The 72,089-nt window shown below is 49.0% G+C and overlaps 1 protein-coding gene across 2 annotated transcripts; it reads right to left on the bottom strand.

The window, feature by feature from the left end:
- Nucleotides 1-12,352: 12,352 nt before the first annotated feature.
- On the bottom strand, nt 12,353-52,629 carry SELENOS (selenoprotein S). Of its 2 annotated transcripts, none has more exons than XM_061563620.1 (6): nt 52,510-52,629; nt 51,971-52,099; nt 31,265-31,365; nt 23,446-23,523; nt 21,072-21,144; nt 12,353-14,640 (listed from the first exon to the last, which is right to left on the bottom strand). In XM_061563620.1, exons 1-6 carry the CDS (start codon nt 52,559-52,561, stop codon nt 14,558-14,560), a joined length of 516 nt encoding a protein of 171 aa, XP_061419604.1. In that variant the 5' UTR covers nt 52,562-52,629; the 3' UTR covers nt 12,353-14,557. The 2 variants fall into 2 exon arrangements, with proteins under 2 accessions (XP_061419604.1, XP_061419602.1); XM_061563618.1 differs by having other exon boundaries at nt 51,971-52,105; nt 52,510-52,589.
- Nucleotides 52,630-72,089: the final 19,460 nt, after the last annotated feature.

The raw sequence follows: 72,089 nt of genomic DNA, 5'->3' as shown, positions 1-72,089 counted from the left end.
CACCAAATTGATACCGTTTTGCAAGGAATCACGTCAGCATTAACCACAAAACGTATTCACGTAAAACCAGAGATTTTGACATAAATTAATAACTGATGGATTTTCCCTGAAGCACAAATTAAGTCTAAAAACAGTTATATATTGTTATTCTTGGAAATGTTTATTACAAGTCAGGTGCTCGAATAAATGTGCACTGGTTAATCCGAAATTCACGTGATCGCCCCTACAGTACAGGAGTTTCATACCTTTACCACAGTTATCAGAGGTTAATTGATTTTGATTGGCGTGGCTTTGCTATCAACTTAGAGGGCAGAGTCTTCTGCGCGGGAGCAGGAAAGTGTTATCACTGAGCACGCACATCAATCGATCTATTCTTTCCTACAAATCATTGTTTTGTTCAATAACAAACTCAAATTTTCTTAACTTAAAAATAATGTATACCTATCTTAGTGGTTTTTGACATAGAGATCCACGGAAAATAGATTTTTTTTAATGGATTATCCACGAATTAGAATTATTGACGGCCGTCCTCCCCGTCATTAGCACAGATAATCGGGAGTCTACCGTATTATCAAAGGATGTTTGTTCGCATGTTTTGCCACAAGTGGTTGATGATGACTTGATTCCTTGAAACCATGTTCTAATTTTGTGGCAAGTTATTCACCTCTCTGGTTCTTTCGGTAAAGTCACGTATTTTTTTTTCTACCTACGTGACTTTACCGAAAGAACCAGAGAGTATTGATTCCTGCAGTCACGAAAGCTTCAAATCAAGATTGATTATTCACCTATTCTTGTCGTCCGTCTATGGCTCGGTGCTACTCAACAGCCGTGCTCTCAGTATTCTGAACTCCACAGAAATACGAGCACGGTAGGACGATGGCATCACCCCCCTCCGTAGCATTCACTTCGTTCGGTGTGTCGACGACCAGGTCTGCGGATGAAGAGTTTTAAGTTTCAAGTTTATTTATTAGGTATAGCCCTGTGAGCCATTCGGCTCTTGAATCGGGTGCAACCGCAACAAACAAAAAACAAAAACATGAACAAAAAAACATCTTAAAGTGAATATGTGACTGAGTGCAAACAAAAAATCCAAGAAAAGACAGCAAAATATTGCAGAAAAAACACCATACACCAATGCTGTGTGCAAAAATCCCAGTGGGATGCAAGTCAAACAACAACAACAAGACAACTTAGATTAAGGCCATCAGTCTAACTCTGTACTACAACAAACAAACATGGCTAAACCAATACACTTTTTGAAATCACCAAAATAAAGCCATGAAAGCAATGAAACAGTGATCATAGGAACTGTGACAGAATTTTCACAATAAATGACATAAACAACATGTACTACCAAAACCCTGCAGCCATAGCTGGCTGCATGAGTCACTCCACAACAGCAGGAGCATCAATCGGAGTATTATAATTTTTCAATGCACCTTTAAGATCAGCACACTAAATCAAAACACAGGTCATACTTTGCAGCGATCATCCGGAGCGAAACATTTTATTTTAGGCCACTGAATAGCACTGGCAGTTAGAGGTGTACAACTCCTTTAGTGCAGTTTTGAGTGAAGATCTCATAGGTAGTGACTCAAGTTTAAATTTATTGGCAACAGCATTCCAGACCCTGGGGGCATCAATAGCAAAGGCCCTTCCTCCAGTATATGTACGGCAATAGGGAATATGAAGCTGGTAAATGAGTGTAGATCTTAGATCAAATTTGTTCTTTGAAACAGAGAGGAGATCCAGCAGGTAATCTGCGGATTCTTTTGTAAGTACATCATGAATAAATAGGATCTGGTGCACAAGCCGTCGAACGTTCAGAGATGTTAAGTTTGACCCAATGTAGAGATCACAGTGGTGAGTCCTATATGGGCAGTTCAATGCAAATCTTAAGGCCGAGTGATACATTGAGTCAAGTTTCTTCAGTACAGTACTTGGGGCTAATTTATACACGATGTCACAGTAATCAAGTAGAGACAGTATGGTAACTTTTATCAATTCCAAACGGAACATAGGGGGGAAGCAGTGCTTGTGTCGATATAGAAAACCAATTTTAATTTTTGTCTTTTTCCCAATATAATCAATGTGATCTTCAAAATTCAGCTTTGAATCCAGGATGACCCCAAGATACTTTTAGATCTTGACTTGCTCTATTTGATCATTATTTAAAAAATGTAATTGGGGGAAAATAACTTCCCGCTTTAATCCTGGTGAGAAGCATAGCACCTTGGTTTTGGCAGGATTTAGGACTAGTTTAAGAGCAACTTGCTGATGTTGTAGTTTGTTGAAATCACTCTGGAGCTTAGCAATTACGTCATCCGGAGAGCGGCCAGCAGTAATCAGTACCGTGTCATCTGCAAAAAGATTTACCCTGGAGTGATCCAGTTCAGTGCCCAAGTCATTTACATAAAGAGAGAACAAGAGGGGGCCGAGAATGGAACCCTGTGGAACCCCTTTTGTTATCTTAACACTGTTTGACCTCCAACCATCTGTGAAAACAGTTTGGGTGCGAGAAAAAAGGTAAAATTTTAACCATTTTACTGTGTTTTCGGAAAAACCGAGGCAACTTATTTTACTAAGCAGGATGTTGTGGTCTACTGTATCAAAAGCTTTTGACAAGTCAAGAAAAAGACAGGCGCAGTACTGCTTATTATCAAGGCTACTGTAAATGTGATTCAGAGTCTAATGCAGCAGATGTGGTGCTGTATTTTTTCAGAACCCAGATTGTTTTAGATGTAATAGATTGTTGGCGGACAGGAAACTGCAAATTTGGTAGTTCAATAATTTTTCAAAATTTTTATCAACGGGGACAAAATTGAGATAGGTCGGTAGTTATTTGGATCATCTTTAGGGCCCCCTTTGTGAAGTTGACGAACATAGGAATGTTTCCATTCTAGAGAAACTGATGCTTCTTTGATAGACAGGTTGAAAATATGGGCTATAGGTTTGTATATTAGGTGACCAACAGTTAGTAGAGCAAAGACGGGAATACTATCTGCTCCGGTAGAGGAGGACCCTTTGAGGTAGGACAGTTGTTTCAAAACATTATTTTCGTGGATTGGCTGAAACCTAAATTCGTTTAATGTTTGGATAGGGGTGTAGAAATTTGCATGAGCAGGGGTGACTCCCTATACATTATCAAATAGGGTACCAGCTTCAGAAAAAGGAAGGTTAAAATTGTCAACTATTTTTTGGGGATCTGAAAAATATTCCCCATTTCGGTTAAGCTCAACGGGCAGATTATCTGTTTTGGATGCCTTTTCGATACATTTTTTTGACGCATCTATTCCTTAAAATCCTGTATTCTAGCCAGTCATTGACCAAATTACTTTTCAGAGCACATGCCCAAGCCTTGTCCCTAGTTTTCATGTGCTTTGTAATCAAAGGATCAAACCATGGTGGACGGTTGCCTTTAGTTTTAAATTTAACCAACGGAACATGTTTGTTAAGAATTTGGAGAAACGTGTACCTGAAAGTCTCCCAAGCCGTAGTCAGGTTTGGGATATAACAGACCTTGTCAATATCCGAGTGAAGCACATCATTAGTAAATGCCTGAGTGCTGAAGTGTCTCATGGAGTGCTTCTCAACCAATTTAGGGGGTGCTTTGGATCTGGCTGATGATCTCACCCCAAAAATGAAGGAGTGATCACTAAGGTTATTACCCAGAACACCAGTCAGTGCGAAATTGTGAGGAGCATTTGTCAATAGGACGTCAAGCAGAGACGACTGTCCTGGATTTTTTAGGTTGGGTCTTGTGGGGACATTTATTAATTGAAACAGGTTAAATTCATCTGCAAAATTTGTGGCCACGGCCGGCGGGTTTAGCCAATTCCAATTTAGATCACCCACTAAGACTATTTCACCTTTAGGGAGGCCCCCAAGAAGCTCTCTCAGTGCAGATGCAGCTTCAACATCTTTCCCACTAGGCGGTCTATAGCAGCACACTACCAATATCTGTTTATTTTTAGGGAAAGTTATTCTGAGAACCAGACCTTCAAAGCAATATTTTTTAAACAAGGAGTGAGCTGGTGAACATGCAATAGTATTACGCACATAGATGGCAATTCCACCTCCTTTAGATCCTCGGTCAAGCCGAAAAAGGTTGTAGTTGTCAATCGTAATCTGCAAGTCATTGACGGCAGGAGTGAGAAATATTTCTGTTATGCAAAAAATGTCCGGGTCAAGATTTGCCACTTTCTAGTTTTAGTTGACTTAATTTAATCATAAGCCCTTTGATGTTGACATGTAGAACACCAACACCCTTTCTGCCAGAAAAATCTACAGAATTATACGAGTTCTTTACATTTGGGCCAGGATGAAGCTCAATACCACCCAGAAATAAGAAAAGTAGAATTAATAGTTTGCACAGGTATCTATATATATAAAATCGTGAATCTGTCTGTCTGTCTGTGTGTCTGTGTGTCGCCGGACCATACGCACTTTCATTGGACGAAATGTCAGGGATTTGCGACACACGATTGGTCTGGCGGTTGCCCCTGGCAACGGGTAGCGACGCATTCGCCATTTTTAATTCCCGTTAAAAATAGGCGCACGCATTAACACGCGACTCTGAGGTAAATTCATCAAAGTTTCACGTCCTCTTCACTCCCCCCCCACCACAATGTGTGCAATTACTATTATAGGGTCGGTAAATTATACAATTATAGCCATTAGACAGTATTATTGTAGCGCGGGGCGGGGGGGGGGAATGGCACCCGTACCCAGCGTCAGCCGGGTGGGAAAATCAGGCGAGGCCGGAGGCTCTGCACGGTGCTAGGCCTCGACACCCACCACGCCACTCTGAGGTAAATTCATCAAACTTTCACGTCCTCTTCACTCCACCGCCACCCCAATGTGTGCAATTACTATTATAGGCTCGGTAAATCATAAAATTATAGCGATTACACAGTATTATTGTATCGCGGGGGATCAGCGCGCCTCACTAAAACCCTACAACGGATCGGCGCGCCTCACTAAAACCCTACAATGGATCGGCGCACCTCACTAAAACCCTACAACGGATCGGCGCGCCTCACTAAAACCCTACAACTGATCGGCACGCCTCACACAAACCCTACAACGGATCGGCGCGCCTCACTAAAACCCTACAGCGGATCGGCGCGCCTCACACAAATCCTACAACGGAAGTGTAACGCATTGTAGTGTCGTGGTTAGCGCGCCACGCTACGAACCCGGCGACCCCAGTTCCATTCCCGCTCACGGCCACCACCGGTGACGATTATTTGAACCGATCCTGGGCCTCCCCTAGGTCGACTCAGCCTCAAAACGAGTAACTGCTGTGGCGTATGAACATCGCCACTGGGGAGACAAAGGCGGCCTAGCGTCGTGGATCCAAGACCCGGGCGAAGCCGGGTAGTAAAGCTAGTTTTCTGTAAAAGGATGAAGAGCGACGAACCTTGGACGAATAGCAGCAGCTCGCAGGTGGTGTAATTTTTAAGAGCAGAATGAAGTTTGGAAGGAGTGCTGGTGAAGTAATGGGACAAAGATAGGGTTTAAAAGAATCCAATGATGGAGTGTAGAAGTGTCTATAAGCTGTTTCATTAGCAGGTGTAATGGCAAATTGAGCAACAAGTATGGACGCAAAGTAACAAGGGTAGCTGTTTGTAGAGTTGAGTGTGGCACTAGATATGGCCGAGAGGGACAGCAGTAGGATACACAGCAGGAGAATTGCCATCTTTAAAATATCCGGGGTACACACAGTTTAACACACAAGCGGGAAAAAAAATACATATACTTGTAGTCTGAGTGCGAGAAAAAAAGTCTTACCGCACACGTCACCACATGCACGGCTTCTCACCCATGTGCTAGGGTTGAACAGCCCCCCCCCCCCCAGACAGGGACAGCAGATTCTTGGCTGCTGTAGGCTCGGCTGTACCGCTTGCACCACCTCCTTTCCTCGCCGCAGGATGGTGCTCGAGCTAGCCCTCCTTGAGCTCAGCCCACTGGTGGAAAGTCGTTGCTTGGCCTCTCGTGACTCTGTTGCCCGACCAGACCGCTCCACTGAAGCCCACACAGGGGACTCTTCATTCACGACCCTTGGCCGTCTTGACGATCTCCGTGAAGTTGTCCAGGATGGAGCGCACATCGTCCTTGAGCCGCTTGTTAAATGATTGCAGCAGCACCTCCTTGCTCTAGTGCAGCGCCCACGACATCTCGGAGCAGCAGCAGTGGAGAGTGCGTCGCTCTCTCCCAGGGCAGCAGTTGACAGAGCACGGTTTCCCCCAGAGCAGCAGCGGATGGAGCACAACTTTGCCTCAGGGCAGCAGTGGAGAGAGTGCGTCTGGCTCCCTCACAGCAGCAGTGGAGATAGCGCGGCTCTGCCTCAAGCCAGAAGTGGAGACTACGGTGCTCCCTCAGGGCAGCAGCGGACGGAGCGCGGCTCTGCCTCAGGGCAGCAGTGGAGAGAGCGCAGCCCTGCCCCAGGGCAGCAGTGGACAGAGCACGACACTCCCTCAAGGCAGCAGTGTACTGAGCACAGCTTTGCCTCAGGACAGGAGTGGAAAGAGCACGGCTCTCCCCCAGGGCAGCAGCGGACGGAGCACGGCTCTCCCTCAGGGCGCCACGTGCACGACCAACCAGGCCCCACTCAGGCTCTTCCTCACCTCTCGTGTCCCTCCTCTCGTCACCCGCTGGGACGACAACAAACGCGCGCCCGGGACCTTTTGTGTCCACCCCCCGCCCCCTTAACCGGGCGAGGTGGTACGTTTTATGAAGAAACGTCGCCTATTATAGGTTTCACTAAGGCCACTCACGCGCTGTTTTTAACGAGCCGTGCCTGTTCTATGACTGATAATGCAGTATCACCAAATATGTTGTACAGCTGTAATCTTGCTGCTGGCCGCCTGGCGTGATGGGCCTTTGGACCGACCGGAAGAACTGGCACCTGCGACATCCCCATATGATAATGCGCTTCAATACCTTAATGTTCTAAAATGTGAAGACATGGAGGTAATGTTTTAACAGTGCATCTGAAAGAGTCAAATACCTACCATGACCTTTAAACATAATTTACCTGCTTCCATTACATTTTTCTGAGGATTTTACTCAGCTAGTTTGTGCAGGGTGTAATATAAATTGTCTTTTACGGCCAAAAATGCGTAATTCTTATAACGACACGTATGAAAATTCAAATGAAGAATGCAGCACCATCACATCACGTATTACATAAGCATGGAATGTACGTTGTTCATGGAGACGCTATATGATGAACTTGTTAATTGTAAGTGTAACCTTTGCCAAATATCCACTGAATGTAACATTTAACATGTACACGCTTAGTATTATAACTTTATGGAGCATTAAAATAAATTTGCAGGGGTCATTTAATTTGCAACATGGACAAAATATCATATATAATTCAAAGATAATTATATTAATGAATTCGTTATCTTTGTAATCGCGGTATGTTGTACCATTCTGTAGCATATATGAACTGTATCAGCAATAAATCAAAGCATGATTTATTGAATTGTGAGAAGTGTATACCTGTAATATGGCGCTTCAGAAGCAAAATGTTTTACTTTATTAATATGCGCTTTTACCCAGCAAAGCCTCACCTGAGTCGTCTTTTCAGGAAAGTCTTGCCAAGTTTTTGCAGCAGGGGGCGATGTTGCTATGTTTAATACTAATTGAGAAATCGTCAGGAAGTTTGACTGAGGGGACATCAAGAGATTCAAGTGTTGCCACTTCACCACCCTCAAACATTGGTCGATCACACATTTGTGGAAGTGCTCAACCCATTGGTCTGTGAAGTCAAATCAACGACGGGCGGGCCGTAAACTCATTGGTGCATGTTTCAGTTTGCTCAAAAATTCAAACTAACGGTTTGAGTTAAACATATACTTTTGAAAAACATTTTTAAAACATCGGATTTGGTTTCCATACGATCAAGCCCCGTTAAACACATTCCTGCGGAGGGAGCTGGTAGGAACGTTGGATTGCTCGGTCAATGGCCAGGGTCAACGGCGGCGTGGTGTATTCCGCAAATATGGCCGACTGAGAGGGTGGGCACAAGCCGGCAAGAGTAGCTTAAACGTTGAGTTTTATAAGGGCACCACGGGGTGACCAGCCCCTCCCCTCCCCACCCAGCCCCAACCCCTCCCACCCACCACCCAGCCCCACGCTCCCCTCTCCACCCAGCCCCACCCCTCCAATTTTTGGATGCACGACGGACGAACACAATAATCCCCTGTGGGCTGGTGGAACCAGGTGGTTCCGACCAGTAACATATTACACACAATACCACTGGTGAATTTATAAGCCATTAGTTTAGAAATGACCAGTGAGCTGACCGATGTAAAATTAACTCTGGGTAGTCATATATCTATCAGTTTCTCAATTGAAAGTCCGGCTAAAAATGTTGCAGGTGACAGATTCGCTGATGTATACGAACCTACGTAAACTGATTAAGGTGTTGATGCGTTGAGGCAACATTTCCCCCCAATAAGCAAAGAAAACGTATACCCTGTAAATACTGGTGTCTTGCATAGAGCAGTGCACTTTCCAGTCTTAAAGGTTGGCATCTGTGGAATGTGCAGTGGTGTATGATCATGACTGTGTTCTATTGAACTAGTGATTGTGACATCTTGCTACATTTTGCAACTCATATGATGCTGTAGATCATTTTCTTATTTTGTGTATATACGTACATGTTAAACAGTTATCCTACTCAAATGAGCATGGGATTGTGTTGTATGTGTTGGATTATGAAATTTTGATAAAAATAATACAAAGTAATGAAATTTAAATAAATGCGCAAATCGCATAAATTATGTTAATGTATGTAATTATATGCATAAATTATGATAATCACGGAGATAATCGTAGTAATCTATGCGAATGCTTGTGATTATGTTAATGTGAGCCGTTATGATAATTAGGTTAAGTTTCGTTTATCCAGAGTTGTATCAATCAGGATAACACGATTATCATTGCTTAAACATTTACTGATTATCTTAGTGTCTTTATGTTATGTTAGGTCTCCACTTTCATATCTCATCGCAGGTTACAGTTCTTAGGAATAAGACGTTTGCATGGATTCGGAAAGAAACACTCGAGATACTTCTGTGATAACAATTTATTCTAAACAAACCATGACTCTCTAATATGCAAAGGCGAGAACATACATCAATAAATTCATGAGCAAGATTATGCAATTAGCGAAAATGAATGACTAAAACACTTCTTATTCATGTAACTCGACGGCAGCAACTGCTTTGCACGATCCGTTGATATTGAACGCACCACCTTGAAATGGCAACCCTTTTTGAAACACAAAGATAACTATTTGAAAGTCTTATTCGTGTGCGTGTTGTGTGTGTTGTCCCCTTGTAAAATTAATTAAATTTTTCTTAGAGCCGGGAGTTGTGTCGTTAGCTTGTGGGGTGGGGGGGATACAACCATCGGCCAGAGAGGTTCCTCTCGCTTGGGCGTGGTCGCAGCGAGCTTGTGCTGCTCCCTCTCTCCAATGCTCGATTGAGCGGCGTTGGCATGATGCTCGCCGTCGTGGTGCGCGATGATTCCGTCGTCGGATAGCGCGCAGCTCCTCCACGAGTCGGCACGACGCTCGGTGACGCCCGAGTCGTGCTGCTCGTGCGCTCTCTCTCTCTCTACTGCTAGATGAGTGGCGTCGGCACGACGCTCGCCGACGTGGTGCGCGATGATTCTGTTGTCGCTGCTGGACGTCTTGTCTGTTCTCACTGGGTGTTGGTCGGTGTGTGTGTATCAAACACACGGCGCATTCGATGGCGCTTCTCTCTCTTGGTGGCAGCCCCTGGCTTCTCCACTGCTGTGTTGATTGTTGAGTCGGCACGATGCTCGCCTTCGGCGGTCTGCGATGATATCGTCGTCGCTCTCTCCTTGATCGCTGCCAACTTCACACGGACACCCGCCCTTACTTCAGGCTGTGTTGGCCCCGGCTCTGGACGACGCGGCTGTGCGCGCTCACCAGCTTGGAGCGCTCTGGCGATGGACGATGGCTCTTGTTGAGCATCCGCTGCTGCTCGTCCTTTTCGATGCTCGCTTGGTCGACGCTTGGCGATTTCCGCCCTTCTACAGGTTGATTGCTTGTTGTCACTTGTCACTCTCTCTTCTCCGTGCTTTCCTTTGTTCGTGCAGCTGCCAGCTTCACTCGCTCTTAACCACACCTCGACACTTCGTTCTGCGAGAAGCGACACCTGCCATCGGTATCGGTGTTTGCTCCCTCACGACGCTCCACCGGCCGGAGCACGGCTGAAACCCAGCCTCGACCCAGGTTGAACTCAAATTTCTGCGACTCGAACGACCCCTCCTCGTTCCATCTCTCTTCGAGGCACGACTCGCCCCAGCTCCCTTGCGAGCCCCGTCGCAACGCTGCGTCGCAAGCCGAGTTGCGAGACTGAGCGCGACTCGAACCAGACTGCTCACTCTTCTGCGTTTTTTTTTTTAACTCAAAACGTGAACACCCTCTCCTCTCTCCGCGCATCTCTTGCGAGAGGAACCACCAAAAAAACAGATGCCCTCGGAATGTCAGGCACAGACCCCCCCCCCTCGCGACCTTTTGACTCTCTCCTTGCTCCCCCTTCGTGGGTCATCCCGAGGCCAGACCCCCAATACGTATTCAGGCTGGTATGTGTTTGTGCCAAATCGTTGGAAGACAAAGGTGGCTGAGGAGATTTTTGCAATACATTTATGTGGTCCTGCGTTACATTTATTCTTGATATTTCTTATGAGTTCCCTCGGTCTTAGTATATCGTGGTTATTATTCGTCTATGTTTAATGAATATTCGTAATGATCCTCGTTACATCATTATTTTGAGGGCTTCGCCAAGTTTAGTTCTGCGTTTGTCTCCAGGGATTGGTGTTTTATTCTGAGTTATATTTTAATGTACTGAGGTTAAGTGTAACTAAGTTTTCACTTAAGCTTTCTTTAGTTTTTAGGAAGGTCATGTAGATAGAAAACATACAATACTAAATAATATATATGCGGTGAATACGAGTAATATAAGGGAATTACTAATAAAAATCCCCTATTGTTTGTTGGTTAATTCTTTTTAAGTTTCTACTTTTCGGTAAGGAAAACGCGAGTTGCAACAGTTGTTTTCCTTTGCTCTGCACCTTATCTGTGCATCTCCAGATGTCTTGGGAGGTTAGGCCATCGATCTTTTGTCCATCTGGATGTCTCTGACCTCTCTGTGCTCTGAAATCTTGTCACTTAATGGCCCTCCCCATTTCACAGATTCCTGGTGTGCTTGTGAGGAGTAGAGGCTGTTTTCATTATTTAATTAAAAACATATATATATAAAATACATTTTTTATTATTTTTAATATTAATTTTTGAAAAACAGGGCATAGATACAATTGTACTCGCATCACACCACAAACCCTGACCCACTGATCGAAATACAAATTCAGATGTGGCCAAGTAATAATTACATGAGACTTGTTAAATATGCTAAACCTCTAACACTTAATTACTTTAAAACGTAGGCTCTCGCGACCAATATCCATAAGAGGTTTTTGGGTTAGATCGCCTGTCGTTAAAACCCGCCACCACCCGAAACAGCCAACTAGTAAGGGTTGTCACGTAAACAGAACATGCCAATTCGTCGCTAGTACAGCACACCGGTGTGTTGGAGAGCCAAGCCACAACATTTACAAACTGAGTACGACGTTTCGCCAGTAATTACAACTTGCTTCATCAGGCGACAACCAGATTTGTGAAGTCTTACCGTTTCGTTCCTTATATAGAGGCGTAGATGTGTTGACCACCCTTCTGCGCTCTTGCACAATGTGGGGTGGGTGGGGGATTACTGAGGCAATGTACATTATATGCATGTGCATTATGCTAGCCCTTTGAACTTGTCCTTCCTGTCTATTGTTTGTTAAAATAGCCCAACGGTAATCCCTATTGAAGTACGCTGCCCTTTGTAGGCATGCATTTAAATAATGTATTATTTGATGACTCGCTTCCACGAAGCACGGATAGCTATCTTAGCTCTGCGTGGAAGCGATTCAAATAATACATTATTTAAATGCATGCCTACAAAGGGCAGCGAACTTCAATAGGGATTACCGTTGGTAGGGCAAGTTGTAATTACTAGCGAAACGTCGTACTCAGATTGTAAATGTTGTGGCTTGGCTCTCCAACACACCGGTGTGCTGTACAAGTGACGAATTGGAATGTTCTGTTTATGTGACAACCCTTACTAGTTGGCTGTCGGGTGGTGGCGGGTTTTAACAACATTTATATATTTATGCCATCTAACCCAAAAACCTCTTATGGACATCATTACTTGTGAGAAATAAATCACGCATGGTTAATCGAATAAAGACAATTTCACAAGCATTGTTGAACAGATATATTTTAATGAACAAAGTGCTTGCTCTCTCTTGCAGTTAAAAAGATAAATGGAGAGCAGAATTGTGAACACAATGTGACCGCCATCAAGAGTGAGATTACAGCTGAGGTTAGGGATAAGTCTAGGATAAGGATAGGGTTATGGGGTTAAATATTACGTTTCGGGTTCAGGATTAGGGTAGAGCTAGTGTTATGGATTCGGGTAAGGGCAAAGGTCATTATTATGTTTTAGCAGAAACATGAGTAACCTATGAATTCAACCACCCAAGATCATAAGATTCAAAAAGATCGAAAATCACGAAATTAAACCGAGCATGTCAGTTACATGAAGATCACTACGACACTCTCCTCGAGAGTGCATCTCTCCACGGAACAATAGTGAATTATTCGGCTCAGCCTGTGGCCACAGCGGGGCTTTTCCAGGCCAAGTGTCATGGGTCTCGTCACCAAGGTGAACATGATTCGACTCCTGCAGCCACTGCCATGTTCACACAAAAAACGAGTTCACTACTCCTACCGTGCTGCACGGAGAGAGGGAGTCTGTGTACTCAACTACCAAGGCCCCAATTTGTACACTCACATTTACACATCTTCATGTACACACATGTATAAAGACAAATATCTGCTGGAAAGCCTTAACAGACTGTTGGGGCAAGTACTGTTATAGCAAGCACCTAAGGACAAAAGGGCACATGAGGGGGTGCCGTGGATAACACCATACTTGGCCGTCTTTTTCTCCCCAGTGCTGATGTTTACATACTGCACCACCGAGTGCTCATTTAAGGCAGAGTCCATGTAGGAGAGGCTCAGGACTGGTTCAGATGTCTCTGATGTTTGTTGTGAGCGGGACTCGAACTCAGGTTGTATATGGAGCAGTAATGTAGTGCCAACCACTACATTACTGCTCCATATACATGCACGTCGACACACAAAAACATTATTTTATAGTTGGTCATGAGTAAAGGTAATTCTAAAGATAGTCGAGCATGCTCGAATGTTGTAAGTTAATACATATATTCAAGTCTATGTTTACAACTAGAAACATCTAAATGCACAGAAACAATACTTTTCGTTCTTTAAGCAAAGGCTAGAGCTGGAGGTTTTTTTTAACGATGCTAAATCAAAATACCATGTTTTATTATTAATGACTTGAACTACCAAGCAAACTTTTTAAGTGTCTGAAGGTAAAGCTTGCTCACAGTGGACAACGCCCTATCACTACTCAGGGTGTATGTCGATGCATGTGGTGACAGCAGCAGAATGTCTACTTCAGGCAAACCAAGTTCCACAACTGAAACAGCTCTCATTTTACAGGGTTCCGGACAAAGCGCAATGTATCATCCAGTCCCCAGCACTTAGAAAATACTACATGTGTATGTACTTAGAATGTGCAGCCTTTTATTAATTGCCATCTAACAGGATTATATGGTCTGCAGCATGAAACTTTCAGGCAGGAAACGTGTAAATCAGATGACCCACAATTTAAGGACTTGCTTTACCTGCTACAACAACCAGCCCTTCATGATTTTCTTTCAAACACATGCACACATACATCGGACATTATGTCCCACTCCTGAAACATCCAGTCAATACATAAAACACACATGCCATGTGCGCACACAATGGGGCCAACATAATTATTTGAAAACGAGAATTAACTTGTCACAGGAAGGTTAAGATGTGAAATCATGATTGTCTAATATTACAATATATGTTTTAAGGTGTAAGTCAGTCATTGTACTCCTTGCTCAAGTACTCATCTCCATTAGCCAGTGAAAGCCAGCAGTAGAAATTCCATAATGTTATGGCGAGGTCCTATGCTTGGTTGAATATGGAGTTTGGTTAGTGACATAGTGACATTTCGTTTTCAAAACTTTCTGACTTCATCTCTCACAGTTGTATTCTTAGTCACGGCTAAGCTCAGACTTGAGTATGGTCCCAGCCATGCTCTGGATTTCATTGCGCCAAGACACCCCATAATGGAGCTGCTCCCGAAATTGTGAAAACATCAAAGCGGCTCCAGCCTGCGCTGAACCATGTTAACAGACCAGCCAGAGCCGAGCCGTGACAAAGCATACAGGCCTTAGGGTTGTACAGCAGACACTCCTCCGTCTCACTCCTTCTCCACTAAATCCTCCACCTCTACTGCATCATCCAGTAGATAAGTGGAGGACGAGCGGAGAGAGTTTAACCTCATCCTCCTCCAGAAGCCGGGCCACGTCGCCCGGGTCGCCACAAACACGTGGGCCCACCTCCTCCTGACAGCGGAGAGTAATCTGAGGTATAAAAACAGTGACACACAGTGAGAAATACTAGATCCCACATATAGCCATTAACACACTTGGGGCAAGCGCTATTTACGAGCACGTAAGGTCAGCACAGTACACAAGGTAGTAGGTGGCCAGCAGCACCACGCTCAACCTCTATTGTCATCCCAATGCGAATGGCTGTAAGCAGGAATCAAACTCGGTTCTCCAGGTTGCACTAACCACTGCACCGCTGCTTACCACACTAATTCTTACAACAACAACAACCGACTACATTCACAAATACATTTTTAAATCATGCTTGGACGTACTTGCACCGTTGGTTGCCTACCTGGTGAATCTTTCATTGATGGCTGTTTCCCGAACTGCTTCAAAATGGTGTAGATCACACTGCTCGTGAAAAAAGCAGGCTTGAGAGCTATCGTGACCATGCAAACTATCGTCCCATCTCAAATCTGGTCGCAGAGATCCTCTGTCTTCAGCGGTTATTTCCCCAGGTCGCCACGATGGGCAGATTCAACCCATTGCAGTCAGCATACCAGAAGCCCCATAACAATGAGAAAGCTCTACTGAAGATCACTAGCCACCTCTACAGGATCATGGACAATAAGTGCAATGGAGCTTTGGTTGGCCTGGATCGCTCAGCCAGCTTCAACAGCATCGACCACGAGAAACTCATCAGGCGGATAAGGTCAAGGTTTGGCAAATCGGGTATGGCACACAAACACGCACACAAATACACAAACACGTGTTAGCTACATCATGAGGCCTCCTTTGCCAGTACCAAAATATAATAGGGATTTTCCCCCTTTATCTGGCGACAGAACTGAAACCTTTTGCAAGGAATTATGTATACATTAACCACAATACTTGTAGTCAGAATGCAAAAAAACACTGATCATTTATGCAGTGTCCTTGAAACTGATTGGTCCACACCAGAGACAGATTTTCTTAGAGCCTAGTCTCATACGGTACTTAGCTAAAAAGCATACTAATGTAATAAAAGACTTCGTCACACCCTGCTTGGTCTCCGCTGCTCTTTATTCAGCTTATCCCTCGCACCCCGCTGGTCCCGACACCGGACCAGCTGCTCCTCGAGCGCGCCCCGCACGCGCCCTCCCGTCAGTCGCTCCGCTCCTCCAACCCCGCACACCGCTGACCAACGGTGTGCCGAAACTCCTCCAGCCACGTGGCTGATGGCGCGGATCCCCTCCGGCTACCCAACGTGGTCCAGCTTCGTGACTCTACCAACTGACCCGGAGCCCTTCCGGGCTCCCCCCTATATCCCCTTCACCACGTGATCCTGTCTCCTCCCTCTCACCACGCCCTTCCGAACCTTCCAGATACAGCCTCCCCATAGCGCCCTGCTGGCTCCGCCCCCAGGCTCCGCCCACACTCACCTCGCTTCCGATTGGACCCGAGGTGAGCGGCGGCCTTCACATACGCCCCCATACTGGGCTCCGCCCCCCAATACCCCGGGCCGTATGATTGGCCCGGAGCCCAGCATCGAACCCCGTTTACGCTCGCATTACACTAATAAAACACGCTGACAAATACCATGTAAAAAATACATGAAAAAGGATGATAAAAACTATGCTAAAAACTTTTAATTCCAACTATAAAATAACACTAACACAGTCACTGACTTACACACATATGCACAAAGACTAGTTCACACACAAACACAGGGAAACGGACCACACACAGTACTAAAAGGCCTGCAAATACTCAATACATATGCATAAATACACGTATACAAAGATCCCCATATACACCCTTTCCACAGAGAAGACCCATCTTTTTTGTTGCCTTGTTCTTTTTATCTCTGCGTTCCTAAAGATGTCCTTTAATAAGGTTCACATTTTTGTTGTTTTTAGTTAGGAGACTGCTTGGGTCTGTGGAATCTCTTTGATGTCGACTGGTGTGACCTGCTCTTGCTTCGAAGCACACAGATAAGCTAAAACGGAGTGTTAGCTTGCTGCAACTCAGCCTGGACTTGCTTTGTGGCACAGATACAGTAGCAATGACAGCAACACTGTCAGAAACAACATGCATGAGCAGCAAAAACAGAAGTAATGACAACATTTACAACAGCAACAACAAGCTGCAACACCTGCAACAGCATCAACAAAAGCAGTAGTAGCAACAGCAGCAACAACACCTTGCAATGGCGACACTGCGACTTTTGCTTTTGATGCTGCTGCGACTTTTGCTTTTGATGCTGCTGCTACCCGGCTAGTTGCAGCCGAGCCCTGCTCTCCAGGACTGCAGCAGAACGAGCAGAGCGGTCTGGTCAAGCAATGTCTACCCTCTTCCCTGGAAATGGGGGCCATACTCGAAACTTATCTTGGCATAGATCGACAAACCAATTCTATCTCACCCAAATGTCGCCGATACTGCAGTGGGACTCACTAGTAGACTCAGCCAAGCATCCAACATGTAGAAGGGAGTACTGATCGGCCGACTTTCTGGTTCAAACTATTATAGTTCCACACCCACTCTGCTACAATCTGCTGTGGAAATGCTGACTCCTAACCAACCGTGTTCTTCACTTGTTGCTATCCCTCGCACATGGTTGTGCTGCAGATATGATCAGTTCTTCTGCCCGACATCCACATGATCACCGAAGAGAGCCTTCATCGCCATACTGCTGCTGATGTTGCACGCTCCATAGTCAACAAGACGGTGCTGATCTATGATCTGATCTATGATCTGATCAACGATTGTGGACTCGACATATTGGCCATTACTAAAACTTGGGCACATGACGACTCACCAGTCGTAATTAGGCGTGAGGCTGCACCAGATCGATATGCTACTGTACATCAGCACTGTCGTGGGAAGCCTGGCACCAGCAGCCTACATCGTGGTGCGATCGCACCAATTAACCATGAAGACATCTGCATTGAGTCCTGAGTAAATCATTAACAATCCCGTCTTTCGAGCTGCTGCTTGTGAAAATAACTAACAGCATGCAGAGGCTTACGATCGCTGTCAATCTATCAACCACCGTTTTTCACCGGTGTCGAAATTATTTTCCGAGCTTTCTGATCTGCTAGACTGTGGGTCACTTTTCTCTCATTACATACTCTGTGGTGACCTGAACTGTCCCGGACCGACTGGTTCTTGTGGTAAAATCAACAGTGATCTCGCCGAGATTATCGACAGTCAAAGTTTAACTCAGCACGTCAGTGACATAACATGTCGCTCGAGAAATATACTGGATCATATCTTCACATCCGCCAATGCCGTAACTGTAACTGATGTTATCGAAGACGTGGATATTTCAAATCACAGTCTCGTGACATGCAAAGTGGTATTTCCGATTATTCGCTCACCCGTCACAATTATATCATACAGACACTGTAAAAGACTGCACCATGATGCTTTCCGTCAGGAGATCCAATCATCATCGGTATGTCTAAATCCTGCATCGATTAGAAAATGAAATCACTGCTGTTCTTGGTAAACCCTTGCCCATCCTAACAAGCACAAAGAGAATGGGGAAAGTGCGCAGTAACTGGCTGTCACCCAAGGTAATCACTGCGAAACAGACAGAGGAGGCTGGAGCGTCTTTGGAAGAAAACATGTTTCGAGACTGTTTTACTTACAGAACCGCCTGCAGATCTGCAAACCGACTCATTAGTCTCACAGATCATTCTATGCTCTGCGAGTCAATGAGTCAGCTCACGACCCCCATGCTCTATGGCGCATCGTGAAGGGTCTGCTGCACTCCAACCATCCATTAACTAGTCAACCTGCTCTGTGCACAGTACTTGATAAGTTCAATGGCAATAAAGTAGTGATGATCAAGAAAGCAGTTACTAACTTGTAGGTCACACATTCTCCCGGTCTGCCATCTGAGTTTGACCAACTTGGAACCAATGCAAGACTCGAGACTCTGGCACCAACGTCAGTGGCAGGTGTCGATGTTCATCGCATGGCTGCCAAATAAGACATCCCCGCTTAACTACATCCACACGTCGATTCTTAATCATGCTCGGATGTGCTTGTGCCACTTCATTGTCCACCTGGAAAATATTTCGTTCAGCGAGGGCTGTTTCTCAGACCGGTTAAAAATTGCACAGGTAAAAAGTTTGCTTGAGCTATAGTGACCCCACAAACTATCGCCACCTCAAACCTGAGTACGATGTCAAAGGTCATAAAGCGCCATGTCCGTCCAGTGCTCGCTTCTGGTTGCCGAACAAATAGATTAGGTCACGCTCATTACACACCAAGTGTTTGCCACAAAGGAACCACAATGCCTTTATGATCTTGTTAAGGAGCATAAACCATCATGCGAACTCTGGTCATCCTCGTAGTGGATTTTGGATGGCCATCGAACAAAAATGGTTAATGCATCATGCACGTTTAGATGCGGCCGTCTTCCAATATGAGGAAGCCACTGGAGTTGTGCACTTTTAAATCACGGTTAAAAAGTATTTCTTGAGAAATGCTTTTTGCGTTTAGTTTATTGTCTTCCCCCCACACCTCTGATTAGCATGGTTGGGTACGTATGGTGCGAATGAAGTTCAACATACATATATACTTCACAGACTGTTGTGGAAAGTGCTGTTAGCGAGCACCTATGAAGGCCGGTATGGCACACGAGGGGGTGGGTCGCCAGCACCACGCCCAGCTGCCTTTGTCTCGCAGTGGTGATGTTTACACACCCTACCATGTATTCATTTGAGGCTCAGTTGACCTAGGGGCAGCCCAGGACTGGTTCAGAAAATCATCATTGTTGTTGGCCGTGAGTGGGATTCACAGTGCGCTAACTGCCACGCCACACAGACAAAATCATGAACATCCTCTACACACCATACATGGTGACAAACACACTATGATGAATACAAACGATGACACACACAAACTGTAAAAGACACAAAATGTGAAACAGTGAACCTAACAAGGCAACATATGCATGCAATGAAACATACACAGGTAACGCACAGTGTCAGATAATTGGTAAATCACGCTAAGGGACAAACATTGTTCAATGTACACTGATACACAATATGTACACAATGACACGTGATGATGCACTATAACACAATACACAACATCCACCATTAAGGAATAAGTGACAACAAGAGACTATTTCCTCTCAACATCATCAGGACAGGTACATGCCAACTACAGCTGTAGGAAACTATCAAATTCTCCTTTGAAATGTTTAGCTGAAGCCAAGCTATTTCGGGGTAGAATGGAGTCCTGTGTAGATGCCCAACCTCATCGTGGAATTCTGGTTTTCACTATCTTACAGATTACAAGCCAGATGTTACTGGACAGACCATTTTAATGGTAAGGTTTGGTGTGGAAGACATGGGCCCGTATTCACTATTACACAGTCACAACGCCCAGATGTTCTTGTCTAAGCCTGTTGTGGACATTCAATTCAACTCATGGGTAACAGGGTGCTGCAGTTATAACACCTGTGGCTCACAGAATTAAGGGCCTGGGATTCAATTTCTGACTTGGGTGCCTTTCTGTGTGGAATTTGTAAGCAATCTTTCAGAGACTACTTTAAATTTCACACACCACATCAGAGTATCATTTAGTATTGATATGGTTGTTTTCACAAGAAAGCATCAATGAGTCTGAACTCTTTTTCAGCAGGGCACCTGCAGGTTTTTGCAGTAGGGGGCGATGTTGCTACGTGTAATTCCTATTTAGTAATTTGCATGCATTTTTTCAGAATTGGGATATTTGGCTTATACAACTATTTTTTTAGCTATGGGAGGAAAGCAGAGGACACGGAAACTCATGTGGAATAGGGGGTGAACACAAATAAATACATAAATTTGTAATATATAGCTTTTCATAAATGCTTCAGAGGAATGGGAAATCAGACAAGTGGGAAGGCAGCCAGGCTGAGGCGACACTGGCATATGCCCAAGCCTGGCGGTCCTGTATATATTTTGATGTTTTTAGTCAATTACTCAGAGCAAACGGAGAAAACCCACGCGTGCGAGGGGGTCAACACACCATCCCATACAAATGTAAACAGATGAAGACAAATCCACTTGCTGTACTGCTATCTCCTGGCCAGTCAGGGTATGGAAATCTTGACACCCACAAGTAGTTTCACTACATTTGTGTAATCCACTAACCCGCATATCCACGGTGCCAAATTACAGATGCCGGGAATTGGCTTGCGATCGTGAATCATAAAGGAGGTAAATAGATACACCCCAAATACACAGTGACTTGACACAGTGACGCACAGTGACACTTGGTACACGGTTACACTGAGCGAGTGACACCATGACAGTGATAGAAAGTAACATAATGGGACATGGTGTCATAAACACACCCTGTGATACAGCATGACATGGAGCCACACACATAGGGACACAGGAACACAGAGATAAACAGTGATAGCCTAATTCAGTGACAATGGTATGACTTAATAATGATGATAAAAAATAAGTGCTCACTGTTGTCTCTCAGTCGGTGTCTTTCGGTTCTTGGCAATGATGTTGATGATGTTGAGTTCTCTTCCTGCTGAGACTTCATGACACGAAACATTCATTAAACACAAAAAAAAAACAGAAAAGAAAAATCGAAGATATTTAAAGTGCAAATGGTGGAATTGGAAAGAAATAATTTGGGGAACTCATGAATGTGAAGCATAGTGTGGAAAACACTTTTTTAATACCATGGTTTTAAAGGGCCCTCAAAAAAGGCTTTATTTTATAGGGCTTATATAGAAAAAATTCATATTTAGAGGTATTTCCTTTTCACGTCCTTACAATAATTAAGCAACTATAACTCAAGAACCATATCTCTGACATAACTCAAGACGTTGGATTTGAGCTAATGGTGGACCATTACAGCTCAGGAAGATATTTCTCACTCTTGGGACACTGAGATAGGTCCTAACTGAGTACAATAGTGTGATTCATCACATCTGTTAAAGTGCTACAGCCTCCAATGTTATGATAAACACTACCATGTCTGCTTGGATAAATATTCCTGTTTTCTTTGTACTCCTGGATTCCTTCAGGCAGATGATATCTCTTGCACAGTGATATCACCTCAGTTTAACACGTAGGCTTTGAGATTACCTCATTGGAGGTTGCACGCAACTCCTCGTATTCAGAAACATATCCAGGTGGCAGTATTGAAACATGAGACGATGTTGTCATTAGTCTGTTCCTATGTGAGTTTGCCAAGCTAAGAAAAAAAAACTGTTTCATTTTGATTTCAACATCTGCTTTTCTTCCTTCACGAAGAGCAACACCCTGGAGTTTAAATTTATTTGCTGCTGCAGGAACTAATCCCATACATCCTGCTTCTCCTCTACTGCCTGGTGCTTCAAAAAACATTGATCGTGCAACAAAAGGGCTTAAGGAATGGTTGGTAGAGTCATGGTGGAGATTCATTGACAGTTCAGCCAATTAAATTAGGGCATCTCTAATTAATGCCGTTGCAGTCAATAATTTCAGAAGAATTCTGTATTTGCTGTGTGTTTTGCTGCCTCTTTTTGTGTCTGCTGTTGCTGAACTGAAGTAACCATGCAAGACAAGCCAAACTGCTTTGACAATGTGATCACGAGATGCTACCCACCACATGCCAAGAACTCTGCCGATTGTCGTGAAGGTGATTGCTAAGCTGTCCACAATTAAAGTAGTTTCATGTCAAATCACTGCCTAGAAAGATGACAATCTTCAATCTTAATGAAATTGGCAGAGTTGGAGGTGGTACCACAGAGACATGGTAATATTCGAAATTATAGGTCAGTGGAATAAAAGTCTTCCAAGTTATGGGTCAGAATACAATGTTTTGGGTGCCATAGAAGTAAAGTTCAAAATTACAAGCCACACCTTTATTTTTAGAGCTACAGAGAAAACCAAGAGACCAATGGAAAGGTATCTTTCAGTTCTTTCCATGGATGACATAAACAAATTACATTACTATAAAAGAGTAATGATTATTTTGCACTCATTTGTGTCTTATGACACCGACCAATTGTCCAAAATTGGAATTTAAAAAATAATGTGGAAAAAAACATCCCCAGACCCTCAGCAAAATTTACACGATTGGAACCTCCTTTGCCAGTAGCAAAATATGATAATTGTTTTTTTACCCTTTTATCTGGCAACAAAACTGACACCTTTTACAAGGAGTCATGTTTGCATTGACCACAATACCTGCGGTCGAAATGCAAACAAAAAACACAACTTTGATAATGTATGCACTGTCCTTGAAAATGATTGGTCCACACCCGAGACAGCTTTTCTTAGAGCCTAGTCTCACATGGTGATGGACCAGATGGCGCCAAAAGGCGCACCACTTTTCATAGTAATCATATTTTATGACGTATGCCACATATATTGAAATGGATCGAAAAAGCTGAAGAGAGATTTCGAAGAATAAGGAAGTTACAGCTTTAAATATGTAAATTGCCTCCTCAGGCAACCGAAAAAGATAAAATATTCAAAGCCTCAATATGGAAGCTATTTGATTCTCTGACTTCAAATAAAAATGTAAAATGCTTCTATGGTACCTTCAAGTATACAAATTTCATAAAGATTGGAGATGGATAAAAACACATTTTTGTTTTAATATTTTCCGTGACCAGACAAGAAATTGCCCATTGGCCAAACATCCCAATTCTGAAAAATGACCTGCAACTTACATAATTTGTATTACACAAAGTAACATCACCCACAAATACAAAAATCTTGGAAGCACCTGAATGAAAGTGAGTCTTGAGACTCAATGACACTTTTCTGGGTAAACAAGTGTCATAATAATAGTACGACAATGGAGTGGTGCAGGCAAGCTCCAGATGGGGTTAACGTTCACCTGGGGGTCACGGCGTGGTCGCAGGCTGCGTCCTCTTTCCCACGACTCCATCTTCTGCTTTTGTCGCTCCTCTTCCAGCTAGACAGGAAACCCATAGACAAAGACATAAATACACATAGACGCATACACAAAATGACAGGCATAAATAAACGTGGACAATCTAACTTCGCTTTGCATGAGCCCGTAGAACGCCGATTCATTGTAGCACTCGTCCTGGAGAAAATGTTTACGATAAAAAAAATTAAGAACGTCCAATAATTTAAAAAGCGCTTACGAGTGTAAACATGCAGTGCTGGCCGAAGAAACGCACCCACCCTCATCTTTGTTTACATTTGCTAAGCCAATGAGAGCCAAACATTTTAGACCTATGATGTCTGGAAAAAGGCCTGCAAGTGTTAGTCCTGAAAATGTGACCAGTGTCAAGGATCACTTTGGATGTTAAAATGCCAGTGATAAGGTGAGCCCGAGGCAGGTGAGCTTCAGGTCGATGTGGGTCGTGTCAGGTGGATGCACTAGTGAGTACAGTACATAATACTGAAAAGTTGTATTACTTATACTGGTAGGAACCTCCTGGTTACACCAGCCCAAAGGGGATTATTGTGTCCGTTCGTCTGTCGTGCAGGGAGGGGCTGGGTGGGGTGGGAGGGGCTGGGTGGGGAGGGGCTGGGTGGGGCGGGGCTGGGTGGGGGGGCTGGGTGGGGGGTGGGAGGGGTGGGGCTGGGTGGGGAGGGGCTGGTCACCCTGTGGTGCCCTTATAAAACTCAACGTTTAACCTACTCATGCCAGCTTGTGCCCGCCCTCACAGTCGGGCATATTTGCGGAATACACCACGCCGCCGTTCCTACCAGCTCCATCCGCCGGAATGTGTAAAAATGTTTACCATCTGTATTATTATTAGCACTATTACTGACACCTCTGATATATTGCTCATACATAAAAAATAACGCTACCGGGATTGCATCCCCATATATATACATAATGGTATAATGAACCCTTTAAGCGCCAAATACATTTTCGCTGAATTTTGCAGGAACACAATTTCAGCACTAAGAAAAGTCTAAGTGTACATATATTCATACATATACACAAAGAGGATGACAGGCATAAACAAACAAAACAAATACTTGTACATGAATATAAAGTAAATGACAGGTATGGACAAACATATAGACAATAGCAACTTTCATTCGCCACTATGTATGTATAACTTCTTTCACACCGTACGTAGCCAACCGCGCAAATCAGAGGTGAAGAGGAAGGACAACAATAACTGGCGGTGACATCACCATGGCGCGTGTGCCAGGCTAGGTGCACTTTGAGGCCATGTAAGTGTCAAAGGCTCACTGATAGTAGGTCATGAGGCAGACTCATATCTCCTTGTTAATTAACGTAGATGACCGACAGATGCTCCACCTGTGCTCCCTACTGTGCCAACTTCCTGTGTTCGCCGCCTGGTGCTCCACTCGTTGTCGCTCCTCCGCTCTCCATTGTTGGTGGAGGGTGACCAACTGCCCAGTCACATCCTGTACGAACCTCCTTCAAAGAGGCTGATCTTGACACCACTGGTACCATTTGTAATAAAGGACTCCGTCACACGATGTTGATCTCCGTTGGTCGTTTATTTGTGTTCGTCTTCCGCTCACCCCGCTGGCCTCCTCCTCGGCCCAGCGTCGTCTCTCCTTGCGCCCCGCGCACTCTGCAGCTACCCTGCTGCTCCGCTCTGCAGCCACACTGCTGCCTCCGCTCTGCAGCCACACTGCTGCTCCGCTAGCCCTGCAGCTACTTTGCTGCCTGTGCAACCTCGCACCCTCTGCTAGCCTCCGCTAGCTCTGCAGCTACTCTGCTGCTCCGTGCAACCTCGCACGCCCTGTGCTAGCCTCCGCTAGCTCTGCAGCTACTCTGCTGCTCCGTGCAACCTCGCACGCCCTGTGCTAGCCTCCGCTAGCTCTGCAGCTACTCTGCTGCTCCGTGCAACCCCGCACGCCCTGTGCGCCCCGAGCACTCTGCTCTCTCCGCACCCCGCTGGCTGGCGCCGTCCGGTGAGCCCCCTCAGCCTCCAGGCTGAGGGCACGGCGGCCACCCAACGTGGTCTCCCTCTTCACTCCCTCAACTGCTCCAGATGTCTTCCTGTCCCCTTCCTATAACCTCTCCCCCACGTGACCCTGACTCCTCCCTCTTCCACGTGACCCTGACTCCTCCCTCTCGGATCGTCACATCCGGCCTGCCCATTTACGCTCGCATTACACCATTCATTCTTTGACAAGTCTGCTCAGCTCCAAGTCCTCCTCTACCGCATCAGCTCTTCTCTAGCCCATGCCGTGCTCATTTCGCCCCCTCTATCGGACAAAAGAGAAGCTGCTTAGGTATGCTGTGGCTGGGCATGCGAGCGACATGACCCAACCAACGCAGTCGCCTACCAGAAGAGTTCACCGATGGGATTGTTTCCAGATCTTTAAAGTATCTGTGAGCTCCTCCCACAATCCAGCCTAGAAACTAAACCCAAAATGGACCATAAGCAGGCTATCTTGAATGTTTAAAAATGGCACAGATGTCCCTTTAAAAGGGTCCACTTTCACAAGCAAAGAGAAAGGAGGGCATTCGTGTAGTTGTGAAAACCCAAAGCTTCATATAGCGCAATAGGTCAAGTAGCTACCATATCGCATTACGCAGCTGTTAACAAGATGCTGCTAAACTAATTCGGATTGAGACCTCCGCTGTCAAACCAGAACTGGTCATAAGTATACTACCCAGATACAGAAACTTCTCCACTCGCTCTACAACTGCTGTGGAGTATTTTGTGGCATAAAATACCCAGACAAGTGTTTTTTTGCTGTGACTGATGATAATGGCACACTCCAGCTTAAGCAGTAGTGGCACCGAACTATAAGCATACCTAACCTGGTTGACCAGAGCAATTCCTGACCCGCAGCTGGGCATCAGTTGTGTACGGTAACTATATAAACATTTGCTAGAGTCATTGATACTTTTCGTTAGCCAAGTCACTAGTGCTCGTGTAGCGAGTCCAACTGAGTCGCAGACGTTATCTCGGGAGCAACACTATTTATTACACATTAACACGCAACACAACACGATCTACATTCGGGTCTCGAATACCCATCTAACCACGCTACGGCAGAACTAGAGTTGGTTCGCCATCCCAGTCCGGACCACAAACGGGGTCCCGGACCGCGTGGCGAGAGGCTTCTTCTCCCCGACGTGGATCTTCGTAACACCAGCACACTAAGAACCTCGAGCTCCTAACGGGTCCCTTGTTATATGTCCCCGGGCTGGGGCTGGCTCCGCCCTTCGCCCCGCCCACCTTCCAGGTCTCTCGAGCTCCTTCTCGAAGGTTCCCGAGAGCTCCTTTGGACCACGTGACCGCTCCACGGCCCCGGTCCACCGGTGGCCCCCCTCCAATATCATCCAGTCACATGACAGCAGGTCAACCAGCGTATCATGCCCCAAGGTAACCCTGGCTGGCCGACGCTCCCTCTCGCTCCCTCACTGGGAGCCCGCACCACACACTGCTCGCGGTGCCTCCGCGCTAACCAGCGCTCACCCAAGCTCCGCTAGGGCTGGTACTACATCCTGTAACCCGGGCTGCCCGTAATGACAACACATTACCGGCCGTGGCTTTGCAAGCCCCGGCACCATACAGTGACAAGCACAGTCACTACACTCGTATGGTTGGTTAAGTTGTGTGAGCATAAGGCAACTTTTCATCTGACATTACTGGGGTTGCCCTTTAATTGTAGGCCAGTCAGCCTCCACACTTCCACACAGTAGCACAACTTCCAACAACAATTCAGCCAGAGTATCTTATATGGAGTAACATCCAAACATACACCCACTCACACCTATGTCCTAGCGGTTTCCTGAACTCATACACTCTTGACTATGGCTACTTAAGGCTGTTTTGCCTATCAGCCCAGATATGGGGATGTCCCCACTATTAACCAGTCGTGTGAGTCACGCTGGGGTTCGCACTTTTGCTTCATTACCCTGGTCTCGGTGCGTCTTCAGGGTTCTGGGAGTATTTGAGACCCCTTAGGGCTTCCAACACCCCTTTGATCAGACACCCCCTTACACCACAGTATTCCCACTGGGTGCTTACTCGTCACCTTTGCACTCTATTAAATTGCACCCATCACCATCACTAAATTTATGTGGCCTCGCATGCAAACCTTAACCACCTCGCCACTGTTAAGCTGTTCTAGCGATACAGTACACAGCAATCCCGAACCACCGCTTCTTTACCATGCTCAGCAGTATAAAATTTGACTGTTAACAGCACAAACTTCTCCTCAGTGATCTTGACAAGGAATATTAAACGTCGACTTGCCAGGCACACCGAGGAGGGAGAGGCCCTGATAGTTCTTAAAATAAGTGCAGTCCCCTTCTGGAAAAAGAGACCACCAAGGCATCTTTCCAATCCTGCAGAACCCATCCTGTGGTCCAGAGGGTTGTAATTGTTATATTAGCCAACATGTACACAATCATCAGCTTGCCCTTAGCAGTTTGCTTGGGAGGTTATCTCAACCACATTTGCTGCATCAAGTGAGGCAGGGATTCAAGATGCGAGCTCTTAAATACAAGTTAAGGGGGAGGAGAGGGGGGGGAGCTTATCAGAATGTGGTAGCCAATGAATGGAACGTATCGGGAGGGGGTGGTGCTAAAAGAGGGCACGAGGTGCTCGTAGGCGTCGACGACATGGACGTGTTTGTGCGCAAGTCACTGTTGTTGCACATGATAGAAAATAACGAAAATGCCCATGTTTATACCAGTGTTGGCTGACAATAAAGAGAGTACTGTTAAACACTGGGGATGTTAACACTCGGTAAAGTAAAATAGTGCCTGTCAGATAAGATGGTTTAAAAATGTGTAGTTAAATCTTTTTATATGGTTAATAACATCTTTCCAATGATTACTAAGTTTGTACCCATCATCACGGTTGAAATTATGTCTGTGTTTGTATATCTGAATGGCTTCGTGTACAGACCTTTGATGGTAGCCAGAGGGTTTGCAGAGCACCTTAGTCTCGGAAAAACATTATCATGAGAGCCCACCGCGTTGTAGCAATGATAGGCAACGGCGGAAGACTCAATTTTGCCGTGTTTCAAATCTGACTTGTGCTCGCGGACACGATCAGAGACATGACGTTTCGTTTCCCCAATGTAACAGTCACCACAGCTGCAACTCAGTGTGTATAGACTCCAGGGTATTGCAAGTCAGGGATGACATCCTTCACAGATGGAATTAGATCACGGATTTTGTGTACTGTACTGAATCGGACTTGGATCTTATGTTTGTTTAGAATTTTGGAGATCTTTTTGGTCACGCCTGCTATGTATGGCAACGTGATAGTTTTGATCGGAGTTTCAAGTGGTTCATCTTCTTGGTTCTTTCGGTAAAGTCACGTAGAAGGAAAATAATAAAATAATAAAAATAAAACATAACACAATTCTCACGACGTTTCGGCCACAACGCAAGCAGTCGTGAGAATTATTTTATTATGTTTAATTTTTATTATTTTATTATTTTCCTTCTACGTGACTTTACCGAAAGAACCAAGAAGATGAATCCCTGCAGTCACGAAAGCTTTAAATGGAAATTTCAAGTGGTTGTTTCTGTATGGTGGGAGAAACAGCTTGGCGGATGGTGCGTTCAGAGTATCCGTTCATCCTGAGGGCCCAACGTACATGTCTTAATTCACTGGCCAGGTGGTGTTGGTCAGAAATGCCATGAGCTCTGTGGTATAGCGTTTTGATGAGAGAAGTCTTCTGAGATGTTTCTCCCACCATACAGAAACAACCACTTGAAACTCCAATCAAAACTATCACATTGCCATACATAGCAGGCATGACCAAAAAGATCTCCAAAATTCGAAACAAACATAAGATCCAAGTCCGATTCAGTACAGTACATAAAATCCGTGATCTAATTCCATCTGTGAAGGATGTCATCCCTGACTTGCAATACCCTGGAGTCTATAAACTGAGTTGCAGCTGTGGTGACTGTTGCATTGGGGAAACGAAACGTCATGTCTCTGATCGTGTCCGCGAGCACAAGTCAGATTTGAAACACAGCAAAGTTGAGTCTTCCGCCGTTGCCGATCATTGCTACAACGCGGTGGGCTCTCATGATGTTTTTTCCGAGACTAAGGTGCTCTGCAAACCCTCTGGCTACCATCAAAGGTTTGTACACGAAGCCATTCAGATATACAAACACAGACATAATTTCAACCGTGATGATGGGTACAAACTTAGTAATCATTGGAAAGATGTTATTAACCATGTAAAAAATATTTAACTACACATTTTTGGACCATCTTATCTGACAGGCACTATTTTACTTTACCGAGTGTTAACATCCCCAGTGTTTAACAGTACTCTCTTTATTGTCAGCCAACACTGGTATAAACATGGGCATTTTCGTTCTTTTCTATCATGTGCATCAACAGGTGCTTGTGCACAGGCATGTCCACGTACACTTGCACCCCGTGCTCTCTTTTAGCTCCGCCCCCCCCCTTCCAATACGTTATCATGTGCAACAGTGACTTGCGCATAAACACGTCCACGTCGTCGACGCCTACGAGCACCTCGTGCTCTCTTTTAGCCCCCCACCCCTCCCGATACGTTTCATTCATTGGCTACCACATTCTGATAAGCTCCCCCCCCCTCCTCCCCCTAAACTTGTATTTAAGAGCTTGCATCTTGAATCCCTGCCTCACTTGATGCAGCAAATCTGGCTGTGACGGTCCCACCTGATGACGGAGACTTGTGTTGCCTCCGAAACGTCGTGATTTTTATTTTATTTTTATTAATTTTAATTTCATTTTTTACCTACGTGACTTTACCGAAAGAACTAAAAGTATGAATCCTTGCAGTCACGAAAGCTTCAAATCTAGAATTAAGGTTATCTCAACCCAGTGATTTTCCGGGTATCAGGCTCTGGATAGCTCTTTGTACTTCAACTGATGGTACATCAGTTAGCCTCTCACAGGGAGTGGCTACTTCCTCAAATATGAGGCACCGCAGCCCCAGTAGGGTCAATTATAACCTTCCATAACATGTTTTTTGGGTTAGATCGCGTAAATTTACACGATCTAACCCAAAACACCTCTTTTATGGATATTGATTGCAAAAGCCTACGTGTTAAACTCAAACCTACCTTGTCCCATAATGGTATCTGGGCTGCAGGGCCCCCCCCCCCAGGTCATTAAAGAAATGCTCAGAAAATCAGTATATCTGTTCGTGGAGATTGGATAACCACTCTTTACCTTCAGGAGGTAACACGCACATGTGCATAAACACCCACACAGAAAAAAATTACAGGCCTGGACAAACACAACGACAATGAGGGACAGGTATTGACAAACACACTATACATACATGCTAACTTGCTTAGATGAAGACATATACCAAAATAAAAGATTTTTAGAAAGAGATATAGAAATATATTTGATTCATTAGCTTCATGAAATCCCATGTACCTCTGAAAACATAGAATGACAGACAATCCAGTTTGTCGCAGTTTGGTCAAGTTCTATGATATAGAAATGTGGCCCGGGCTCTCATAAAACAAATACATTTTTAGACGGAAGCCCAAATCCCAATATATATTTATCATGCTAAATATTGCTGAAAAAACACCTTTCATATCTGAGGCAGACACTGTCTGCTCCGGCAGGCACCGCCTGCTCCTGTTTGCACTCGGCAACAGATATTTTTCAAGAAATTAAACCACGTTTGAAGCTACTCCAATACACGGGTGCACAGAAATACACATAGAGGCCGGGCCAGTTATGTTGTGAGCGCACCTGCTTCACCCGGGCCTGGTGTTCGGCGGCACGAGCGTCAAGTTCTTGCTGCATGCGGATTCGGGAGAGTTCCATAGCGGAGTGCATGTTCATAAGAAGATCTGAACACACATACATACATAAACATATATTAGAATGGTCCTTATATTTCAAAGTAAGTTTCATGATTGGGAGCACTCTGTGGATTGTTTCTTGTTGCTGACTTGCACACAATCACAACATTTCAGCCCAGTTGAAGGATGTTCAGGGGTCCGTTCCGAGTTTTGACGTTTCACGCTATGGTTTTCAAATTGGAAATTTCGACCATTTTTGGGAGAATTCTAGAACAAGCTAAAACATTCTGGAATGTTCTGGATACTTCTTGAATAAACCTTAACTTTCGATAATAAAGTAGAAATGTATGGGTTAGGTGGAAAATCCATGAGATTAGCTGGAGTAATCTGGAACATTCTGGAATGTTCTGGAACACCCTGCAGCATTCCAGCATGTAACATTTCGGTCCAGGAGCATTCCTCCAGGGTGTTCTAAAACATTTCAAATTGTACAAAAATTAAGTTGCTGGCAGGATATACAAACACCCTGCTTCAGCCCTAGAGAACTATTAAAAGTGAAGTAGTGACCATAACGTGACCATGAAACCATTTTTTACTTTGAATTGGCTGAGTTGACTAAGATTTGATGAATAAATCATGCACAAGTGTGCATAAAATAGCTTCTTTGCCGGAAGCATTGAGCAGATTATACAACAACTAAGTGGCGGTGATGTCACCATGGCACTTGTGCCAGACTATGTGCACGTTAAGGCCACATGAAGTGTTGAACGCTCGCTGGCAAGGAGGTCAAGGACAGACCCAGGTGTCATGGGTTGACTGACTGAGATAACTGGCCAACTTGCTGTGCTTTAGGCGCCCGGCGCTCCGCTCGTTGTTGTGAGCATTGCTTATCTCCCAGAGGTCGCAATCGGGTACCCGATACCCGTACCCTACCCGATACCCTGCTACCCGTACCCGGCCAGGTACGGGTACCCGTTTGCGACCCTGGTGCGGCCGGGTACGGGTAGGCCGTGAGTCACCGGTGAGTAACCGTTTGTCACTCATTTCCCAACGTCTTGTCTCTTCTCGCAATTCAAGTTCCTAGAATCAACCCACCGGCACCTGCAACATGGCTTCATGCCAGAGGTCATAATCGGGTACCCGATACCCGTACCCTACCCGATACCCGGCCGGGTACGGGTACCCGTTTGCGACCCTGGTGCGGCCGGGTACGGGTAAGGAATCAAAACCCGTTTGCGACCTCTGTTCTCTCCCCTCCGTTGTTGCTGGAGGGCGACTGCCTTTATATGCCCAGTAGCGTTCTTCACGATCCTCCTCCACAGAGGCCGAACGTGACAGTGCTGATACCAGTCATCGGCAAGTCCACTTAGCTCCACATCCTCTTGTACCAAATCACTCCATCTCTTCTATAGCCCATGCCACGCCCCTTTTAGCCCCCTCTATCCGATTGAACAAAAGCTGTATAGGCATGCGGTGGCTGGGCATGCGGGCGACATGACCCAACTAACGCAGACTTGCCTGCCGGAGTTCACCGATAGGACTTTGTCCAGATCTTTCAAGGATTTGTGAGATCCTCACACAATCCAGCCTGGTTAAACTCAGGATGGATCATAGACAGGCCAGCCTACATGTTTTTAACTGGCGAAGATGTTCCATTAGGGAGATCCACATTTCGCAAGCATCGAGAAGGGAGGGCATGACCGTGGCCGAGAAGACCTGAAGCTTCGTGCGGAGCGACTGACCAATTAGCTTCCACACAGCGTTATGTAGCCGATGGAAAGATGCCACCCGGTTGATTCAGAGTGAGACCTCTGTTGTCAAACTGGAGCCAGTCATGAGCACACTTCCGAGGTATGGAAAATTCTCCATTCTCTCCACAACTGCCCCATCACCAATTGGGAGTTGTGGAGATGGAGTGTTTGATGGCACAAAATACCCAGGCAGATGCTTAGTTTTGGTGGGCTGATGATAAGGCCCCACCTCTTAGTGGCATGCTCCAGGTTCAGCAGCAGCACCTCCAACTCCTACTCTGCGTAAGGAGCAATCACCAAATCATCGGAATACGTAACATCGTTTATCAGAAGGAAGCCATCCCTTGAACAACTACTTGGCCGAATATAGGAATTGGTTTCACAGTTTCTGGCAATAAAACAGGTGTTAAGATGTTAAAACCCCAAACAGAAACCTTTTGCAAGGAATCATGTCTGCATTGACCACACATACTTGTGGTGGACATGCAAACAAAAACATTATCTGGTAAATTTCGATTTAAAGCTTTCGTGACTGCAGGGATTCATCTTCTTGGTTCTTTCGGTAAAGTCACGTAGAAGGGAAGTAATAAAATAATAAAAATAAAACATAATAAAATAATTCTCACGACGTTTCGGCCACAACGCAAGCAGCCGTCCTCAGGTGAAACCAGGTCTGTCGAGGCGACAGCGTCTGAATGAAACAGCACACGTGCTTGGAGCATATATATATAAGCTGGGTTGGAAGGGGGGGAAGAAAGGGGGCGCATTGACAAAAGAATTTGTATATCAAGAGGAATTTAGCATATTTATGGGAAATGCAGGTATGTGATTAGTACAACTTGTGTCCGTGTGTAATAACAGCCGTAGAGGGTTCACGTGGGGATTGGCTTGCCGGTCCCGCTTTGTAGCCAATAAGGGATGAGCCGGGGAGCATGGCCTCGGCGTGATCACGGCATGTTAGCAGGGGTGATTGGCCTGGCCAATCGGGGCCTCAGCTAATGGGAAGCCGGATCAGAGGCGTGGTCCCGGGATTGACAGGGAACCATCGGGAACGGTCAACGCTGTCAATGGAGGATTGGCTGAGGGGTACCACGTGACGAAGGGATTAAGAGAGAGAGGGAGAGGACAGTCGAGAGCAGACTTGGGAACGAGAAGAGCAGGAGTCACGCGCGTACGGGGCTCTGGGTGCCACGTGCGCGGTGGGGACTTGGCGGGAAGTCTGCCCGCTTTCCGTTGTCTGTCAGCAACGGAGAGTGTGTGAAGTGTAACTGTGGAAGTTGAAAATAAAAAGGACTGATTCCGGAAGCCGTCTCAAGAAGGTTTATTACATTGGTGTCAGAAGTTCTTCTGCGACCGTTTGGACGATCGTCAAGATGTCCAAGCACCTCAGAAAAAAGAACCTGCCCGAGCCTCCATCGGAGGAAGAGGCCGAGAAGGACGAAGATGAGCTGTTGGGGGCTACAGCCCCTATGCCGCCTGCTGATACTGCTCTCCTCGACGGCTCTCAGCGTCGACTGGGAGAAGATGCGACCACCGCAGGAACGAAAGACGGATGGTGGCTGATGGCGGAGCAGATCCAGTCGTTACGCGCCATTCTGCTGAGTCTGGTGACCGCGGTAGCGTCCTCACCAGCCGTGGGTCGCCAGATTGCGGATCAGCTGGACGCCGCGGGAAGGGGTCCTACAAAAGAATCGGAGTCCGCCATTGCTCCTGCCACGCGGGAAGAAGCCGACGTTTTGGGCGGGGCGGCTGCGCTGGAGCCGTCGGCCGCCATTTTGGGCGCGCCTGCCGCCACCGGACGCCATTTTGCCTGCGACGGGTGGAGCGCGGGAACCGCAGTCGGAGACGCCCGCGGCGCGCGCTGGCCACCGCGGACATCGCCTTCCACAGATTAAAGAATTTCTCGCCGGGGGCGATTGGAGTGCTTTTACGTGGCGCTTCGAGTCAGCCTTTAGGTCCGTGCATTGGACGGAGGAGGAGGCGCTGGGAGCGCTACCTACACTGCTTGATGATGTTTCTCTGGGGGTCTTCCGCTCCATCCCGGCGTCCAAGAAGAAGACGCTGCGAGATGCGTTCGCAGAGATGGCGGAATTTTACGACCCACCGACGTCAGCCACCAGAAAATTTATGTCGCGTAGCTAAATCTTTTTCCTTGGTGGCGGCACAAACGATCGTGCGACCAGGTCAGGCACCTTTCATACAGGTGTTGAATGGGGGACCTGACCGCGTTGTTGTTCCGGAGGGATCGGTGCTGGCTCACGCCACTACCGATTTCGCCTCTTGTGACGAAACGCCGCGCGCCCGGATGCCCGCTGGTGGGCCTCCACACGATTGTTCGCAAGAACGCTGGATCGCAGATTTATGCGGGGAAAATTCTTCTTTGTCGAATGAGCAAAGGAATGCTCTGCGTTCATTATTGCTACGGTACGCGGATGTTTTTAGCAGAAATGATTTGGACCTCGGCCGCATGTCGCTTTTGTCGCACCATATTGACACCGGTGCGACACCTCCCATCTGTATGCACCCTCATCGCATGAGCCCAGCGGAAAGGGAACACGTGCGCGGGGCAGATGAATTGCTGGCGGCGGATATTATTTCGCCGTCCAACAGCCCTTGGGACGCGCCCGTCGTTCTGGTTAAGAAAAAAGATGGTGGTACAAGATTTTGCGTTGATTTCCGCCGGTTGAACAACATTTTGGTGGCGGACGCCTACCCTTTACCGAGGATGGATGACTCATTGGATGCTTTGTCGGGTGCTAAATTCTTTTCCACCCTTGATCTGTCCTCGGGCTTTTGGCAGCTTCCCCTCGATGACGAGTCAAAAGCCAAAACGGCATTCCGCACGCCGCAAGGTCTCTTTGAATTCAATCGGTTGCCTATGGGCTTGAATGCGGCTCCGGCGACGTTTCAACGGCTCATGGAATTGGTGTTGGCTGGACTACAGTGGGAAACGTGCCTCATATATTTAGACGATATCATTGTTTTCAGCCGCACGTTCGAGGAACACCTCCAATGCCTAGAGACGGTTTTCCAAAGAATGCGGGCGGCTGACCTCAAGTTTAAGCCTAGAAAATGTCACCTTTTGCAACACTCCGTCCATTACTTGGGTCATATTGTCAGCTCGGACGGCGTGTCCACTGACCCTCTGAAAACCAAATGTGTTTGAGAGTGGCCCACACCCACTTCCGTGGGTGATGTTCGGCGGTTTATTGGATTCGCTTCCTATTATCGCCGCTTCGTTAAGAACTTTGCGACGTTGGCGAAACCATTACACGTTCTAACGGGCAAAAATCAAAGGTTTAAATGGAGAGCGGAGGAATAAAGTTCTTTTAGATCACTTCGGGACCACCTCGCCACGGCGCCTACGCTAAATTACCCAGACTTCTCACAGCCGTTCATCCTTGATACGGATGCTAGTGATATCGGCATTGGGGCCGTTGCGTCGCAACGTAAGGACGGGGTTGAGCGAGTGGTGGCGTACGGCAGCAGGGTTCTGTCCCCTGCGGAAGCGCGATATTGCGTGACAAGGCGGGAACTTTTGGCAATTGTGCATTTTGTTCGATTGTACCGGCCGTACCTGTATGGAAGGAAATTCCTCGTTCGCACTGATCATGCGGCTTTGCAATACTTCTTGAAATTGGACCAGCCATCAGGCCAATTGGCTCGGTGGTTGGAATCGTTACAGGAATTTTCCTTCCATATTACATATCGTAAGGGGGCCCGTCACGCGAACGCTGACGCGCTCTCAAGGCTGCCACCCGTTCCTCCGTGCACTTGCCTGACGGGCACGCACCGCTGCACGGCACCGCCCACCTCGCCCTGCCCGGTTATGGGGGCGATAGCGAATGACGACGACGTGGGGGCGATAGCGAATGAGGACGACCGGAAGGTGTCGGTGGACACCGATGATTCCTTACGGCTGCCGCACGCGGTCTGGTTACGTGAGCAGGAGGCTGATGCCTCGCTGTCTCCGCTACGGAAATTGATAGGGAAACAAAAAGCTCAATTGGCGGGATGGAAGTGGCAGATGTTCCGAGGCAAGTCGGGACTGTTAATGTGCACCGACGGGTTGTCTGACCGACCACGCTTGGTCGTGCCTACTTCGCTTCGCTACGACCTGCTTCGCGCTCTGCACGCTGATAAGTTGATGCACCTCGGCGTCCAAAAGACTTTGGCCGCGATGCAAAAGGATTTTTTCTGGGCCGGCATGACGGCAGACGTCAATGACTTTGTCCGCTCATGCCAAGATTGTGCGAAGAGGAAACCGCCTCGGAACCACTATGTACCGCCGTTACGTTCCATTGAGGTGTCCCGCATCAACGAATTAGTTGCTCTGGACATTCTGGGCCCGTTTCCCCCATCGGCTAGGGGCAATAAATACCTTCTGGTCGAGGTGGAATATTTTTCTCGATGGCCGATGGCCTGGCCTCTACCCGACCAAACGGCTGCGTCCATCACCGACGCTTTCTTGAACAGGTATGTCATGGATAAGGGGGCACCTGAGAGGCTGCTCACAGATCAAGGGCGGAACTTCTCCTCTAAATTGCTTAAGGAGGTTTGTGACGCGCTGGGCACAAAGAAAATTCGCACTTCCCCATACCATCCGCAAACAGATGGTATGGTGGAACGATTCAACCGTACCCTCTCGGCTATGCTTTGTCACACAGTCAGTGAAAAGCAAACCGATTGGGACTTGCACATACCAGGAGTCTTAGCGGCATACCGCATGGTTCCACACACGTCCACGGGATACTCACCATTTTTTTTTATGTATGGCCGTGAGAATGTTCCACCCATCGATGTGCAACTGGGTAAGCCAAGTAAACAACCGTCCAGTTCCTTGCCTGATCACGTGCGGGACTCGCTTGAACGAGTTACGGAGGCGCGAGAGGCTGCCAGGTGTGCGACGGCCCGTGCCCAGGCAAGGAACGAACAGTATGCGCGTCGATCGCGTACTCGCATGCCTTGGTCAGTGGGAGACCTGGCGTCACTCCACTGCCCCCAGGTGCCGATGGGCACATCCCCTAAACTGCACAGGCCGTGGCGGGGGCCCGTAACGCTGGTAGATGTTCGGAACTCACAGAGTATCCGCGTTCAGTACGGAACACGTCGGTGGTATGTTCATTCCTCGCGACTTAAACCCTATGTTGATGCGCGTGTCGGTCCCTCATCCCCATTAGCTGACCTGCCGGGTTCTGCCGGGCCGATTACGCCGATTGCCACGCCCGTTGATCCCAAGGGGGACTGTGTTGTGCCTCCTACAGATGAACAGGTTCTGAGGGCTGAGGAAGCCCCCGCTGCCCCCCCTCCAACGGGGCCTGCCCTGGACATGACCGAGCACCAACAACCTTCTTCTTCAAGCCTACCACCTCCTGTCGATCTGAAGGCGAAGCGACCATGCGCTGGAAGCGGAGAGGGTCCCGCGTCGCGTACGCGATCGAAATCTCTCCCGTTTCGTTAACGTTTGATCGTCTAGCTGTTTCTTCCCTGTCGTTACCGCGCTGCAGGGGCGCCCTAATGTATGTCGGGTTTTTTTTTCATGGGTGACTGTTTTTAAGTGTTGTTCGGCGCGGGGACGCCGTTTCACCCTTTATTGTTAAATGCACCTTGGTGCCCTAATAAGATGTTTTACGGAATTGGTTGATCACCCTTTTCCCAGCCGAGACGGCTGACTTTTTTCACCGGGGGGGGGGGGGGGGGGGGGGGGGAGGTGATGTAATAACAGCCGTAGAGGGTTCACGTGGGGATTGGCTTGCCGGTCCCGCTTTGTAGCCAATAAGGGATGAGCCGGGGAGCATGGCCTCGGCGTGATCACGGCATGTTAGCAGGGGTGATTGGCCTGGCCAATCGGGGCCTCAGCTAATGGGAAGCCGGATCAGAGGCGTGGTCCCGGGATTGACAGGGAACCATCGGGAACGGTCAACGCTGTCAATGGAGGATTGGCTGAGGGGTACCACGTGACGAAGGGATTAAGAGAGAGAGGGAGAGGACAGTCGAGAGCAGACTTGGGAACGAGAAGAGCAGGAGTCACGCGCGTACGGGGCTCTGGGTGCCACGTGCGCGGTGGGGACTTGGCGGGAAGTCTGCCCGCTTTCCGTTGTCTGTCAGCAACGGAGAGTGTGTGAAGTGTAACTGTGGAAGTTGAAAATAAAAAGGACTGATTCCGGAAGCCGTCTCAAGAAGGTTTATTACATTGGTGTCAGAAGTTCTTCTGCGACCGTTTGGACGATCGTCAAGATGTCCAAGCACCTCAGAAAAAAGAACCTGCCCGAGCCTCCATCGGAGGAAGAGGCCGAGAAGGACGAAGATGAGCTGTTGGGGGCTACAGCCCCTATGCCGCCTGCTGATACTGCTCTCCTCGACGGCTCTCAGCGTCGACTGGGAGAAGATGCGACCACCGCAGGAACGAAAGACGGATGGTGGCGGATGGCGGAGCAGATCCAGTCGTTACGCGCCATTCTGCTGAGTCTGGTGACCTCGGTAGCGTCCTCACCAGCCGTGGGTCGCCAGATTGCGGATCAGCTGGACGCCGCGGGAAGGGGTCCTACAAAAGAATCGGAGTCCGCCATTGCTCCTGCCACGCGGGAAGAAGCCGACGTTTTGGGCGGGGCGGCTGCGCTGGAGCCGTCGGCCGCCATTTTGGGCGCGCCTGCCGCCACGCGGCCGCCGGACGCCATTTTGCCTGCGACGGGTGGAGCGCGGGAACCGCAGTCGGAGACGCCCGCGGCGCGCGCTTGCCACCGCGGACATCGCCTTCCACAGATTAAAGAATTTCTCGCCGGGGGCGATTGGAGTGCTTTTACGTGGCGCTTCGAGTCAGCCTTTAGGTCCGTGCATTGGACAGAGGAGGAGGTGCTGGGAGCGCTACCTACACTGCTTGATGATGTTTCTCTGGGGGTCTTCCGCTCCATCCCGGCGTCCAAGAAGAAGACGCTGCGAGATGCGTTCGCAGAGATGGCGGAATTTTACGACCCACCGACGTCAGCCACCAGAAAATTTATGTCGCGTAGCTAAATCTTTTTCCTTGGTGGCGGCACAAACGATCGTGCGACCAGGTCAGGCACCTTTCATACAGGTGTTGAATGGGGGACCTGACCGCGTTGTTGTTCCGGAGGGATCGGTGCTGGCTCACGCCACTACCGATTTCGCCTCTTGTGACGAAACGCCGCGCGCCCGGATGCCCGCTGGTGGGCCTCCACACGATTGTTCGCAAGAACGCTGGATCGCAGATTTATGCGGGGAAAATTCTTCTTTGTCGAATGAGCAAAGGAATGCTCTGCGTTCATTATTGCTACGGTACGCGGATGTTTTTAGCAGAAATGATTTGGACCTCGGCCGCATGTCGCTTTTGTCGCACCATATTGACACCGGTGCGACACCTCCCATCTGTATGCACCCTCATCGCATGAGCCCAGCGGAAAGGGAACACGTGCGCGGGGCAGATGAATTGCTGGCGGCGGATATTATTTCGCCGTCCAACAGCCCTTGGGACGCGCCCGTCGTTCTGGTTAAGAAAAAAGATGGTGGTACAAGATTTTGCGTTGATTTCCGCCGGTTGAACAAAATTTTGGTGGCGGACGCCTACCCTTTACCGAGGATGGATGACTCATTGGATGCTTTGTCGGGTGCTAAAAAATTTGAGACGGACGCCATCCAGACTGCCACTCTACGCCCGACCTTATGGAAGAGGTACGTAGATGACACTTTTGTCATCTGGCCACATGGCCGGCCTGCTCTAGACCAATTTCTCGACCACATCAATTCCATACACCCAGCCATCAGATTCACCATGGAAGTCGAAAAAGATGGCAAGCTACCCTTTTTGGATGTCCTAATCAAAAGGAGACCTGATGGTTCAATGAGCCACTCTGTCTACAGGAAAGCCACCCATACGGATGCTTACCTAAAACCGGATTCCCACCACCATCCATCCCAGAAGAATTCCCTCATCAAGACTCTATATCATAGAGCCCAATGCACTTCCGACCAGGAACACATTGGCAGTGAACTCAAACACGTACGCCAAGCTCTTAAGGCTAATGGTTACTCCGACTACACAATCCGCAAAGCCATCACTCCAACCATCAAGAAGGATCCTGTTGAGGAGCCTTTCAAGACCATCACCTTACCCTACATTGCTGGGGTCACAAAAAAGATCTCCAAAATCCTGATTAAACACAAGATCCAGGTCCGATTCAACACAGTACATAAAATCCGTGATCTGGTACTGTCTGTAAAAGATGTGGTTCCAGACATACAGTACCCTGGCGTCTACAAACTAAGTTGCCTCTGTGGTAGCAGTTACATTGGGGAAACCAAACGACATGTCTCGGACCGCATCCGTGAACATAAAGCAGACCTGAAACACGGTAGGACAAACACCTCAGCCGTGGCAGATCACTGTTACAATTCAGTGGGCTCACATGACATTGACTTCTCCAAGACAGAGGTTCTCTGCAAGCCATCTGGCTATCATGAGAGATTCGTTCATGAGGCGATCCACATATACAAATGTAGGGGTGTTAAAGAGAGGGCCCGTTATGCATGGCAGCCTATGGAAAACAAACACAGTGGGCGGGGCTACGTAAGTGCACGAGGAGGTGCCCTCTACGACGTCCGAGCCAGACACCCTGGGGGGGGCTGGTTCGAACGTTATGATCCCCCGGGGCCCCACCCCTCAGGGAGGGGTTGGGTATAAAAGGGGATGTTCAAAGGGCTCGAGTCAGTTATGTTTAAGCTAAGGGAAGAAGACTGAAGACGTCTTAGATAAGAGCCCTGGACTCCCCTAGTTCGATGTCCTTTTCAGGGCCGGACAGGACTGAGCCAGCGGCGTGGTCCCGAAAGCCAGAGCCGGTGCTCTTGTAAGAGCTGGTCTGGAACTCCGGGTACCGGGCCCGACTTACCAGTGTCGGGCCAGTTAGCCTCCCCTAGCCCATTAGTGGAGGATTCGGGGCTAGGACAGAGTTAGCTAGGGGTGTCTCCCGAGTTATACGGGTGAGGGGGCCGATACCCCCTCGAGTGTGTATATACCCACTGTCGTATTGTGAAATAAATATACGTGTGCCTCAACCTCGGCGTCAAGCGTCCTCACTGGTACTTCAACTGGTGTCAGAAGTAATTCGAACATGGACACGCGGAAAACAGCGCGGGCCAAAGTACCGCAAAAGGAAGACACTGCCGAGATCGTCGAGCCCGAGACGGCTCCACAAGACATGGTGCAGCCGGGGCCTGACGCCTCCTTACCGGGGCATCGAAATGAAGAGGGGCCGCAGCCAGACGCGTTACGGCTGGCTCACGGGAGGCTGGCGGAGCTGCTGTATGCCGCTGCCGCCACGCTGGAGACCATCACGCGATTGGGGGCCGGTGATCCAACACGGGGCGAGGCGAGCCAACGACCAGAGCGCCTTCCCGCCATTTCGGAGCAGTCCGAATTTGAAATTCCCGCCATCGACGCTACAGCTGTTCAGGGCGTGGCCAGCCTGAACATCCGCTCCGACATCGCCATCGCTGGAGCTGCAGCATCATCACCGCCGGAGGGTGCGTCATCAAAACCGCGACAGGCGATCCCATCGGCCGTTCGCACCGACGCACAGCCGAGTGGTGGTGACATCAGCCTGCGGGAGTCTACAACAACCGCTGCGCTTCATCAGAGACTGCCCCCGCTGAAGGAGTTCATCGGCGCGGAGGGAGACTGGGCCGGTTTTCGCCGACGTTTCCTCGCCCATCAGGAGATGGCGAAATGGTCCGATGAGGAGGCTCTCTGCGCGCTGCCGGCGCTCCTCGACGGCGACGCGCTCGCCGCCCTCACATCGGCGCCGAGAGAGAAGCGGTCTACGTTACCGATGGCGCTACAGCTGCTGGGCGGGGTCTATGGACCATCAGCTGAATGCCGACAGCAATTTTACGACCGCAAGCGGGGTGAGAAGGAGTCGCCCCTAGCATACCGGACGAGCCTCCTGGCGATGGCTAAGTCGGCCTTCCCTCGTATGGACGACGACGGCGTGGACGCTATGGTCACGGAGAAAATCCTCCTCCTGGCAGACGACCTTGACATCGCTGTCGTCGCGCAGGAGGACGCGGAGATGACATCGCTCCAGGCGGCAAGGCTCCTCCACGCCAACCTCCTGTCGCTCCGGCGGAAAGCCAGCAGGGCATCGGCGGGGCGTGCGGTGGCTGCAGCCACCCTTCCGACGGAGGAGCTCTACGCCGTCGATCACCGACGGCAACAGGCGACGGGAGCACGGTCGGGCCGGGACGGGTCGGGCCGTTCCGACCATCCGTCACCTCCGACGGCGCTCCCGCGGTGTTTTAACTGCGGCGTCCGGGGCTACGTCGCCTCGGGGTGCCGCTCTCCTCGTCAGCGCGGGACGACACCTCAACGGGACGACGGGCCTCATCACAAGCTCCACCATCATAACCCGGCGAGTCGCGGCACCCCACATGTTTGGCCCACGCACACGCCCGTCACGCACTCAAACACCGCAACGAGAGGGGGGCCGATATCGCGCACCATCGCACCATCACGCACCACTCTGGGTACTCATATCGAACCCGGCCAGTGGTCCGTGCTGGCCGATCGTGTGGTAGCCGCATCGTCGGGGTCGTCGGCCGTCGTGGGGCACATCGACGGGGTTGAGGTGCGCATCCTGGTCGATACGGGGGCATCGGCGACCATTATTTCGGAGTTAATTTACAATATTCTCCCTGTCCAGAGCCGTCCTTTGATGCCTGTTAACGTACCATTCTATGCGGCTAACGGGGGCTCACTTGGCATCATCGGACAAATTCGGGCCCAAATTTGTGTTGGGGAAATTAAATTGTCTGGGCCGATTTTTGTTTCCTCCTCGCTGGCGGTTCCGTGCCTGCTGGGGACGGACTTCCTGGCCAAAATGCCGATTAGGATATTAATCGACCAGGGATGCATTGAGCTCCCGTCGGGCAGACGCATGGCGTTTTTGCCATCACCCGTTACGACTCGGTCGGCGTTCGCGACGGTGCCGGCATTCGTAGAGAGAACGGTGCGCGTCCCTCCGGGGGCACAAATGTTGATTCCCTTGAAACTTCGGCGACCCTTCGCTAAGGGTATTGCGGGCCAAGGGGTTTTGCTGGGGCCGTCTAGGGCCGGGGTTAGTGGACCTCATTTACTTCCGGCCCAGACCATAGTAAGAGGGGACGGTGAACCCTTCATCGCGGTCCTCAATGTGGGCTCGCAGACGGTGGTGGTCCCACAGGGAACCGTGCTTGCTCACGCAACGCCGGTGCCATGTGAGGAAACCGTCGCAAATCACGTCAGCGTTGTCCCTGCGCCGCGACCGCATTCGGACAGCGATGAAGGGTGGCTCGAGGCGCTTTGTGCGGGATCGACGGACCTGTCAGATTCAGAGCGTCAACAACTTAAAACACTACTGCGGGAATTTTCCGACGTTTTTAGTCGGAATAAATACGATTTGGGTTGTACTCACCTGCTGCGTCACCATATTGACACGGGTGACAGCGCGCCAATTCGCCAAAATCCGTTTCGGTTGAGTCCCGCCGAAAAGGACCATGTCAAATCGGCTATTGATGACATGTTGGCCGCCGACATCATTTCTCCTTCCACCAGCCCTTGGGGAGCGCCGATCGTCCTGGTTAAAAAGCAGGACGGATCGTTGCGGTTTTGCGTTGATTTTCGGCGCCTTAACAAAATTTCGGTTGCCGACGCATACCCGCTCCCTCGGATGGATGAATCGCTGGACGCCTTGGCGGGAGCGCGATTCTTTTCCACACTCGATTTACTTTCGGGATTCTGGCAGCTTCCTCTGGACGATGATTCAAAGCCTAAAACTGCTTTCCGTACACCGCACGGCCTGTTCCAATTCAACCGGTTGCCGATGGGATTACACTCAGCGCCGGCAACTTTCCAGCGTTTGATGGAATTGGTTTTGGCTGGATTGCAATGGGAGTCGTGCCTCATTTATTTGGATGACGTTATCGTCTTTGGTAAAACTTTTGATGAACATCTCCAGAGGTTGCGGGCGGTTTTCCTAAAGATGCGGGCTGCTAATTTGAAATTCAAACCCCAAAAATGCCATTTGTTGCGCGATTCGGTGCGTTATTTGGGGCACATCGTGGGACGCTCAGGTATTGCTACCGATCCCGCCAAAACGCAGTGTGTCAGCTCCTGGCCGACTCCCACCTCGGTGGGAGAGGTCAGGAGTTTCATTGGTTTCGCGTCGTATTACCGACGGTTCGTCGCTGATTTTGCGACAATTGCCAAACCCCTGCACGCTTTAACATCTAAAGGGGTTCGGTTCCACTGGGGTCAAGAGGAGGAGGCTGCTTTCTGCTCCCTTCGGGACGCCCTGGTAAAAGCCCCTCCCTTGGTTTACCCCGATTTTTCTAAGCCCTTTTTGCTCGACACCGATGCGAGCAACACGGGTATTGGGGGTGTGCTTTCCCAGGTGGTTGATGGCGTGGAACGGGTGGTCGCGTACGGTAGTCGGGTGTTGTCTCCTGCGGAGCAAAGATATTGTGTCACCCGTAGGGAACTGTTGGCAATTGTCTATTTCATCCAACAGTATCGCCCATATCTGTACGGTCGGCATTTCACCGTCCGCACAGATCATGCGGCACTACAGTATGCCCTGCGAGTTCAACAACCATCGGGACAGTTGTCTCGATGGTTGGAGGTTCTCCAGGACTTTGATTTTGAAACCACCTACCGTAAGGGCGTTCGCCATACGAATGCGGACGCTCTGTCGCGCATGCCAACCACCTCCGAATGTGCATGCCTCCTGGGGTCGGGACGTTGCAGGCCTTCAGGGGACGCATCGGTTCCGGTCTTGACAGCCACCGACGACGACGAAACATTAATTACTAATTCGATCGAACAACAGGGAAGAGATTCCCTGTTGGGGTTGCCCGTCACTGAATGGGGGCGCCTCCAGATGGAGGATACCTCCCTCCTCGGGTGGCGTCGTCGCGTCGGGGGTGCTGGGCGTGTGAAGGGTGATTCGGATGCATGGGAAATGGTGCAAGGTCTGCTGATGCATTGGGACGGGAAATCCCAGCGACATCGGCTGGTGGTCCCTTCTGGGTTGCGAGGCAAGGTGGTGTGGGCCGCGCATGAGCGCCTATTACACCTGGGGACCCAAAAGACTCTTGCACTGCTACAACTTGATTTTTTTTGGCCTGGCATGACGAGGGATGTTGGGGATCTATTGGGATCATGCCCTCGGTGTGCGCAACGGAAACCGCCGGCGCGGGAGTCTAACCCGCCCTTGCAATCGATCAAAGTGTCCAGAATAAATGAGCTTGTCGCGCTGGACATTTTGGGCCCATTTCCCGCCACCCCCAGGGGCAATAGGTATTTGTTGACTGGTGTCGAGTATTTTACACGCTTGGCTATGGCCTGGCCCCTTGCCAACCAGTCGGCAGCAGCCATCGTGGAGGCCTTTGTTCAGGGATACGTCCTGGACAAAGGTGCTCCGGAGCGGCTGCTGACCGACCAGGGCAGAAATTTTTCCGGTAAATTACTCAAACAAGTCTGTGACCTCTTAGGCACGAAGAAAATTCGTACCTCCCCGTATCACCCGCAAACTGACGGGATGGTCGAGCGCCTGCATCGCATCCATTACGTCAATGATGTCACAGCAGGTCTCGGACTCACAGACTGACTGGGACCTGCATATTCAAGGGGTCTTGGCGGCATACCGGATGGCACCCCATGCAGCTACGGGATTTTCCCCCTTTTACCTCATGTACGGACGCGAACCCGACCCGCCTGTTCGCGCCCAGCTGCAGATCCCCGAGCCGCAAGGGAAAACTAAATTGGCTGACCACGTCAAATTTAATCTGGCCAAATTAACAGAGGCGCGGGATGCTGCAATGCTAAACTCGGACCTCCATCAAAAGGCGAATGAGCGCCTCAGGCTGGGTCGGGCGCACATGATACAGTGGAAGCCGGGGGACAAGGCATGGCTGCACTGTCCCCAAGTGCCACTGGCTACCTCCTCTAAGCTGGTGCGGCCGTGGCGGGGCCCTGTGGAGGTGGTCGAAGTTTTGCGACCACAGTGCGTGCGCATTAAATGGGGGAAGCGGCGATGGTTCGTGCACCCCTCTAGGTTAAAACCCTTCGTTGCGGTACACAAACCCACTTCACACATGCGTGGCCAAACGTGTGGGGGGTCGACCGACTCATTGGGTCCGTCTCCGTCGTTCTCACCTAATGCCTTGCCGGCCGTGCCACCTCCAGGTGCATCAGGACTGACGGGCTCACGCCCGACCACCCCTCCTGGGGATACCGACGGTCGCGCGGCATCGGATGAGGACTCACTCCGGGACGGACAATTGCCACCTGACGGTCCGCCACCCGGGGTTACCCCGTGTGAGGGGCCCGCTGCAAGGACGCGCGCAAAAATGCGCAGACTGTTATGAGGCCGGAAGATGTGTACATAGGTTGTGTTCATCGTGTGTTGTGTGGGTGGTGTGTTCCCTGCCCATTGAAATCTACATACGTTGGGTTCACCTGGTGTTGTGTCTATGGTGGGTTCCCTGCAAATTGTATATAGGTTGTTTTTTTTTACGGAATTCGTATTTATTCAAGGGGGGGGTGCGTCGGGTTCTTTTCTCTTCTTGCTGTTGCATTTTGTTGTGTTCTTGTTGCTGTTCTTGTTATTGTTGAAAAATAGTGAGGCACACGCGCGGTCAAGGTGTAAATGCACTTTTATTGTCATTTTTGTATGTTGGCAGCCGGGACGGCTGCAAGCTATGCGGGGGGGGGGTGATGTAGGGGTGTTAAAGAGAGGGCCCGTTATGCATGGCAGCCTATGGAAAACAAACACAGTGGGCGGGGCTACGTAAGTGCACGAGGAGGTGCCCTCTACAACGTCCGAGCCAGACACCCTGGGGGGGGCTGGTTCGAACGTTATGATCCCCCGGGGCCCCACCCCTCAGGGAGGGGTTGGGTATAAAAGGGGATGTTCAAAGGGCTCGAGTCAGTTATGTTTAAGCTAAGGGAAGAAGACTGAAGACGTCTTAGATAGAGCCCTGGACTCCCCTAGTTCGATGTCCTTTTCAGGGCCGGACAGGACTGAGCCAGCGGCGTGGTCCCGAAAGCCAGAGCCGGTGCTCTTGTAAGAGCTGGTCTGGAACTCCGGGTACCGGGCCCGACTTACCAGTGTCGGGCCAGTTAGCCTCCCCTAGCCCATTAGTGGAGGATTCGGGGCTAGGACAGAGTTAGCTAGGGGTGTATCCCGAGTTATACGGGTGAGGGGGCCGATACCCCCACGAGTGTGTATATGCCCACTGTCGTATTGTGAAATAAATATACGTGTGCCTCAACCTCGGCGTCAAGCGTCCTCACTGGTACTTCACAAACACAGAGACAATTTTAACCGAGAAGATGGATTCTGGCTTAGCAATCATTGGAAGGACGTAATAAACCATTTCGGATCTTAACTGATTGGGTTCACGTTTACGGTGACTTTCAGACCGCGTTCCACTCACTGGCATGGTGCAGTGTGCAGAGTAATGTATGGCGTCGTAATTATATAGTAAATATATAGCAGTGTGATACACATTAGGGTGGGTAAAATAATACATAGTGTTATATTAAAATGGATAAGGCAGCAACTGCAGTAGCAGCAGCAACTGCAGCAGCAGCAACTGCAGCAGCAGCAGAAACTGCAGCAGCAGCAGAAACTGCAGCAGCAGCAGAAACTGCAGCAGCAGCAGCAACTGCAGCAGCAGCAGTACCTGCAGCTCCCTTTGATGCTGTTAATCCTGCATAATGCACATGCATATGTAGTACTAATCACATTCCTGCATTTCCCATAAATATGCTAAATTCCTCTCTGGCTTAGCAATCATTGGAAGGACGTAATAAACCATTTCGGATCTTAACTGATTGGGTTCACGTTTACGGTGACTTTCAGACCGCGTTCCACTCACTGGCATGGTGCAGTGTGCAGAGTAATGTATGGCGTCGTAATTATATAGTAAATATATAGCAGTGTGATACACATTAGGGTGGGTAAAATAATACATAGTGTTATATTAAAATGGATAAGGCAGCAACTGCAGTAGCAGCAGCAACTGCAGCAGCAGCAACTGCAGCAGCAGCAGAAACTGCAGCAGCAGCAGAAACTGCAGCAGCAGCAGAAACTGCAGCAGCAGCAGCAACTGCAGCAGCAGCAGTACCTGCAGCTCCCTTTGATGCTGTTAATCCTGCATAATGCACATGCATATGTAGTACTAATCACATTCCTGCATTTCCCATAAATATGCTAAATTCCTCTTGATATACAAATTCCTTTGTCAAGGCGCCCAGCTTATATATATGCTCCAAGCTCGTGTGCTGTTTCATTCAGACTCTGTCGCCTCGACGGACCTGGTTTTTCACCTGAGGACGGCTGCTTGCGTTGTGGCCGAAACGTCGTGAGAATTGTTTTATTATGTTTTATTTTTATTATTTTATTACTTCCCTTCTACGTGACTTTACCGAAAGAACCAAGAAGATGAATCCCTGCAGTCACGAAAGCTTTAAATCGAAAAAAATGAATTTTGCTGTTTATTATGGATGTTGATGTGCTGAACTCAAATATAAAAATTAAAACTGATTGGCTACTGTTTTCAATATATAAAAGTTTTTACATTTTACGTCTATGTACATTGTATAGACTAGCGGGAAGTACCCGGCATTGCCCGGGCGAAAATATAAATCAAAACTTCTCTTAAAAACCTTACACATACATACACAGATACTAAGCAATTGTGAAAGCCCGGTAGGACATCTGTCCATTTCTCCACCAACAAAATTATAAGAGGCTTGCAGAAGTCCAAAAAGTTATAGAAAGTGGAGAGTAAATAGTATCTAAAAGGTTTGCGAAAATTTTTGACCCTGCCCCCCCCCCCCTCAGAAAATATATTTACCACCACATAGGTATACATACCTATACACCCTACATACAACAGAGTAAGTAGTATCTATTTACTCTGTAGTTGTATCTACTGACTGTACAGTAGTATCTACTGAGCCAGTAGTAGCTAATAACTGTTTAGTAGTATTTACTGACTGTAGTAACTACTGACCGTAGTAGTATCTACTGGCCCTACAGTAGTATCTACCAACTCTATAGTAGTAACTACTAACTCTATAGAAGTATCTGCTGACTCTATAGTAGTATCTACTGACTCTAAAGCAGTAGCTACTGACCGGATTAGTATCTACTGACTCTAGCAGTATTTACTGACCGTAGTGGTTTATACTGTTTTAGTATCTACTAACTCTATATAGCAGTATCTACCAACTCGATAGCAGTATCTACTATCACTACAGCAGTGCATACCGACTGTGGTGGTACCTGCTATGATTACAGCAGTGCATACTGTGGTGGTACCTATCATTACAGCAGTGCATACTGTGGTGGTACTTGCTTTCACTACAGTAGTACATGCTGACTCTATAGCAGTATATATCGACTCTATAGCACATACTAACCTGACAGAGTGCCATGGTGAGGCCTAGTCCCGTGCAAAGCCCCCGGCCTCGCCTAGATTGCCCAGCCGGCCGAGGCTGGGGGTTGGGCCGCTACCCCTGCCCCCCCCCACCATCCCCCCGCCCACACTACAATAATACTATCTAAGCGCTATAATATTGGTATCTACCAGCCCTGTAGTAGTAAGTGCATACATTGGGGTCGGGGGGGGGGACATTTTGATGAATTTTCCTCAGCGTTGCGTGTATTCTTTTTGCATTTTGAACGCGAAGGAGAAATCCCACTCTCCCTCCACCGATGACCAGAGGTCGCAAACGGATTTTGATTCCTTACCCGTACCCGGCTGCACCAGGGTCGCAAACGGGTACCCGTACCCGGCCTGGTACGGGCAGCCGGGTATCGGGTAGGGTACGGGTATCGGGTAACCGATTGCGACCTCTGGGATGAAGCCATGTTGCAGGCGCGGGTGGGTTGATTCTAGGAACTTGAATTGTGAGAAGAGACAAGACGTTGGGAAATCAGTGACAAACGGTTATTCACCAGTGACTCACGGCCTACCCGTATCCGGCCGCACCAGGGTCGCAAATGGCTACCCGTACCCGGCCGGGTACGGGTAGCCGGGTATCGGGTAGGGTACGGGTATCGGGTACCCGATTGCGACCTCTGTCGATGACGCGCGTGCATTGCCAAGGGCAACCCCCGGGCAGCTTGAGAGGCGCGAGGAAATAATTAAATAAATATAATAGCACTCAATTGTAAATTTTACTACTTTAAAGTTTACGGATGGAAAAACAAAATAGCGCTGGCTCACCAGGGGGCTTACGGCGTGGTACCCGGCTACTTTTTTTTTAAACGTTAACCCCACGGTTCGCGAGCCAAATCCTTCGCAAGTTGCGTGTACACAAACAAATGGACAGACGGACAGACAAAAATGCCTTTTATTGGTAAGAAAGAGTTTTCCTCATAAATTGTCAACCTTGGTCTTTCATGTGTTTATGGTTGCTTTACCTGATAACATGTCACCTGTCCTGTTCATGTAACACTTAAATGGTTGTATTATGAAATTGAATTATGAAAAAAAGGCAAAAAACGATTATGTATATTGTATATAAGTACTTAGTTTAGTCCTTATTCAGTGTCTACTCGGCGCTTCTTGGCTTGTCTCTTGTCACTGTCCAGCAATAGTCTGCAGGCATTGATGGGCTCCATTTGCCCTGATATTATAATGGTCCCAACCACGCTCAGGGTTTCCATGAGCTGAGGCTCAGACATGCAATGGCTGAGCTGCGTATGTATCTTTGAAAGCAACTGCGCGGCTCAAGCCAGAGCTGAGCCGTGTTAATAGGCAAAGCCAGAGCAGGGCCGTGACTAAGAATACGGCCGTGACCAAAAATAAAGTGGTATCGACTCATCGATTGGTAAAACCTGGGTTGCTGATGCTGGTGCTGCTGCTCCTGCCCCATCGCAGCCATGGGGTGGCTCGGCGCACAGTGAAGTAGAGAAGAGCGCAGAGCAGCAGCAGCGGCCAGCCAAAGCGAGCGAGCAGCTCCGACACTAACGCTCAAAGACACAGAGGGGAGAGAGGCAGCGAGACACTCACACAGGTGGTACACGCAGCTCGCACTCGCGGGACACGCCGCTCACACTCGCGGTACTAGCGGCACACACTCGCGATACACGCAGGACACACTCGCGGCACACGCTCGCGGGACACGCAGGACACACTCGCGGGACACACGCGATACACGCGGGACACACTCGCGATACACGCTCGCGGGACACGCAGGACACACTCGCGGGACACGCGGGCCACATTCGCGGGACACACTCGCGGGACACATTCGCGGGACACACTCGCGGAACACGCGGGACACATTCGCGGGACACGCGGGACACACACGCAGGACACATTCGCGGGACACGCGGGACACACTCGCGATGCACGCGGTACTCGCGGCTCCCACCCGCATCGCTGGCACCGCGTATCACCGCGGGTTCCTCGTTCCGCGGGTCCATCTTTCCTCCTCCACGTCACCACGCGGCTATGAGCGTTTACTCCGCACGCTGCTCTTTCGTCTAAAACGTCAACGTTCATAAACATATACAGTACGCCCCTTTATTAAACACACATACACACATATAATAATCATACACACGCATTCATAAAACGTACACCATCCAGAGCGGCACGGACAGAGAGGCGTTGAGATTTAAACTTTAGAAACGTTTGACAATTTACTTTTAGAAAGTTCTTAATTGCCGCGTAATCTCGAATCGTGCCGCCGCGAATAACAAGATAGCGCCGGCTCGCTACCTCCACAGGACGAGGGAATTACTTCTGTCTGTGTTCTCTGTGCTCTCGAGCAGACATAAGCGCGTGTTTTCTCTGAACTGTAAACAAACTAACTACATTAATTCTAGATTTGAAGCTTTACATATAACTTATTACCCGTTAAATAAGTACTTTGTAACATGTTGATTGACGGCAAGCCGATTATCATTTTGGTACAAATGGCAGCAAGTGCGTTATACGATGTAACGATATAATCTGAAGCTTTATTTAGATTGGAGAAATTCAATGAACTATGAAGCACAAAAATACTGTGAATTACATTTACAGTATCGGCCAAATATATACTTGCAAAATCGACCAAATGAGCCTGGAAATCTCAAACGCACGAAATCAAAATAATTATTAGTGTCGTGAGGAATATGCATAACGAGCAGAGAAGTCTCTCGCATATCTGTCTCTCCACATACAATACAAAATACTATAATAGCCCAGCAATGTGTGTAACGCGCGTGACGTCACTCCACACGCCACACCCCCGTCACCTATGTACAGGTAGTCCATTATTTACGATAGAGATGCGTTACGACGACCCCATCGTAAGTCAAAAATATCGTAAATCGATGATGGCCTAACCTGCCCAGGAGTCTTAAAGAATGGTGATAATTTAGCAAAACAGAGCAATTTACAGTTCCGTACTGTATAAACTATATACTGTATGTATTATTAATTACAATACTGTATTGCACAGTAAAATGTAAAGTAAAAAAACAAGGTAAATTCTTAGCCTACCTATATGAACTGCAATTTAATAGAAAGTTTTTTTCAGGAAACAATCCTATCTGTATCACACAAGGCGGGAGGTGCGTATCGTACCTCGTACGCTGCTCCGTTTGCCTGCCACGCAAAATTAAAAATTTCACAATTTTGTCGTATCGCCATTGTAAGATCGAAATATCGTAAGTCAGACCATCGTAACTCGGGGACTATCTGTAAATAAAAAGGAAATTTGTAAATATGTGTCTGTTCAAAATGTTTAGCGTACTTCTCGACATGCAACAAACTTGAAATTTGCCATGTGTGTACTTTCCGGACAGTACACCATGAAAAAATTATAAAAATAGACTTTTGTATTTTTTGGGGTGGGGGGGGCGCAATCTATATATATAAAATCGTGAATCTGTCTGTCTGTCTGTGTGTCTGTGTGTCGCCGGACCATACGCAGTTTCATTGGACGAAATGTCAGGGATTTGCGACACACGATTGGTCCGGCGGTTGCCCCTGCATTGCGACACACGATTGGTCCGGCGGTTGCCCCTGACAACGGGTAGCGACGCATTCGCCATTTTTAATTCCCGTTAAAAATAGGCGCACGCATTAACACGCGACTGAGGTAAATTCATCACAGTTTCACGTCCTCTTCACTCCCCTCCCACCCCAATGTCTTCAATTACTATTATACGCTCCCTAGATAATTAAATAATAGCGATTACACAGTATTATTGTAGCGCGGGGGGGGGGGGGGGGACGCCACCCGTACCCTGCCTCTGCCGGGTGGGCAATTTAGGCGAGGCCGGAGGCTCTGCACGCTACTAGGCCTCCACACCCACCACGCTACTCTGAGGTAAATTCATCAAACTTTCACGTACTCTTCACTCCCCCCCCACCACATTGTGTGCAATTAATATTACTTTTAAACCCAACGCGCCAACATTCTATTCTTTAAATGGTGACTGTACAAATAGTCATTAAGCTGGGTGAGCATACTGGCCGTCTATTATGTACACTGTAGCCTGCTTATTGAGCTGGCTGGGTGTACTGCCAGTCTATCATGTACACTGTAGCCTGGTTATGAAGTAAAGTTAGTCAATTTGTAACACGTACGCTTTCGCAAACATTATTCATAAACAACGTTATTGGGTTTAGATCGCCTTATTTATTAATGTGTTGTAACCCTTATCCACCACCCGACACGCCCAATCTGCAATAAATTGTCACGTTCATAAAAGACTAAGACTTGACTGCTTTAGCCCACCAGTGTGTTCAAGCGTAAAACCACAACAATTACCATTTCTCATGCCCGGCGACGCCAGTTCCATTCCCGCTCACGGCCACCACCGGTGACGATTATTTGAACCGGTCCTGGGCCTCCCCTAGGTCGACTCAGCCTCAAAACGATTAACTGCTGTGGCGTATGAACATCGCCACTGGGGAGACAAAGGCGGCCTAGCGTCGTGGATCCAAGACCCGGGCGAAGCCGGGTAGTAAAGCTAGTAATGCATATATTTTGCACGGCAAGTGAGCTGTCACGTCACATCTGTCATGTCACCCGCGCATGCGGAAGCGTCACGCAGTGTACCTGCTGACGTCTCGCATCCCCCCCCAACCCTCCGCGAGTAAAGTGCCATACAAATGTGTTGCAGGTCTAAGGCGTTCTTCGCGCAGAATTGCTTTATTATTTCAGTCCTTTACTGCCGTACGCACCCTGAAAGTTGTCTGCAGCAAGCGCGTGTATGTGGGGGGAGCGGTAGTGTAGTGGTTAGCGTGCTGCGCTATGAACCTGGCGACCCGAGTTCGATTCCCGCTCACGACCACCACCGGTGACGATTATTTTAACCAGTCCTGGGCCTCCCCTAGGTCGACTCAGCCTCAAACGAGTAACTGATGTGGTGTGTGAACATCGCCACTGGAGAGACAAAAGCGGCCGAGCGTGGTGAATCTAAGTTCCGGGCGAAGCCGGGTAGTCAAGCGAGTTAATAATAAAATAATCATGACCGAGTGGATTTTGACACTCACGTGGAAGAAGATCGAGTGGAAAGATTTTTTTTTTTTAGCAAAATCACTTCAAATATGACGTGTCTTTACAGAAAGTGACGGTAAAAAATAAATATACGCAGCCCAGTGCTACATCCGTTTGTGATGTCACTGCAAAAGAGCCCCCCCATAAATAATCATGAGCGGGTGGACTTTTACACTCTCCCAGGTCGAGCGGAGAAACATTTTTTTACGCAAATTCTCTCTAAATTTGACGTTTCTTTATTGAAATGTTTTCAAATAAATAATTATACGCAGCAACAAAGTGCTTTTGGTGTCTTTATTTCTTCAGCACTTGAAACAAGAGATAAGTCAAATTTTTGCTTATAAATTATGATAAAACTAAACAAACGCTGGCGAGTTGTGGAACAAGCATTCACTTGACATGTCGCTGGATTATCTACGGCGTAATGACAAAAATGTTGCATTGAACATGGCTCTGCACGACATTAACGCGATTCTCAAACAACATGGATTGTCTTGCGCATCAATTGGTATTCCGCAACCGACAGGACATCCAATCAAAGCTCAGCTATATGACGCAGTGCAAGAAGAACAAGAAGCTGAAACGAGAATTTTCTCCCTTAAAGGGCAACAGTTTGAAGCTTTCACAGCAATAATGAAAGCTGTCGACGATGAGCATGTCCACAACAGACGTTTTTACTTAGATGGTCCTGGCGGCTCTGCAAATACTTTTTTTGTACTCCACGCTGCTCTCATTTGTTCGTGGAAAAGGTCAAATCTTTCTTCCTTTTGCGACCACTGGAATCGCAGCGACTTTACTGAAAGGCGGAAGAACTATGCACAGCGGATTCAAGCTTCCAGTTCCCCTCCTCGACATATCTTCTTCGTCGATGAGACTGAATTCGCCAGAAGGCGAAACGCTACAAGCTTCGCTCATCATTGATGAAATTACAATGCTGACAAAGCATAGCCTTCGATGCATCGATTAGCTGTTGCACGACATCATGCAGATTCAATGACCGTTTGGTGCAAAAGTCGTCGTAATCGGTGGCAAAAGGCACCCGTGTTGATGTAATCGAGTGCTGCATCAAATCTAGCCTATAATGGCAGCGTTTTACCAAATTGACTCTCACGGAAAACCTTCGGAGTGATGGTCAAAATGAGCATAACAATTGGCTGCTGAAAGTTGGATTGGGAACTTTGCCCGAGATATCTGGAGTGCCGTTAGGTTCCATTGAAATTCCACCTCAATTATAACGGTTGATGATCTGGTCACCGCAATTTACGGTCAGAAGTTGCAACACATGCCTGCCGAAGAGCTTGTGAAAAGAGCAATTCAGGCACCTACCAACAACGACACTCTCGAAATGAACCGAAACATCATCACACAGCTGTCCGGAGATCTCCAAATTTATTACAGCTCTGACTCGATCGTGTCGGAAGATCCTGTGGATGCATTGAATTACCCTCCAAAATGTATTCACGATCAAACGCCTTCAGGAATGCCGCCACACACATTGGCACTGAAGACAGGCATTATCATCATGCTGCTGCGAAATCTGAACCCGAAGAATGGTCTTTGTAATGGAACGCGTCTGATGGTCAAATCATTACAAAATAACTTCATCGCCGCAGATATTGTATCGGAATGCAACCGAAGCGAAATCGTTTTCATCCCGAGAATCGACCTAGCTCCAAGTGATGTCACTCTTCCTTTCGTACTGAAACGACGGCAAATTCCGATAATTCCTGCGTATGCGCTGACGATCAACAAGTGCCAGGGTCAGACTTTTGAAAATGTGGGCATTTATCTCAATGAACCCGTATTTTCCCATGGACAGTTGTACGTGGCTCTGTCTAGATCTAAAAATCCTCAGCGGATCAAAGTGTTCATCAAGGATAGTCAACTGCAGGAAAACCTTTTGAACAGTGATAAGAGATTCAAACAAAATATCGTATACCAAGAAATCTTCCAAAGTCGTTATTTTAATTTTTTTAGTTAAGAAAAATTTATTTACGTGCAACAATTCCTAAAAGAAATTACAATCACACAAGAACACGTAAATGTAAATCTTTAATATTACAGCTTCCGTCCTAGGATGGTGTTGCACACTCGAAATGAAGGACGTGAGCAGGTGCTCCAAATCGAGGGCAAGCACATTTATTTATTGTGGTTAATATAATCTTGTGAAGAACCGCACCGTCACTCTGTAAAATGCAACAACACGTGTGTTACACGCAGCAATTCTTCCGAGACGCCATTAACCATGTGGCTGGTTTACACGTGCGGTTATTCATTAACCCTTTATCTTAAACCCAATTCTACTACTTATAAACCATCCTTGTCTTTGACAATCACATTTGCACATCACTATTCGACTATTACTTTAATCCTAAGCTGTATGTCTATCTATACCATCCACTTATATCGGTATATTACACCCATTAAATGTACTGTATGTGTACAGTATACGTACTGTATCTCACCATTGTACAGCTTACTACTTTACATGTGTTCTTTTCTCAATAGCATTGCAAGTGTAGTGACATAAGAGGGAAGGGGCTGCTGGGGGCTCTGGGACCCTAGGCAACCCAGACGCTTAAGTCCCTTGGCACCAGGCGCTGGGTTCCCAGGCAACCCAGACGCTTAAGCCCCTTGGCGCCAGGCGCTAGGTTCCCAGGCAACCCAGACGCTTAAGCCCCTTGGCGCCACCAACGGGGGGGGGGGGGGGGGCTGTGTGTGCTCTGTGGGATATCTGGGGGCGCACACAACCCCACATCTCGTTGGGGACGAGGCATAAAAGGGCAGCTCCCTGGACGATCGAGGCCAGTTGTAGCTCAAGACCCAAGACCAGCCATCTCAGGACCCTGGGATGCTGTGAGAGCCAGTGGTGGGACTCTGGAACTCCCGGCTCTACGTCCTTGTGAGGGCGAGTTCCAGAGCGTAGCCAGAGTAGTGGATCTAGGCTGTGTACCTAGGCTGTGTACCTAGGCTGTAACAGAGTATCAGGACTGTTGGAGTGTTGGATTGTAATAAAGAAGTTACCTCTACAAGTGTCTCCGGAACCCATTACACAAGTAGTCATACTCTGGGTACATGGGCATGGTTATAGACTAAACAGTATTAGAGTTAGAGAATTACAATGACAGTAACTAATTACAGTGCGTCATCCCTTTATAATGCACAGTGCTAAAACGCCTCTAATTGCATATATCACAAACGAACAATTCAAAGCCAAGCTTAAAGTCTAGAACAAGTCTAGAACAAGTCTAGAACATTTATATAACGATCAAAAACAACCTTTTGGTCCTTTACCTGTAAAATTCAACAGCGCGTGTTACACGCAGCAATTCTTCCGAGATGCCATTAACCATGTGGCTGGTTTACACGTGCGGTTATTCATTAACCCTGCCAGCCACCTACAGGCCCGACTCAGTCATCACATGCTGCTGTACACACATGCATTGATGCACTGCACAGCACATCAGGACCTTCACAGAACCACACTTTACTCCCTTGCTGCACAAGGATATAATTAAAAGAGTGATCCATTCCTAATGTGCCACAATGGGCAAGAGCCTAGTACAAAATAAAACTATAACAAAGCGATTGATTAACCAGGTACATATACAAATAAAATGTGGGGTATATACAGTGATACCTCGGTTCACGAACTTAATTCGTGAACTGACTCTGGTCGCGAACCGAATTGGTTGTGAACCGAGGCACATTTTCCCATAGGGTTCAATGTAAATCCGGTTAATCCGTTCTGACCTTTTTGTTTTGGTTTTTGAAGCACAAAAATATGAAACAAATTACAATACACATTAGTACTGTACAGTATAGTAATGTATAAAGAGAGAACACTAACCTTGCTTGAGATGACTTCAGTAAGCACTCAAACGGGTGAACTGTACAATACAGTAAGTACAGTATAGTACAGTACAGTAGTACAGTACAGTACTGTATGTGCTAAAAAGCACACCAAAAAGCAAAAAGTAACTGAAAGTGTCTTCACAGTACTCACAGTACTTCTTTCTGCGTCTCTTCTTCTCTCCACGATCTTCCTACAGGAAGTCACGACCATGTGACAGCCTGGAAATAGCATTAAAATGGCCGCGGCTCCTGTTCGTGAACCGAAGCGGAGTTCGTGAACCGGAGCATATTTTTATGAACTTTTCTGTTCGTGAACCGAGTTGTTCGTGAACCGAGGTATCACTGTATTTGTAGTGACATAAATGATGTCACTACTGTGTAGCGATAGTACCGAGTGAAGAGTGGTACTGTATGCATGGTGCCGCTCTATGGCACCAGAGTGAGCATGGCACGGAATGACTCACTAGAGGGCAGGGTTCGGGTGTCACTGAGGTCAGGACATGATATCCTGGGTGAACCCGAGAGGGCACGTGACTGGACGAGGGGGCAGAGGGGACCCCCAGATGGGAGTGTGAGAGTCACGTGATGTGGACCCAGGGTCCCTCCCAAAGGATCTGGAAGGGGACATGGCCAAGGGTGGAGCCCGCCACGCCGGAGCGGTTATATGTCAAGTCCCGGGAGGGAGCGGCGCTGTTCTGCTGGGTCAACTCTGGGAATGAAGCCGCCATCTACGATCCTCGGTCTTGGGTCTCCGCTAGTGGGCCAGGCAGCGTGTTGAGCTGTCCTGGTCTGGTAATATATTATCCCCCGTGTGTTAGCTAAGTTAGGAGCGGTGGTTACTACCCTATATCGTTATCCTGTTAACGTTAAGAGTTACCTGTTGTGTTAGTTAATAAACATGTTGCCTCCAGTTCTAAGTGAGAAAATTAATCGCTAGGTTAATACCTAGCGATTAATTTTAGTGTAGTAAAACGCACACACAAAGAAAACAACTCACCAGGACGCCTTCGTATGATGAGGACAGTGTGAAGATCATTCCCCAGACAGCCCCGGGGATTGCAGCCCCGATGAGAGAGAGAGAGTGAGATGGCGCTGCAGGCGGAGCAGGAAGACAGACATCACACTGCTGCTTCGCCGCCATCTGGAGGTGAGCGCCGGAGCCGTGGGAAGAGGACGCCGCCGCCGCCGCTGCTGTTCTCGGGCGGGAAAGCTCGTGCGTGCAGCCCGTGCGCGCGGCCGCCATTTTGTTGGTCGGTCGGGACATGGTTCCTGCCAAAACACAGTTCCCGCCTAAATCAATGCTTGCGGACGGAGATTTTCGACCGTCCCGGTGGTGCCCCCATCTTCTGCTCGAGTGCAGGAGACCGGATCAGCTCGCAAGAGGATGCCGCGCTCACCATACAAGAATCTTCATAGCGCCCAAGTTTTCACCCAGCTGTCCTCACAGCCTTTCAGGTGAGTCGTGACACGTCTTACACCCGGCCCTTGCAGATACATCACCCCATCGTTTGTGCGGAGCATGTCGGTCTGGTTTGTGGTTTTACTCGCCGGGTTGCGGAGCGCGTCGATCGGGTTGTGTTGTGTAGCGGATGAACGTGGCGTCCGTGCTGGTGTCCGCGTTATAAAGTTATTGTTTGTTACGGCGTCGGTTTTGCGGACTGCAAAGTGCTTTGCTCGACATTGTTGACGATATGTGGACTGTATAGACCATTACTCGGGAGTGTTGGCGATGTGCGGACTGTATAGAGCATTATACAAGAGTGTTGACGATGTGCGGACCGCATATACTGCATTGATTGATATCGTCGATTATTGGGGGCATTGTGTATGGTGCTTTGCTGTTGTGTTAGTCAGAGGCGTAGCTAGGATATTTTGCGCCCGGGGACGAACTATAAAATTGGCGCCCCCCCCCCCCCCCCCCATTTAATCACATTTTCCTGTTACATCGAAAAAGGAATAATAATTTTAATGAAACATTGCATTTAAAGAAGCAAATTTATAGAAATTATATTACATGGCTCACTCAGTCACTGTCATAGACTGGTTGACAGTCTACAAAAGATATATTTTTCTTGATTTCACTGTCGCAAACTAGTCAATCACGTAATCAAAATCAGTTTTTTCCAATGTTTCTCTTTCAACGCTAAGAAGAGTAAGATCGCTGAGACGATCTTGTCCCATTGAAGCACGCAAATACGACAAAATAAGTTTCAATTTGCTTAACGACCGCTCACAGCTTACAATTGAAACTGCTTTTGTTAATAAAAATTGCAGTGAAATTCGCAAATTCGGAAATATGTCGTCTCCATAAAACACAATAAAACCAAGAAGATCCAAAGGAGTTTCTGGTAGAACTTCATTCCGGTTACTGAGCAGCATTTTTCAATCTCCAATTTTTGTGAAAAGTTCGTGGCCATTTATGTCGATGTCATAGAAATTTCCAAAATCTGTGCAATTTCGACGAATTGTATCGACATCTGTGTCCGATAGAAGAGTTTTGACGTCCAGTAGAAATCCAAATTTTGTGTTCAGGTCTTTTAGTCGTAAAAACCGTGTTGACATCTGTTGAAGTCGATAAAATACGCACTTCATAACGCGCACAATTTCTTCTTCTGCTGAAAGTCCTGAATCTCTTGCCAGTTCTCCTGGCATCTTCCGACGTCGCCTAATTATTCTGTCCACATCGATCCCCCAGGCTGTGCATCTTGTTTTGGCGTTTTCTACAGCAACTTGGCTCAAATCATCACGAAGCTTGACAAATTCAAGCTCCAAAGATTCAAGATCAGTTGCTGCTTCCTTGAAATGTATAGTAGGATCCTGTAAGCGCTTCTGAACACGATAAATTATTCCAAGAATGACATTCCATAAATGTAATAAAACTATGAAGTTAAAATTTAATACGCATGAATGTAACTGTTCTGCATCACTTCTGGTTTCAGGTGTTATAGTTACGTCCTCCGATAATTTGTCTAGCAGCCCTACTAGTTCATCCAGTCCTTCATAGATAGCTTTAACAGCTTCTGATCGTGCACTCCAGCGTGTTTCAGGCCGTCGTAGTTTCCGCCACCAAAAAACAGGCCAGTGACTAAGGCTAAAAGACTGCACCTGTCTGTTGCTTGGGACGTTCTTCCATGTAAGTTCTTAATAGGCGTGCGTACCAAAATGTAATTACATGACATGTAGGCTGTGTGTGGCGGGATATATAAACTTTTAGGTTTGTGGTGTAGATTTGTGCAGTAGTTTCAGACTGCAGCGCCCGCCGCAATAAGTTATAATGTAACGTTGTAAGCCTCATTTTGGCGCCCCTTTACCTTGGCGCCCGGGGACATATGTACCCCCCTGCCCCCCCCCTAGCTACGCCTCTGGTGTTAGTTAATAAACGTGTTGCCTCCAGTTCTAGTGTGCGCCTAAATCGAACCCACTACACATTGAGTGGAGTTGAATAGGCATGATTAAAGGGCTGTGTAAACCGAACGTAGATGTGATGCGAAAGAAAACTAATTTTTAACAAGTGCAAAGTGGAACAACACCAGGTGGCCTGAAAAATTAAGTCATTGGCCTCCGAACACTCGTACTTTTGAAACAGCTTCCATGAATTTTTTTTGAAACCACATTGACTTAAAACGTGAACTCGCACTTGTATACTGAATAGAACTATTTTGTTCAGAGGAGCAATCCTCCGCGAGAGGGACTAATTGTAGCCCCAGAGAGTGGGGGTTGGTGATTGCTTGACTAGGAGATTTATGGTGCTGTAACAGAACACAATGACTCCGCGACAGAGCGAATGATAGATTACACACATCAAAAACCTGTATTTGAGCAATTGCCACACCCATATATGGTATGAAAATGTAATTAATTCTTTCGCCGATTCATATGTAAGGGCTGTTACATAAACAGAACATGCCAATTCGTCACTACACCTCCCGCTCACTCTCCCGGCCGCCCCCTATCTGCCTGTGAGTGTGGTGACAGTAAGAAGACATACAGCGCCTTGGTATGGCGCAACATCACCCCCCTCTCTGTAGCACTCAGCCGTCCCGGCTGTCAATAATCCTGAAGGGTACAACAATGAACAAGATACGCGAGCCTCAACCACAACAACAACAACATCAATAACAACAACGGCGGGGAAGGTAAGTGACCCGATATAAATACCCTAGCCCACCTGCACAACTTTAAACTATATGCAACCGATAAAGAAAAACGACAAGGTAAGTTCATGGTGTGTGAATAAGCGACCCCTTCCCCTCCGAGTTTACTGTACAAAGTATCCCAAAGAGTGCAATAAAAGTCAACAAGAACGAACAAAGTGGGCTGTACTCATTGTGAAGTGTGTGGGGCTTGCATGTGTGTCGGGGGGGGTCAAGAAAATCTTTGAGTCCTGGACCAAGTCCTCATGGCCGGGCCGCCGACGAACGTGGCCTCCCCCCAAGCCGGCAGGATTCAGGGGTGTCAGTGACGGCGGCGTGACAGAGGGCCTTTTGGGTAGAGTGTCCGGGGGGACGGGAGAGCTCCTCTTGGCAGGGCTCAGCAGAGCAAATGTCAGCGGTACTGGTGCAGGCGTCAGTTGTGCGGCGCCTGGAGAGGGGGGCAAGCACTTCCGCTGTTGCTCCGCATCAGTAGGCGCACAACCCGGCTCGTCGGACACCTCACACAAACGGTCCGGACTAAGTGGGGATGAATCGGGAGGGTTTGAAACAAAGAATGGCTTAAAAATGCGACGGATGCACGTGCCAGCAGCGGCAACCCCACCGAATCTGGACGCATTGGGGCCGAACCACACATACCACGACAACGGGCCCCCGCCATAGTTTAGCCAACTTGGGGGATGTCCTCACAGGGACCTGAGGGCAGTGAAGCCAGGCTTTGTCGCCCGACTGCCACCTGTTATCAGATACGCAGGAGGCCTGCAGGCATTCGCTAGCGTTTTGCCACACCTTTGAATTCTAGCAGGTTCTCGTGCTTCGGTCAGCCTCTCGATGTTAAAGGGAAGCGAGTCGGACAAATTAGCAGGTTGTTTAGGTGGATTCACGCCGAGTTGGGCGGGTAGCCGGTCGAAGCGTGGGGGGCCATCCGGTAAGCGGCCAGCTGCCAGGAATGCACAAGTCCCAAACCTACTGGGACTCACTCACCTGTTGGCTAAGCATCGTCGTAAGCGTCCGGATCAACCACTCCACCATGCCATCTGTTTGCAGATGGTATGGAGACGTTGCGTACCTTTTGAGTGCCAAGCAGGAAGCACATGTCACGGAGCAATTTAGAAGATACATTTTTCCCTTGATCTGTAAGTAGCCTTTCAGGTGCTCCCTTATCCATCACGTTAACATTGAGTAATGCCTCCGTGATGGCCGCCGCAGATTGGTTGAGGAGAGGCCAGGCCATGGGCGAAAGTGTTAAGTATTCTGCCCCAACCAACAAAAAAGATTTCCGCGAGGGGTGGCGGGAAAGGGCCCCAAGATGTCAAGAGCGATAACGCGCTCAATCCCGTCAACGACCTGTGACAGGACGGCGCTGATACTGGTGTCGCTCGCATCCATATCAAGGATAAAAGGAACAAAAATTGGGATAGGGGAGAGGAGGCGCGTCGACCAGAGCCTCTCAAAGTGCCCGGAACGAGGCCTCCTCAGCGTCACCCCAATGGCAAATTTCGCGACGAAGCGGTGGTAGTATGAAGCAAAACCAATGAAGCTTCACACCTCTCCCACCGACGTGGGGGTAGGCAATGTGCTGACACATTTATTTTTTTTTGGGATCCATTGCAATGCCGGATTCGCTAACGATATGCCCAAGATAACGTACAAATTTTTGCAGGAGATGCCATTTTTGTGGCTTGAATTTCAGATTGGCAACCCGCATTTTCCCAAAAACAGGACGCAACCGTTCGAGGTGTTCGTCGAAGATGCGGCTGAAGAAGATGATGTCATCCAGGTAGATCAAACAGGAGTCCCACTGCAAACCAGCCAGAACTAGTTCCATTAACCTTGAAATGTTGCTGGTGCGGAATGGAGGCCCATCGGAAGCGGATTGAACTCAAACAGACCCTGCGGCATGTGGAAAGCCGTTTTGGGTCGAGACGCCTAGTCCAATGGCAATTGACAGAATCCCGACAGGAGGTCAAGTGTGGAGAAGTACCGAGCACCGGCCAAGGTGTTAAGCGAGTCGTCCATCCTTGGCAATGGGTATGCATCAGTGACTTTATTGAGCTTACGAAAATCGAAGCAGAAGCACAAGCTTCTGTCGTGTTTTTTTACGAGAACTTTGGGCGCACCACATGGGCTAGTGTATGGTGAAATAATGTTGGCTCCCAGCATGTCATCAACGGCCAGCCGAACGTGTTCCTTCTCCGCAGGACTGAGCCTGTAGGGCGAATGGGGGCAGCATTCCCCGTGTCAACGTGGTGACTGAGCAGGTTTATGCGGCCAAGGTCAAATTTGCCGTTGCTAAAAATGTCCGAAAATTCCAGGATGAGAGACCGCAATTTTCGGCACTGTGACTCGGAGGAGCTCAGTCGATTCCGAGCACAGGGAGTCGACCCATCGGATATCCGGTCCGGAACGTGGCGTCGGACTAGGCCTAGCCGCAAGGCTACTGATGACATGCGTCGCGAAGTGCTGGCGACTCATGGGCAAGAACTGTGCCCTGGGGTACAACGGATGTCGTTAACCCAGCGTTAAGAACCTGTAAAAACGGTTCTCTGTCTGTGGACACCAGGGTCTGCGCCGCCCACGAGTTCCAAGCCTCGTACTGCTGTATTAGACGGGCCCGACAGTATCCCAGCCGAAGTTGCAGCCGGGTCGAGAGGTTTTCGGAAACGGAGTGGCACTAATATCTGCACGCCCGGTGGGATCCAGATGGTTACGGCTGCGAGCACCTGCACTGTAGTAAATGGGAGGCGGGGGGAAGAAATGCCAAATGGCGACCCAAGGGTAACTCAATGCAACCCCGGTCAATGAGTATTTTGATGGGCATTTTGACCAGGATATCAGTGCCCATTAAACACGGAACAGCCAGGGACGACGAGACCAGGATCGGCCCCGACAATTTTATATCCCCAATGGCAATTTGAGCGTGAATCTGGCCTATTATACCGAGCGAACGCCCGTTTGCCACTACACACGACACCTCGAAAGGGCACAGAGAACGACAGCTATCTGGCGGTCGCGGCGATCACCCTATTGGCCAGCTCCGACCACTGATCCGGTCGGAGCGGCCAGCTTTCACGAACGTGATCTGAAGCCGCGCGTTCATAAACACAATCCGAACGGTCGCGGCGGGATGCATGAGGTGAAACTACGAGCCATGTGTGTGAGGTGCCGCGACTTGCCTCCGGTTGATGTGGCGAGGAGGGTGGCCTGGTGGACGACGATGAGGGCCCGGAGTAGCACTGTCGTGGAGCCCGGCAACCCGAAGCAACATGGCCCTGCAGTCCGCAGTTGAAGCAGGTCATCCTGCCCTGCTCCCGCCGCGGTGATGTCCTCTTCCAGCTGAGATCCGTGTCCCGTCGCGGCCAATCTCCCGACCTCCACCCCTTGCCAGGAATGGAGGCGACGACCTGTGGTGAGCTCGAATCCTCAGGAGCGTCGCGTGCCTCGCCGGTGGTAGCAGCACACATCGGCGTGGGTGTGTCACGCCGGAGGAGCACATTTGCCTGGATGCACCTGGCGACTTGAAGGGAGCTGAGGTCGGAGTCATCGACGGCATGCACGACAGCTCGGAGTTCTCGTGTGAGCCCCAGCAGCTTGTGGATCACCAGCGCATCGATGCCCTGTTCATCCATTCTAGGATACGCCGCCCTTGCCAATGCCAACAACGAGCAGCGATAGGCGAGGGGAGTCTTCGACTCTTCCTGTCGTCGAAGAGTTGGCGAGTGTGTGACGGTGGTCCGAAAACAGCGGCCATCTGTTGCAGCGCTTGCTGGAGCATAGCGCGGTCCGCCGGCGGAATGGAGATGAGCGCCGCAAGCGCATTGTCGTCAAGAGCCACAGGGAGAGTCCAGAGCACCTCCTCGTCTGACCAGCCCGCCATGGCCACGTTGGACATGAAGCGGCGCTCAAAAGCAGCCCAATCGCTGCCCGCCACAGAGAATTATCTCAGAACGGGCAGGCGCTGCTGCACTGTAGACTTCTTCCCCGGCAGGAGCAGCGTCGAGGAGGCCACGACGTCGCGTACAGTACTAATGGTGGCTCCACTGTCCAGTCGCGGCGTTGATGACTCGCCACCCCCTGATTGGTCGGGGCCAATGGCGGAAGTATTTGAATTTTCGGCGGGAACCCCGGCAGCGATGGTGGATGCCGCGGCTACGAGCGGCTCCGCCTGTTCGTCCTCTGCCGCCGCCGACTCCCCCTGGTTTATTTTGTCCAGCAGGGATGCCACGGCATGGAGCAGCTCAGCGAGCCAGAAATGCACCGCCCAGCGCGTTCTTCCCGGCGGCGGTGGCCCGCTGGCGTCTGTCCCTCTCCTCCCTCCAGGCCACGCAGACCCAGAGTTGATGCGTCGGCGGCGGCATCTTCTGGAGACCCGGTACGTATGGCTTTGCTCCTCATCTCCATGTCGAGCTTAGGCAGTTATCTTGGCCACTTCTGGCACCAAATGTTGTGGGTATAATCTTTGAGGGAGACTTCTTGCTTGGAGGCAATGCGTTTATTTAGATAAACGATAACAATAACAATAGCCGTAACACTAAGGGCTATGGCCGCTGTAACACCTCAGGGTACGGCCCCATCACCCGATAACCTAAGGGAGGTACAACCTCTCTTCTGGCGGGCCCTACAGACTCCGGGCTACGCTCTCACGGGTCCTCTGCTACTGGAGCTAGGGGAGGCTAGACTGACCTGACCTAGCCAGGGTACGGGTCTCACCGCTGGTCCGCTGCAACCTGGCTTTCACAAGAGCCTCGGTTGAGGGTCCCAGGGTGCTGGTCTAGTCTTCAGATGTTTTCGGGTCTTGAGTGGACGAACACTGCCAGTCCCGTTGAGAGGACCGGCTTTTATACACAAGTTGGGGCTTACCCCACCCCTAACCACACCTACCTCCGAACCTTCCAGAAGCATCTGGAAGGGTCGGGAATGGACCATTGGCCCCCAACCCCTTCGCCTTGGGGGTCTAGGGTCTCTACCTCCGGTCACGGGACACCCGGGGGGGGGGGGGTTTACCCCAGGTTAACCACTACACCTCCCGCTCACTCTCCCGGCCATCCCCTATCGGCCTGTGAGTGTGGTGACAGTAAGAAGACATACAGCACCTTGGTATGGCGCAACACTGGCAAAGGAGGTCCCATGATCTCCCATATTGTTGTGGTGTTCTTTTTTCATACGGCTGATGTCATCATCATCATGGCTTGGCTTCGCGAACAAAGATCTAGGAAGGACATCCATCCACATCTTCTGCAGGTGTAGGGGTTATTATGGGGAGAAGGGCGGACAGAAAACACAAGGGTGTCTGCACCCACACACGGGTGTTTACATCTACGTCCGCATCCGTTAACCCTGGGGGGCCATGGGGGCGCTGTGATCCCCCATAACTCCACCCCTCGGAGGGGATTCCTATAAAAGGCGGGGAGCCAGAGAGCTCGGGGCCAGTGTGGAAGAAGCTTACCAGTGAAGTCTGAAGACCGGCAGAATAGGCCCTGGGACTCCCCTGTCTCGCTGCCCTTGTCAGGGCCGAGCAGGGCAAGCCAGTGGCGCGGCCCCAAGAGCTTCTGGACCTCTGCTCTTGTAAGAGCAAGGCCGGGTTAACTGGGTGCCGGGATCCGTGCTTTACCAGGGCCGGATCAGATAGCCTCCCATAGCACTATTAGAGGAGGACTGGGAATAGGACAGAGGAAATAGTGCTAGGGGTGTTTTCCCATCTAGTACGGGTGAAGGGGCCGTTACCCCTTCAAGTATTGTTACTGCCCTTGAGTTGAATAAAAGAGTGTGCCTCGACTCCGTCGTCAGTCTCCCTGGAACTCACTACATCTGGCGTCAGAAGTGGTCGAAAGAATGGATACGAGACGGACAACTCGTACCCAAGACCCTGGAGAGGACGACAGCTTGGGAGAGGCGATGCAAGATATCGCCACCGACGTACCTGGCCAACCGCTGCCAGCTCCACCACCAGCAGGGCAGTCGGAGAGAGCCGGGACGTCGGCTGATGAGTTGGCATTGGCCCACTCCCGATTGGCGGAGCTCCTATATGCAGCGGCCGCCACGCTGGAGCAGATAACCCGCCTGGGGCCGGGGGGAGCGGCGCGGCGTGAAGACGGACGGCGCCCACTCGAAACTCCCGCCTTTACGATGGGCCGGAGGCTTGAACTTCCCGCCACGGGTACAGTAGGAGCCGAGGGAGGGGCCCCAGCACGTCACGCGGGCGACGGGGCCCAACCAGCAAGCACCACGTCATCGGCGGGGGCGGGTCGCAGTGGCTACCTATAAGTGGTCGCCAGGTCATCAACAGCGGACAACAGCACCGACCAAGCCGAAACCAGCGCGTCACCGACGGCGCGACCTCCATTGGGGTCCGCCATTGCTCTCCATACTGTCCATGGAGACGGTACGGGTGCTGGGCGATCGTCGGAGACGGAGCTGACATTTCAGCAACGCCTGCCGGCCCTGCAGGAGTTCGTATCAAGTGGCGGCGATTGGGGTGGGTTTCAGCGCCGTTTCCTCGCCCACCAAGAGATGGCTGGATGGACGGACAACGAGGCGCTGCGTGCTGGATAGCGACGCCCTTGGCACCCTCACTGCTGCACCCAGGTCGGCACGCTCCACACTGCGGTCAGCGCTTCAAGTGCTGGGCACGGTTTATGGGCCGCCTTCCGACTGTTGCCAGCTTTTCTACGAGCGGCAGAGGGGCGACAAGGAGTCACCACTCGCGTACCGCACGGCCCTGTTGGCGAAGGCGGCCTTCCCGCGCATGGACGAGGAAGGAGTGGACGCCACTTGAACTTCGTCATCCTGGCGCAGGATGATGCGGACATGTCTTCATTGCGGGCTGCAAGGCACATCCATGCCAACCTGATTTCCCAACGGAGGAAGGCCAACAAGGCAGCTGCGGGACACACCGTGGCAGCAACCACCGAATCCGAGGGGGTCTTCGCTGTGGGCCGTTCTGCGGGATGGCGGTCTGGCGGGCGACCGGCTCGGGACGCACCGAGCCACCGAGAGCAGCCCAAGTCTTCTGGAGCACTCGTCGTGTGCTACAACTGTGGCCTCTGGGGCCACGTGGCTTCGGGATGCCGGGCTCCTCGATAGCGCGGGGCAAGAACTGGGGCTGAGGACGGCCCTCTTCAAAAGCCTCCACAACATCCTCCGGCAAGTCGTGGCACCCCACATGTTCGGCCTGCACGCACACCCACTTCTTTCTCACATGCCCCGACACACGATTCTCGGGGTTCGGGTGCTGGTGCGTCGGGTCGCGGCTTGATGGGGAGGGCGCTCCAACCGGGCCAATGGTCCGAGTTGGCTCACCGTTATGTGGCTGCGTCGGCGGGTTCGTCCGTTGTCACGGGGCACATTGATGGGGTGGAAGTACGGGTATTGATCGACACGGGAGCATCGGCGACTATCGTTTCCGATTTAATTTATAATATCCTGCCCGTTCAGAGTCGCCCGTTGCTCCCCGTCGACATACCGTGTTACGCTGCAAATGGGGGCTCGTTAGGTATCATCGGCCAAATTCGAGCGCAAATTTCTATCGGGGATATTAAATTATCTGGGCCGGTGTTGGTCTCCTCCTCTCTGGCAATTCCGTGCCTGTTGGGGACAGACTTTTTGGCCAAAATGCCTGTCAAAATTTTAATTGACCAGGGATGCATCGAACTTCCATTGGGCCGACGTATGACGTTCTTGCCCTCCACCCCTGCCTTGCGTACAGCCTGTGCAACGGTACAGGCGCTCGTTGCTCGAATGGTGCGCGTACCCCCGGGGGCACAGATGCTCGTGCCCCTGCGGTTGCGTCGACCGTTCGTTAAAGGGGTCTTGGACCAGGGCATTTTGCTGGGGCCGTCTAGGGCCGGGGTGAATGGGCCAGATTTGGTGACGGCCCAGACAATTGTTAAAGGGGATGAGGACCCGTTCATTGCGGTCCTCAATGTCGGAACACGAACGGCTGTGGTTTCCCAAGGAACCGTGTTCGCACACGCGATTCCGGTACCTGCGGAAACGCCGATCATTGGCCAGGTGGCCACCGCTTCTCAGCCGCAACTGCAGTCAGACCATGACGAGGGTTGGCTGGAGGCGCTTTGTGCTGAGACACCTGACCTATCTGACTCACAACGTGCTAAATTGCGTACCCTTTTGCGAGAATTTTCCGACGTCTTTAGTAAGCACAAATATGATATCGGATGTACAAAATTGCTGCGCCACCATATTGACACCGGTGACAACGCTCCTATCCGCCAAAATCCTTTTCGGTTAAGTCCCGCCGAAAAGGATCATGTCAAATCGGCTGTAGATGACATGCTGGCTTCTGACATTATTTCTCCCTCAACCAGCCCTTGGGGTGAACCCATAGTGTTGGTTAAAAAGCAGGATGGGTCCCTAAGGTTCTGCGTTGATTTTCGGCGTTTGAATAAAATCTCTGTGGCCGATGCTTACCCCCGCTTCCTCGAATGGACG

Source organism: Lethenteron reissneri, chromosome 31 (assembly GCF_015708825.2).
Source record: "Lethenteron reissneri isolate LAM-NWPU_2019-01 chromosome 31, ASM1570882v1, whole genome shotgun sequence".
Taxonomy (NCBI): domain Eukaryota; kingdom Metazoa; phylum Chordata; class Hyperoartia; order Petromyzontiformes; family Petromyzontidae; genus Lethenteron; species Lethenteron reissneri.
The sequence above is the reverse complement of the archived record's forward strand: the minus strand, read 5'-3'. Positions and strand labels throughout refer to the sequence as shown.

What these genes read in the sequence shown, in the direction of transcription:
- SELENOS (XM_061563618.1), bottom strand. Translation starts at nt 52,561, where the DNA reads ATGGACCCGCGGAACGAGGAACCCGCGGTGATACGCGGTGCCAGCGAT. An exon ending in GACCACGCCGTGACCCCCAG is followed by an intron (nt 21,145 to 23,445) that starts GTGAACGTTAAC and finishes CGTGTCATGAAG; the next exon opens with TCTCAGCAGGAAGAGAACTC. An exon ending in ACACCGACTGAGAGACAACA is followed by an intron (nt 14,641 to 21,071) that starts GTGAGCACTTAT and finishes TTTATACCTCAG; the next exon opens with ATTACTCTCCGCTGTCAGGA.